The sequence below is a fragment of the Ascaphus truei genome, chromosome 3, assembly GCF_040206685.1.
Source record: "Ascaphus truei isolate aAscTru1 chromosome 3, aAscTru1.hap1, whole genome shotgun sequence".
In the NCBI taxonomy this organism is placed as follows: domain Eukaryota; kingdom Metazoa; phylum Chordata; class Amphibia; order Anura; family Ascaphidae; genus Ascaphus; species Ascaphus truei.
This window is the reverse complement of record NC_134485.1, coordinates 343914032-343986120: the sequence shown is the minus strand read 5'-3', so window position 1 is coordinate 343986120 and position 72089 is coordinate 343914032. Positions and strand designations below refer to the sequence as shown.

Sequence of the window (72089 nt, the reverse complement as noted above, 5' to 3'; positions counted from 1 at the left end):
GGGGGAATACCCATTACATATCTAATATAGTGTAGTGTAGAACACATAACCCATAGTAGTGCAAAAACTGCAGATTTATTAATGGGGGGGGGGGGTTGAGGAATCCTTTGATTTTAACTTTTTCTTCTTTTTTCTTTTTCAGACATTTGCATATTATTTAGCAACGTTTTATTATTATGCAAATAAAACCAAGCATCAGAAAAAAAACATTGATGGTTTAGGGGTCTTTTCTTTATGAGTGTGTGTTGCCATTCATTTCTTCATTATTCCACCACTAATACAGGTGCAATGCATCAGCCCCAGCTGTTGCCGAGTACTTATTGCCTAGTTAGATGCAGGTTACATTTCATTCTACTTAAAATGCAACCATCTCAATCGGTTTCCAATTTGTTAGTCGATTGCATCAACCATCTTCCAAAATCATAGTTGCAAATGCTGCAAGAAAATGTCCCAACCATCTCATTGTCCATGGATTGGAGAGGGAAGTGGAACTTTGATTTAACTTTACGGCTCAGGTGACGCAGTAAACACCATCAGCACTGCAGGGGTTAAAGGTGCAATTGCTAGTACTCCTTTTTTTGAAATACACATTGGGGCACATGTACTGTATCAAGGTAAAAGTAGTGCATTTCTGGGGCAAAAAAACATGCGCCATACTGTATGTCAAAGAGAAAAATCCAAATTAAACCAATTGGATTTTGTACACATCTGATGCACTTTGTTTTCCCCTAAAATTGCTGCACATTTGCTTAGCAAGTGGATGAGGGATATTATCCTGGTGATCAGGGCTCAGCTGTCCTGGGAGTGTGTATGTGTACTCAGAGTAATAATCTGTAACCAAGGTACTTAGAGCATGTAGAGGTGCTATAGGAGACTCAATGTAGTGATGTAAACATAGGAGTGTACTAGTTATGCTGGACGGCTAACACAGATCTCCATATATACCATAAAGGTCCTGCATAAGCCCCCAGCAAAACAAAAAGTACATACCATATCAGCCAATGATAATGAGGAACTCCCTTTAAGCACAGCTCTGTCCTTGGTGAGTGGGTGCGTCATGCCAAACGTGATTGAAGAGAAAGTAGTCCCGAAGGGTCCAATGGCGGAGCACTGCCGTGCAAACAATGGGGGCTGCAAACCAGTAGCGGAAGTAAAAAAGTTTATTGCGTGGTCAAAAAGAAGTACATAGTAACTTTGACGCGTTTCGGGACCTGCGTCAAAAAGTAAATTCGCGTCTGCATGCATACCTGTTACATAGCGAATCCCCCGCCCCCGGCGATGACGTCACGGGGCCCAAATCTCACGCGAGTTGATCAGAGGGACCAGCTCATTGGCGGATAAAGCAACCAATGGGAGGCCTCACTGAGATCTTGCCCCCCTGTGAGCCGTGGCATCGGGAGCCGCCTGTTACATAGGAGCATGTAAAAGAAATATAAAACACAATGTGAAATGATTAAAAACAAATACAGCATAAAGCTATTGTAGATTAAAAACACGAATGTAAAACCAACAAGAAATGGTGAAACTGTCTGGTATACATCAGATTGTGGCATAGAATGGACCTTAAAGAAACAATGCAGTCCATCCAATGGGACAATGGCACCCAGGGGCATCAATCTAGACTGGGAACTCAAACATTTCCTGGTATAATGAGTTAAGATTTCTCACATTTATCTATCCATCGCATTATATGTATTGTTATAACATTGTTTGTATATTGGACATGCAATAGAATTATGCTTTATTATTTCATACGGGACATTTATTGATGTCTTTAGCTCCTATGATGAAATATATGTTAAGAGAGCTTTGGTTATACAAGTTTGCGATCACGTATTTACTTACCTTATACAAGAACAACAACCACCCAGGTCTTTTTCTATATGTATGTCCATATACTATATTAACATTTTTGCACTCTGTATATATGTAGACAGAATATATTTTGTTCTACCCATTTATCTATTTTCTATATGAGCTGATTGGTTTCAGACTGGATGTTAGATTATCCTGTATACCTTAAAGTGTGTACACATACCTTTGTAGTCCTTTATGTGACCTTATATAGAATCAATTGCTCACAATATTCTCATATGTTCCCTATCTTTGTGATATCGTGCATCTTTGATAACAACACTAGTATTTGCATAGATAGTTTTTTTTTACCCTTTCAACACTTTGTTTCCAGAATATGCCAGTCCATCAATAGATACTATGTTGCTCTGTCCATTTATCTTTTTGATGGACTGCATTGTTTCTTTAAGGTCCATTCTATGCCACAATCTGATGTATACCAGACAGTTTCACCATTTCTTGTTGGTTTTACATTCGTGTTTTTAATCTACAATAGCTATATGCTGTATTTGTTTTTAATCATTTCACATTGTGTTTTATATTTCTTTTACATGCTCCTATGTAACAGGCGGCTCCCGATGCCACGGCTCACAGGGGGGCGAGATCTCAGTGAGGCCTCCCATTGGTTGCTTTATCCGCCAATGAGCTGGTCCCTCTGATCAACTCGCGCGAGATTTGGGCCCCGTGACGTCATCGCCGGGGGCGGGGGATTCGCTATGTAACAGGTATGCATGCAGACGCGAATTTACTTTTTGACAAAGGGACGCAGGTACCGAAATGCGTCAGAGTTACTATGTACTTCTTTTTGACCACGCAATAAACTTTTTTACATCCGCTACTGGTTTGCAGCCCCCATTGTTTGCACGGCAGTGCTCCGCCATTGGACCCTTCGGGACTACTTTCTCTTTCCATTTGATTAGCAATGTTGATTATTGGGATTCATGTCACATTTGATTAAACCTTTTTCTACTTCATACGGTGACTTTTTTTGTGTGTTAACAACAGAGATATCTACTGTTTGTACACATTGGTAGCAAATAAAAATATCACTTGTGAGCACATTCGCATGCCTGACATCTGCAACCCTGCTTTTCACCATTGTTTCTTAGCATACAATGCTTCCACTGCAGCAAGGGATTCTGGGAAATGACATGCAAATGAGCACTCAGTGTGTCACCTTTTGCTTCATGTCCATTTTAATATGGACCCCTATGAGCTTATGCCTGCCGTATTACACAGCTTTTCAGCGCAGCCGGGTTACAGAAGTGCATAGCCAGTAAATCTACTCTATACATTGATAGGAATGAAAACATGGTGCCTGGTACAGTATTTCTAACATACCAATTCCATGAAAAACAAAAAGGTTAATGAAAAGGCACAGAGAAAACACTAAACATGTTCATGATCAATTTTGTTTACTCTACACCAGGGAAGCGCAATCTTTTTTCCCCTGCGCCCCCCTGGCGGCTGTCCTCCTCTCCTCTCGCTCCCCAGTTCGCGCACCCCTGATAATCCAGAGATAATCTCGCGCTCCCCAGTTTGTGCGCCCCTGCTCTACACCAACGATACTGAAATTATATTTATTATATCCATACCCAGGGTTTATAGGTAACAATCAAGGCCGCGGACAGGTTTCCCAAGCCCCAGGACTTCAGTTTCCACTGCCCACCCTCCCTCTATCTCTCACCCCCCCTCACTCCAGCACACAGACAAAAGCACCTGTTGCTTGAACCGGTGCACGATGAGGAGCAGATGCAGCTGCTCGTGCCTTCATTTGCAAGTCAGGCCATGTCGGGATTGTTGGAGCAGGGCCCAGTTCTAAACTGGTGTGGAACATCATAACAGACTTTGGGACCTATGCAGAGAGCAGCGCTTTTTAAAATTGGAGAGGGGAATAAAAAGTAGGTTTAATGGAGAGTTTTATTCTCCATATGCAGAAATGGGTGAAATCCGCTATTTTTAGCATTACTGCATGTGGAGAATTGTAAATGAGGAGATGCGCGCAGCTGAAAGGGGAAAAAAAAAATTGCGCATTTTTTTCCCCTATAGCCGGCGACCTCCTGCTTCTTGCCAACTTTAGTTGGCGGAGAAAATTGAAGAAAATCGCGCCAAAAACAGCCGCTAGATGGCGAGCGCGCCTTTCTGAATTCAGACTGGCGAGATGTAGTTTCTCGCCAGCCGCGCGGCGAGATTTTCAAATAGAAAAAAAAAATGGAGCGTTTTTCCTACCTCTCCATTTTCAGCTGTTTTTTGCGCGATTTTCTCCGGAAAATGGTGAAATTTTAAATAGCGCTGCTCTCTGCATTAGGCCCTTTAACTCTGTGGCTGTGGATCTATTTAAATTGCACCACCTACTCCGAGCACCTTTATGGATGCTTCTGCTTATGTGGCTAAATAAACAGGTAGGGGAGGAAATGGACAAGAAGAGGAAGGCGTTTAGATTCTTTAAGTCAGAAGGGACAGAGACATCGTATCAGAATTATAAGGAATGTACTGTAACAAAAATTGCAAAAGGGCAATCAAATTAGCAAAAATGGATAATGAAAAAAGGATTGCAATAGAAAGTAAGGTCAACCCTAAAAAGTTCTTTAAGTACCTTAAAAACAAAAAAATGATAAAAGAAAATATAGGACCCGTTCAGTGTGAGATGGGTAGGCAGATTATTGGAGATAAGGAAAAAGCTGAGGTATTAAACAAATTCTTTGCCTCTGTGTTTACCAGGGAAGAATCAAGTTCAATAGTAGTGCCGCAGGAGGAAGCCACAACCTCCATATTAATGAACAATTGGTTAACTGAGGAAGAAGTTCATAAGCGACTTGAAAAAATTTAAGTAAATAAGGCACCTGGCCCCGATGGCATACATCCAAGAGTTCTCAAGGAGTTAAGCTCAGTAATAGCCAAACCATTATATTTAATATTCAAGGACTCCATTTCCACAGGCTCAGTACCACAAGATTGGCGTAAAGCAGATGTGGTGCCTATATTTAAAAAGGGAGCTAGATCACAAGCGGGAAATTACAGACCTGTAAGCCTGACTTGAATAGTAGGGAAACTACTTGAAGGTTTAATACGGGATAATATTCAGGAATACCTAATGGAAAACAAAATTATTAGTAATAGTCAGCATGGATTTATGAAGGATAGATCTTGCCAAACTAACCTTATTTGTTTCTTTGAGGAGGTAAGTAGGAATTTAGACCAGGGTAATGCAGTTGATGTGGTCTACTAAGACTTTGCAAAGGCTTTTGAAACGGTTTCACACATGAGGTTGGTGTACAAAATAAAGAAAGTTGGACTCAGTAATATTATATGCACCTGGATTGAAAACTGGTTAAAGGACAGACAACAGAGGGTTGTCATAAATTTAACTTTTTCAGGTTGGGCTAAAGTCGTGAGTGGAGTACTGTACCTCAGGGATCGGTACTGGGACCCCTGCTTTTTAACTTGTTTATTAATGACCTTGAGGTTGGGATCGAGAGCAAAGTCTCCACCTTTGCTGATGATACTAAATTGTGTAAGGTAATAGAATCAGAGCAGGATGTCATTTCTCTTCAGAATGACTTGGAGAGACTGGAAACATGGGCAGGTAAATGGCAAATGAGGTTTAATACAGATAAATGTAAGGTTATGCATTTGGGATGCAAGAATAAAAAGGCGACTTACAAATTAAATGGAGATATATTGGGGGAATCCTTGATGGAGAAGGATTTAGGAGTGCTTGTAGACAGCAGGCTTAGCAATAGTGCCCAATGTCATGCAGTAGCTGCAAAGGCAAACAAGATCTTATCTTGCATCAAACAGGCAATGGATGGAAGGGAAGTAAACATAATTATGCCCCTTTACAAAGCATTAGTAAGACCACACCTTGAATATGGAGTAACATTTTGGGCGCCAATCCTAAGAAAAGACATTATGGAACTAGAGAGAGTGCAGAGAAGAGCCACCAAATTAATAAAGGGGATGGACATTCTAACTTATGAGGAGAGGCTAGCTAAATTAGATTTATTTACATTAGAAAATAGGCGTCTAAGAGGGGATATGATAACTCTATACAAATATATTCAGGGACAATACAAGGAGCTTTCAAAAGAACTATTCATCCCACGGGCAGTACAAAGGACTCGGGGCCATCCCTTAAGGTTGGAGGAAAGGAAATTTCACCAGCAACAAAGGAAAGGGTTCTTTACAGTAAGGGCAGTTAAAATGTGGAATTCATTACCCATGGAGACTTTGATGGCAGATACAATAGATTTGTTCAAAAAAAGGTTGGACATCTTTTTAGTTGGGAAAGGTATACAGGGATACACCAAATAAGTATACATGGGAAGGATGTTGATCCAGGGATTAATCCGATTGCCAATTCTTGGAGTCAGGAAGGAATTAATTTTTCCCCTTAATGGGGTTTTTTGTTTGCCTTCCTCTGGATCAATAAGTATAGATATAGGATAAAGTATCTGTAGTCTAAATTTAGCATAGGTTGAACTTGATGGACGGAAGTCTTTTTTCAACCTCATCTACTATGTAACTATGTAACTATGTACTGTAAGCTTCACCAGGTGGAGATTTGAGGGTTCAGGACGTCGAACCGCAGGCAGGAGGAGTGGGTAGGGTAGTAGGGAGCCCTTCTAGCAGTCAGCAGGTTGTGACTGCTGTAATCTGATCTGGTACAGGAAGTGCCCCAGTAAAATTTGGAGAAGATGAGGGTGACATTGGTGGTGATGGACGGGTGACCAGACATCCTGGTTTTGCCGGGACAGTCCCGTTTTTCTGTCCTGTCCCGGTTGCCGGTCTGTCCCGGAAATGTCCCGGGTTTTGTCCCTGGTCCCGGTATTTAGATGCGGAGGTGGTGAGGAGGATGCGGCGGCCGGTAAGTATTTTCAATGTACAGTAGAATGTGAATGAATGAATGCTGCCGGGGGGATTGGATGGAGGATGCCGGAGCCAGGCCTTAGAATGCCGACCGGGCAGCAGGGGATTGGCTGCAGGTCAGAGGATGCCGGGGGCAGGGCTTCCGCTTTTTGCAAAGCACATGGTGGGTGGCGGGGTGTGTGTATCTTCCCGCTCCTGGCTCCTCTGTCGGCTGCGCGGTGTCGTCGTCCCCCCTCTGCCCAGGGTCCCAGCCAGTGGTGATAGGTGGTAGCAGGGGTGCGCCCACCGGTGGGGGGTGTACCTTTGCACCTTTTGCCTCTCCAGGTGCTCCCTTCCCCCCCCCGTCCCCTTGGTGCGGGAGATGGGGGCGGGCAGTGGTGGCTGCACAGTGTGTGTCCCTTCTGCCCCGGCTCTCCATGGCTGCCCACTCGGGGTGGTAGCGAGGGGGGGGGGAGGGGTTGTACTCATGCACCGTGCACCTGGGAGGGGTGGGTCCTACCTTTGCCTCCTGTCCTGGCACTCCCTTCCCCTCGGTCCACTTGGTGCGGGTGCGGGCAGTGGTGGTGCGCGGTCACTGCCGCTTGCTGGCGGCCAGTGGGTGGCGGGGAACCGCCAGCTCGGATCATCCGCCTTTCCTCTCTTCCCTCCCTCTGCCCCCCCCTCGAGTCACTCACATCCGTCGCTGTATCAGTGGAGGGGGGTGGTGTGTGTGTGTGTTATCCATAAAGCTGGCCTGTTGGCGGCCCTTGAGGACTGAGTTTGGAAACCCCTGATTTAAACCATAGGTCTTTTACTCTCCACTGCCTCACGGTTGCAGGAATCACCCTTGCCGGGGGGACCAAGTAGTCTCTGAGGTGCAATTTATATCTGTGGGTCCAGCAGAAGGGAGAACCCCAGTAGCGCTTCTAGGATTTACCCACAATATCCAAAGGAGTGTGATCCCTGGAGTCTCCCCCTCCGGATCCTCGTAATGCCTCTCCCATCCTTCCCTTCTTAGTCTCTATTACCCCATAACTTTGGTTTTATTGTACCTGTTCTGGTGTTTTATATTTTTCAGGAACGCTTTCTGTTTTTGTTTCATATAATAAATATTATTTTTCACAGTTGTCTCTCATGTATTTTTCTTTTTTTGTCTGTCACGATCTCCGCTCTACCCCCCTTCCAATTCCCTCTCTGCCTGTGTGTGTCTCTCTCAATTCCCCCTCTCCTCTTGGGCAAGGTCCTGACCTGTGAATTACCTCAGTTTAGGGAAGATTTATGAGTTGGAAATGGGTTTCCTGCAAATCGTTACTCTCCCCCCCCCCCAATCTTCCTATCCACTTTATATCAGATTAAAAACAAGATTACTTTTATGGGGGAAGAGTCTGATAATACAGAATAGAGGATTGTGGGATCTCTATCCTAAGGGTGTTTTTTTTACCAGTGGTTCCACTTCCTAGGAGCCCTTTAGTTCCCCGGTTTGCCCACTGAGGCTGCCCTCTAAGAACCTTCATTGACCTCATCTCTTTGCCTTTCCTCCTTTTCCAACTCTACCTGGACAAAATCGATTAGACGAGCCACAGTCTCTTCCCCATGGGGCAAAAAGTATTTCATTATGTCTTTGAATCTAGGGTATAAAAGTGTAGCCTGAAGGTATTCCTCTCTCCGATTCCTACTGACAACATGGGATTGTTCACCAATCATTCAAGCAATTTAGCAACCATTGCCAACATATTATCTTTATCATCATTATTGCCATTTGTATGTTGCATATCGATTCATGTTTTTTGGAGGAGGAATATTAGATGGATGATCTGACTCCTTCCAGCTTCATCACTGCTCACTAAAATGGTGTCTTCCTCAAAGGGCCTCAGCAGCCTGCACAGCTCTCACGTCATATGCCACTGTCTAGGCTGCTGAAAGGCATCATCCAGCTGCCTGCTGCCATGGTCTATAACAAAATTACTGACACCCTTCTGCTGCTCATGGAGGCGCTCAAACATATATAAGGTAGAATTCTAGCAAGTCGGCACCTCCATTTTTAGCTGGTGACGTGATAGGTTGTTTTGCTTCTGCATCTTAGAGAGGGCATTGCGGGCTGTGTACAATCGGCTAAAATGAGCACATATTTTTCTAGCTACGAACAAAATTCTTGACTGGAGTTTCTTCTTTAATTTTGAAACTGCTTTGTCTCCCGTTAAGTTAACATGTCCCAATGGGTGTTTAATGTCCTAGCTGATCTTCTCAATGTTGGACCTCCAAACGATTTGTGATCTTGTTGCATGCCCTTCTCCTCACTCAACAGTCTATATCACAACAGACTTCAATTTACTTTACCGAGAAAACTACCCCAGTGTTGAGGTCCCTCAGGGATGATCTTGGGGTGTGGTCCGACTACAGTATCTCATGGATCGGTAGAATTCACTGGATAAAAATTAATCTCCTTCTACGCCTATTATACCTATTCCAAACATTCCCAATTCAGTTCTAGCAAAAGAGATCTCTGATCTCAAATCTCTCGTTGCTAAGTGTATTTGGAGAAAGAAAAGACCAAGAATTAAAATGCAAATTCTCATGATTCCTAGCAAAGATGGAGGCCTAGCTCTTCCGTGCCTACTCTCTTATTATAGGGCCTCTCAATTGAGCCAGTTGGTCCTATGGCACTCCAATCCAGCTCTTAGATGTTGGTGGAGCTCGAGCCATCTCTGTCCCAGACGTTGGGGTTTAACAATCTGCTTTGGCTCCCAACGAGCAATCAATTCCAAAATAACACGTGCTTACCTACAATGGGCCACTCCCTAAAATTATGGGCTTCTTTCAAACTCAGATTCTCCTTGACGAGCCAGTATTCTTTAATGGCCACCATATTTAATAATTCTAAATTTGAACTGGGCCTGTCAAGAAAAAGCCTTAAAGCTGGATAGGCGCTGGGATTTCAAGACTCAAAGACTTGGGGCCTGATTTGAAGCCTAGGCAATTTTAATTTTTTCAAAAAGAAAAAAAGTTTACTGAACGAACCTTTTCACTATTGGCAACTTAAAGCATTTTATATAAAATCAGGCCCCAATAGCCCCCTCACTCAGTTTGAGTCTTTGTGTCTGAGGGATACTCGCACCCCAGGCCTCATATCGCACCTTTACGGCTGTCTTGTCACTCCCCCCTCTACTCCTTTTCAAAAATGTAAATGTTTCCCATTGGGAACGGGTTCTGGGGGAGGAGCTGGAGGAGGAGGACTGGAATGACATTTTTACAGCTGTAGCCAAGTGTTCAATATCTACCACCATCAAGGAGAATGCTTACAAAGTCATGATGTGCTGGTACCTGACCCAGATCAGATTGGCTACATTTATACCAGGTTACCCTCCAGTATGCCCCAAGGGGTGTGGAGGTCTGGCCTAATTTATCCATATGTGGTGGTCATGCCCGGTGGTAGCTTCCTTGTGGAGAAAGGTCAGGACCTGGATTCAGAGAATTCTTTATTTAGATAAACCTATGGATCCATGGCTTTTCTTATTAAATAGACCCTTACAAAATGCATCTAGAAGGGAGAACAAGCTCATTGCTCACATTTATAACGAGATGTGAGCTGGCAGCAGTCTGGAAACAGTGTGGAGTCCCCTTCATTTCAAAGATAAAAATAAGGTGTGGTTCATTTGCCAGATGGAACAGCTGTTGGGCTATATGAACGACTCCTGTGTAGAGTTCCTGAGAGAGTGGTAGCCTTGGATTCTCTCAACAGGCATAAATATCAGTACAATTATGCTCTAACTAATCTGGCAGATGCTTCCCATGGGTTCCCCGTTCGCATTGGCAGTGGGTGACCCAGAAAGGCTTTGGTATGAGGTATGAAGGACATGAGAGCTTTAGCTTCTGTTACCCAGAATTATTCAGTGTTGAATCCTGTTATATTTAAAAATGTATGTAATAATTAATACCATGTTAATCCACCGTCCCCTCTGGTATCGCCGATGGTCCTGAGGTGGCGTCACAGCCCTTCCGGCATCTCTCTCGGGCTCCACTGTGTCCTGGGAAAGTCCCTCCTGCAGCTCTCAGCTGTTCCGAAGCGGTGTCTCAGCCCTACTGCCATCTCCCTGGGCTCCGCGACGTCACTTCCGATTTCGGCTGTTTCAGCTGGATAACGCATCTATGGGTGTGAATTCTCTCAGGAGGCTAACATTACGCATTTCACTTTCAGTAAGCTTCATCAGGGGTGTGAGCTGAGAGCTGCAGGAGGGACTTTCCCAGGACACTGTGGAGCCCGACAGAAATGCAGGCATGGCTGTGATGCCACCTCAGGACCATCGACGATACCAGAGGGGATGGTGGTGGTAAGAGAGTTCACGTCGCGAGCACCATAAACTGTTATGTGTTAACTACTTTTTATTATTGCACACATTGTGTGTGCGATTCTTATTTCGTTTTTTATATAAAGTACATATCTATTTGATCTGCGCAATGGTTCCTTTCTTCTTTTCACTGAGGTACCAGTAACTCGATACCATTAAATATAAAGAACAGATTGCCACAATTGTGGATGTGCCCATACAAACCTACCACTCTGTGAGTAGGCAACACATAGGAGCCAAGTTTTCCTAATGAATTCACTATTTGATTACATCTACACTTAGATGTTTTCTTTTTTTCTATTGTATTTTGGCACAATTTATAGGCACATCCAAAATTGTGGCAATCAAAACTTCGGCAGTCAAAGAATGATGAGAAAAATTGCAGAAGAACCATTTCAATGGCTGACACTTTCCTTTTGTCAGGTTTTATATCTTCATGGGAAACGTCATCAATAAAAGGTTAATTCTTTAACTCCCAAAATTCATTTCTCCTTATTTAATTTCAAGTTTGCAGTTCTAATTCCTTCCAAGATCTTTCAACGCCTATAATCATTACATTTATTTGAACCCTAATATCTATATGATGCCGGCTTGATGGCGGTGCCTGTACACCGAGCTCCGCGCTCTTTCCCCCCAGCAGTTTAAACTGATTGCCAAGGGAGAGCGCATGGCTTCTGTAAGAGTTTCTTACCTTCCATCGAGCTTCTCCTCTCCTGTGTCACCTCATCTCTGAAACGTTGCAGCATCATGTTACCATGACGATGTGGCAGCATCACGTTGCCATGACAATGTGATGTTGCGGCATTGCAGTATATAACGTCACAGAGATGAGGAGTAGGAGGAGATGCCGGAGCAGGTAAGAAGTCCCGTGCTTGCCCCTGGCACCGAGCCCCACTAAATTTCCCGGCGGCTCCGAGTCATCCATATTTCTTTATTTCTTTATAAAATATTTTACCAGGAAGTAATACATTGAGAGTTACCTCTCGTTTTCAAGAATGTCCTGTGCACAGAGTTAAGATAACAAATAATACATGGTTACAAATACAGTTACATAAGTGAACAGGGTATACATTATACAAAAGACATTGCATGCACAGTTAGAGAATATATATTATTGACGTATGTAGAAGTTACAGACCAGGTTAAAATGTGAGACAGCTTTGGTTTTGAAAGAACTTAGACTGGTGGAGGCTGTGAGAGTATCCGGTATATTGTTCCAGTTTTGGGGTGCATGGTAAGAGAAGGAGGAGCGGCCGGATACTTTGCTGAACCTTGGGACCATGTACAGTCTTTTTGGTCAGATCTCAGATGATAAGTGCTGCATGTGGTAGGGGTGAGGAGCTTGTTCAGATAGACGGTAGTTTGCCAGAAAGTATTTGAAGGCAAGACAGGAAAGATGAACTTTGCGCCTAGACGCAAGTGATGACCAATCTAGTTCTTTGAGCATTTTGCAGTGGTGTGTGTTGTAGTTGCATTGTAGAACAAAGCGGCATATTGAATTGTAGAGGGTATCACGTTTTCCAAGGTGGGTTTGGGGTGCCGAGCCGTATACTAGATCTCCATAGTTGATAATTGGCATTGGCATCTGCTGTGCGATATGCTTTCTGATCAGCAGACTTAGGGAGGATTTGTTCCTGTAAAGCCTAGTTTGGCATAGGTTTTGGATGTCAGGGTATCAATGTGCATCCTGAATGTTAAATGGGAGTCAAATCATATGCCCACGTATTTAAAACTAGTAAAACTAATAGAGTACTCGACACTCGCAAACTGTTAATAAATCGTATGTATAGTTTTGTGATACCTCAGGTCCTGAAGATACTCCAAAAGGCAAGCACAACAATTGGTATGTTCCAAACTAGATATTTAATGTGTATATTTTTTAAATTTTCTTCTGTTAGTTTCAGCTGCCCAAATCTAAAAGAAGCATCTAATTGACTGAAAAACTGTGCATTTGAAAACTGAAAAGCTCCCTATTAGGTCGCACTGAAGAGAACACCCTTAAGTGTATTAAAAATATTTTTATTAGTAAATTAATTAAAATATATTGCAGCGAGGTATACAATAAACCAAATGATTTAAAACAAATTAAAAATGAAGGTGTCTGTGTGCTATATCTAGACGACAGTGTGAATGAGGGGATAGCTATAAATCACTATCTTTCCCACGGTTATGCTATTAGACTAGCCGTGGTAATAGCCATTCCTATACAATTATAAGAAGTCAGATAACTACTCCTATATAGCTGAGAGTGATGATGATTGAAGAGGGCTACTAGCTCTGTATGTCAATAACAGTGTTTGTATGTGGGGTAATGATAAGACTAATGCGAGATCTGCCTCAACCATATATTAGTCCATACCTCTATATACACATACACAGTATCACCAGACCACCAGGTGCAGAAATAACTGAGCCTGTAGGTCTGTTATGGTGAACCACTTGACATATAATAGCCAATTGCTCCTATAGATGGTGTTTCAAAAACATAGCCCACTTAGACCATAATCTTAAAGTCTAACACTCAAATTACAAGAATATAGAGGAGGTAGTCAGAGCGTTGTGGTTCCCATGACGAAGGCTCCGAAACGCTCTGACAGGAATGAAGCACCAGACCTCTCCGACTAGCCTGTGCACCTGGTAGTAGCGCTGAGCCTATATGGATGAGGCAGATCTCACATTAGTCTTATCATTACCCCACATACAAACACTGTTATAGACATACAGAGCTAGTAGCCCTCTTCAAATCATCAACACTCTCAGCTATATAGGAGTAGTTATCTGACGATTTATAATTGTATAGAAGTTTGGAAGGCGCCACATCTGCATATATCTGTAGGGATATATTTTGGAACTTGAGGTCTGTGGATTCTATCATCACCATGGTGAAGGCTTCCTTTGTTTTGAAGTAGTGGAATATCAACACCACGTCCCTTGGTCTGTCTCCTGGTTCGGTCTTGATCTTAATGCTCTGTGGCATTTCTGTTAAATTGCCCCCCAAGCCCACCCTCTTTTGAAATTCTAGTTGGCAAAATCTGCCTTCCCTTTTCTAAGCCCATCTTGCTCGCTGGCATCTACCGCCCCCCTTAAGCCCGTCTACAATCCCTGACTGATATCACCCGGTTTCTTGGCTCCATTTCCTCTCTGAGGGCCTTATGCAGAGAGCATCGTTATTTCGAAATTCGCCATTTTTTGTACAATTTCACGCAGAAACCGGCAGAAAATGGCGAGTTCCGAAAAACGCGCCATTTTGTTTTTTCAATTGATAAAATTCGCCTCGCGGCTGGCGAGAACCTCCATCTCGCCATTTTTAAAACTCTCTGAATGCAGAGAGGTGCGAACGGCAAGTAGCGGCTGTTCGCACCAAAAAATGGCGCGATTCTCGCATTTTTGCCGCGCCAGGAAAAGATGGCAAGATGGCGCTCGCCGCCTATAGTAAAGGGGAAAAAAAGGCGCGAATTTGTTTTTACACGTTTCTGAAGCGCGCATCTCGCCAATTTAAACTCGCCACACGCATCCATGTTAAACATAGCAGAATTCGCACTTTTCTGCATATGGAGAATAAAACTCTCCAAAAAAGCTACTTTTTATGAAATTCGCCAATTTTAAAATTCTATGCTCTCTGCATGAGGCCCTGAATGAGAAGAGTGAGCTGCTAGTTCTTGGGGATTTCAACGTCAATTGGCTTGACCCTAAAAACAACAAAATCCAGATACATCTCAAGTCACTTAACCTATCACAACTCCTTTCCCAACCCACACGGACAAACCTAAAATCGCATAACCATTCCTTGCTAGACTGGATTCTCTCCTCAAACCCCAGCAGAATCCAATCCTCTGGCATCCTTCCTAATTTTTTCAGTGACCATGCAATAGTGTACTGTGTAAGGAAAATTAAACCACTCCATTCAAGCCCTAAAGTTCTCCTCACTAGAACATTTAAAAACTTTAATCCACAACAGTTTCTGTTAGACCTTACCAACTGCCCATGGCACAGAATCGATTTAATTCCCGACCCTGATTCTGCGCTCGACTATTTCCAATCCGAGTTCTTAAAACTCTGCGATACCCATGCTCCACTAAGCAAAATAAGGGTACGGTGGGCCCACCTTCCATGGGTTACAACTGACCTTATTGCACTCTACCAGCTCAGGGATACCTTGTGGAAAAGCTACAAAGTAACTGGCACTACCAAGGATCTCAATCACTACAGATGCCTGCGGAACATGTACACAAGGCAAACAAGGCACGCAAAAGCACAATATTACTCTGACAATCTCCACCAAAATACATCAAACCCAGCTAACTTCTGGAAGGTTATCAACAATATATTCCAGCCTCCTAACCATCAACAACCAAGTAATATCACTAAGCAGGATATTACTCTGACAAAACCCACTGACATTGCAAATGCATTCAATGATTACTTTGTGGGGTGTGCCACTAACTTATTAGTGAAACGCAGCCCAAACCACAAACCTGAATCTCATCCTGGGAGTACCCACATAGCCCCACCCCCTCCCAACACTGCCCACAATTTTCAATTTGGCCCAGTATCTGAAGAGGAGATTACACAAGCACTCCTCAAACTAAAACTAAGCAGCCAATGTGGACCTGATTTACTACAATCTAGGTTCCTACGACTTGGTGCCCCAGCCATTGCCAAACCAATTGCTTCTATAGTCAACTCTATCCTGTCTGCAGGCCATATCCCTAAGACCTGGAAAACTGCCAGAGTTGTCCCAATCTTCAAAAGTGGGGATAAAAACACTGTCTCAAACTGCAGGCCAATCTCACGTCTCCCAATCCTATCCAAAGTCATGGAAAAATGTGTTCACTCCCAATTAAGCGATTACTATACCAAGACAAATTTCCCTAGCCAATTCCAATCTGGCTTTCGTCCCAAACACTCCACTGTAACTACCCTGCTAAAAGTTTGCAATGAAATCCAGTGTGGAATGGAACTGGGACAAGTCACTGGTGCAGTATTCCTAGATTTTGCAAAGGCTTTTGATACAGTTGATCATGCTATCCTGCTTAAACTCCAGAGCTCTGGAATAGGGAAGCATGCTTTAAACTGGTTTCAGTCCTACCTATCAGGAAGACCCCAACATGTGTCCATCTCAGGCTCTAACTCCAACCCTCTGGATATCACCTGTGGTGTCCCGCAAGGCTCTGTTCTGGGGCCCCTACTCTTCTCAGTGTTCATTAATGATCTTCTCACAGCTTGTAAGGAAGCCTCAATACACATGTATGCAGATGACACAATCCTATATGCACACAGCCATCGCCTCTCTGACCTTCAACACATACTTCAGTCTGACTTTTTGAGACTCGAAAATTGGATTTCCCAAAACAAACTGTTTTTAAACACTGACAAGACTGTAACAATGGTATTTGGGACCAGGACTACATTTTTAAAGCTTCCAGTGACTGAGCTCCTAATTAGAACCAATGCTAACACCACCCTAACCCCTGTCACTAGTTTTAAATACCTGGGCTTATAGTTTGACTCCCACTTAACATTCGGAATGCACATTGATACCCTGACAACCATGACCTATGCCAAACTAGGGGTACTTTACAGGAACAAATCCTCCCTAAGTCTCCTGGTCAGAAAGCGTATCGCACAGCAGATGCTAATGCCAATTATTGACTATGGAGACATAGTATGTGGCTCGGCACCTCAAACCCACCTTAGCAAACTTGACACCCTCTACAATTCAATTTGTCGTTTTGTTCTCCAATGCAACTACGACACACATCACTGCGAAATACTCAAAAAACTAGATTGGTCATCAATAGAGTCTAGGCGCAAAGTTCACCTTTCCTGTCTTGCCTTTAAATTCTTTACGTGCAAGCTAACCAGCTATCTGAACAAGCTCCTCACCCCTACCACATGCAGCACTTATCATCTGAGATCAGACTCCAAAAGACTGTTCATGGTCCCAAGGCTCAATAAAGTATCCGGCCGTTCCTCCTTCTCTTACCGTGCACCCCAAAACTGGAACAACCTACCAGAGACTCTCACATCCACCACCAGTTTAAGGTCTTTCAAATCTAAGGCTGTCACACATTTTAATCTGGTCTGTAACTGTTTCATACGCCCACAATATATATTTTTTCTTTAACTGTGCATGCAATGTATTGTATATAATGTATACCCTGTTCATTTATGTACCTGTATTTGTAACCATGTATTATTTGTCTTAACTCTGTGCCCAGGACATACTTGAAAACGAGAGGAAACTCTCAATGTATTACTTCCTGGTAAAATATTTTATAAATAAATAAATAATGTCTGAAGCCCTTATTGCTTTGATCTGTTATTTATTTGATTACCACGTGTATTACTACTGTGAAGCGCTATGTACATTAATGGCGCTATATAAATAAAAACATACTATATATATATATATAAAAAAAAAAATATATATATATATATATATATATTTTTTTTTTTTTTTAAGGTTATGGTGGGCAAGAAAAGTGACAAAATCCCTCCACAGTAAAGCATATAGCAACTGTAAATATTACTGTATGTTCATTTGCATGTCTTAGACAGGTCTGCAACCCTGTCTTTCACCATTTTCACCCAGCACACAGCACTTCCACTGCAGCAAGGGATTCTGGGAAATGACATGCAAATGAGCACACAGTGCATCTCCCAAACCCTTGCTTAAAAGCTGTGTCTAAAGCAGCATGCATTGGCTAAGGGTTGTTCATGTAATGTGAGCTTGAGATAAAAGGTGACACTATGTGCTCATTTGCATGTCATTTCCCAGAATCCCTTGCTGCAGTGGAAGTGCTGTGTGCTGGGTGATAATGGTGAAAGACAGGGTACCGAACGCCAGCCCTCTGTCTTCTTATCTTCCTTCATCTGTAGACTTGGGACCACACCCGTTGAACTCCTGCTGCCCGCTTTGTACTCTGCTGATATGGGACCTCTCCTGAAACATGGTAAGTGAAAAGAGGGGGTTAGTGCTATAGACTCTTGCTTTTTTTTTTTAGTTTTTTTTTTAATACATCGATTCTAAGACGCACTCCGATTTCAGACATGTGAAAATCGGAAAAAAGGTGCGTCTTAGAATCGAGGAAATAGGGTATATATAAAAATCAGACTTACCTGCAGGGGGGGGGGGGGGGATGCAGCGTGCCGGTGCATGCGGGTGGTGGCAGCAGTGCCTGCATGTGGTGGCAGCGGTGCTGGGGCAGTGTCTGGCGGCTGCAGGGGGTGGCGGGACGGGACGGCCCTGTCCTGCTTGGGGGGCTGTTGCCACCGGCCCCGCTGCAGGCATGCCACTTTGCTGCTCCGGCGCGCATCGGTGTGCTGCGGGGGTGGGGTCGATGCTGGCCCGATGAGGGGGAGGGGGTTGGGGGGATAGCGGGTCGGCCCTTTGGCAATGGGGGGGGATGCGGCGGTTTTGGCCAGATGCTGCGGGGAGGGGGGGTAGCGGGACTGTGATGGGGAAGGAAGGGGTTAAACTTCGTTGCTATGTATTACTGTGGTTGCCCTGTCCCAGCCATTTGTATCCCCCATTTGCAGGCCATTCCCTGCTTGCAAGGTTAAAAGGTAAAAATGCATTGCTTGCCATACCCTCTAACCGACACATGATGGCAGTCTAGCAGCTGGCATTTCAATGAGAAATACTAATTCTAGAACGAAAGCACCCAGAAACCTGATTTGTGAGGTGCAAATACAGTGAACCACTGCATGCACCTACATATCAAAATTACAGTTATAACACAAACGTAACATGTTCTTCTAATAAAGTGTGTAAAATCTGCAGATCTTAAATGTAAGGCAGGAGGTATTTTTTGTAAGTCCAAGCAGGAATTCAGTGGACATACAGCTGAGATGGGTGAATGAGCTGGGGTATTTTTTATGATGGAGCCTCAAAGGGATCTAGCCGATTAGCATCTCCCCATCTAAAAGGGTGTCAGTTATGAAAAGAGAAAACACTAGGGTTAGGGAGTGATCACAAAACCACACCAATTGAAACAAAATAATGGGTGAATATATGGTAATCAAAAAAGTGGGCGCAAACTGTGAACTGAAAAGTGAATCAGAAAAAGGGAGGGAAGGAAAACACAAAATGGATGTGTCTCCTAAAAGAATTCACTATACTGCACTCCTACTTGATTTAAAATTTAACTTTTAATATATTTACATAAAACATATGTTACCAAATCGTCGTGTATTGTGCATTAAAAAGAAATTAAATTAACAAGACCAAGCGTCCGTGTCAGTAAATGTGCGTTGGAATGGTCTCAAACAGCAAATTGTGGTTGAGATAGCAGGGCACAAGACGCTAATAGTCAGGGTATAAACCCCTCTGGGGCACCTATGAGACCAGGTACATGTATATATATAAATATAACTAACAGACTCAGTGAATGATTGTATCATGAAAATACTGCAGTCCTGCTTGGACTTATAAACCACAGAGCACTTAGGGATGTTAGTTAGAAGTGTATTACCATCCACTAAGTATAGAAGTGCAACTGATAGTGTGATAATGGAGGGTAAATGATTCACAGCATAGTGAAGCAATTGTTCACAGCGTTTTGGTCATTGAATCATTGTACAGCACACTCCAAATGAACATGTCATGTAGAAAGCAGGAAGGCTTGCACACTGAGTGTTAGTAAAAGTAACCAATTTAGATCTAGATAGATAGAGCCAGGAGACTACAGAACACTACATAAAAGCAGCTCCAAGTAGGAGACTGACAACATTTCCTACTTGGAGCTACTTTTATGTAGTGTTCTGTAGTCTCCTGGCTCTATCTATGTAGATCTAAATTGGTTACTTTTACTAACACTCAGTGTGCAAGCCTTCCTGCTTTCTACATGACATGTTCATTTGGAGTGTGCTGTACAATGATTCAATGAAAAAAACGCTGTGATCAATTGCTTCACTATGCTGTGAATCATTTACCCTCCATTATCACACTATCAGTTGCACTTCTATACTTAGTGGATGGTAATACACTTCTAACTAACATCCCTAAGTGCTCTGTGGTTTATAAGTCCAAGCAGGACTGCAGTATTTTCATGATACAATCATTCACTGAGTCTGTTAGTTATATTTATATATATATATATACATGTACCTGGTCTCACAGGTGCCCCAGAGGGGTTTATACCCTGACTATTAGCGTCTTGTGCCCCGCTATCTCAACCACAATTTGCTGTTTGAGACCATTCCAACGCACATTTACTGACACGGACGCTTGGTCTTGTTAATTTATTTTTAATGCACAATGCACGACGATTTGGTAACATATGTTTTATGTAAATATATTAAAAGTTAAATTTTAAATCAAGTAGGAGTGCAGTATAGTGAATTCTTTTAGGAGACACATCCATTTTGTGTTTTCCTTCCCTCCCTTTTTCTGAGTTATGAAAAGACCCAGAGACCCATAATATATACACGGCCGGCATTTTGAGCTATCACAGATGACAGGCTATTGACACCTCTGGTTCAAAAATCAGACTCGGTGGTGCCAAGATATGGGTGTAGCCCAAGTATGCTAAGTGGCATGGGCGTCAACCTGACCCATGCGCCCTGCCCACCGGTCTTATGACCGGTCTTATGAACTGTGGGTAAACTGGCTATTGGTGGGTTAATGGTTCCCACATGTTAAAGATTGCTTTGGGCAGTCTATAACTGTGGCTCCCCAGGTATCCCCAGTGTGATTCCTGAATTTTGATCGATGATGTAAAGAGGCAAGGCTTTGTTCCAGCACAGCAGCAACGGGTCCAGGAGTGAAGGGGTTAATAACAACGTAACCAAGGATTTGCCCCAAACTTCGGATTTCGATAGCCCTGGTGACTCTGGAACGAATTCTAACCAAGTTACACGAAATACTTTGAGGTGGCTTTGATATCAGATCAGCAACTTGTGATCTGGCCACAAAACCTTTAAACCAAGGCTGCATTTCTTGCACTTGCAAGCAAAGGACAATTTATTTTGTTCCCTTATCCCAGTAAGTGTTGTTTTAAGTGTATTCTGCAGATGTCGTGTGTTTGTCTATTAAAGAAATAAATCACAATTTATTTTGCAACTTGTTCTGTTCAATCAAGTACCCAGAAATATAAATGTGTTGATAAAGTTGGTGTCCATCGTGACAGGGACGGCCCGGTGACTGGGGTGGGAGGTGACGGTGCTGCGAGGGGCCCGGCGGCTGGTCACAGCAGTTGCCGCTGGCCCCGCTGTACCTGTCTCCGATGCTGTACCTGTCTCCGATGCTGCTCCCGCGCGCGCTGGGCCTCCCGCGCGCCGGCAGCTTAACCCAACCTACTTCCGGCGCTGCCAACAGGGAGACCCGGTGCGTTTTTTTTTTAATTAACTGGCACCCGGTTGCACATGGGGCCCGGGCCCCTCTGACCCACGGGGTCTGGGATGACAGTTCCCTTTCTCCCCCCCTTTTGGCGACCCTGGTGGCATCTGTACAGGGTGAGGGACTCCTTTGTAGCATCAGGAAGGGCAGATGTTAGCTATTTGCCCATGAACCCCTCTATGTCCGTTACAGATTCTGGGATCCCCTGGATTCGGAGATTATTACGGCGGTCTCTATTCTCTGCGTCCTCCTCTCTATCTTTGATGTCTAGAAGTTGGGATTTCACTTCTTTGAGCTCGGCGTTCATCAGAGATTGCCGGGTGGCTGTGGCGTCGACCTTGGATTCCAAGGAGCTGGTATGTTCCCCAAGGGAAGATATGTCTTCTTTGAGATCCTTCACTGCTGTTTGCAATAGTGTTTCAATTTTATTATGGAAGATAAGTAGATCATCCATTGTAGAAAGATTTTCGATCTCCACTCCTGTTCCAGAGTCTAAATGTTCTAGGGGTGGGGGTGTCACTTCCAACTCCTCCTGTTGTTTCGGCCGAACATAATTTTTAAAGTATTCGCGGAACTCACTCTGCTTCTTTTCCTTTTTGATGGTTCTAACTGCTTTCGAAGCCATGGTAGATGTAACTTGCATGAGATGAGATTTATTTTTTGAGGGTTGGGCCGGGCGATTTGCTTTCGTTGGTTTAGAATAGAATCTCGGGCATTGCGGCCCTCAGGTCTCAGGGCCGCCTCTGAGCCAGCGGTGGTTGGGCTATTCCGTGTGAACTGTGGTACTTGATCCTCTACGAAGGATCGTAGTTTGTTTTCAGATTGTCCTTTCTTCCCGCCTTTATTCTTTTACCCACAGATACGTGGAGGAATAGAGGTTGCCCTTTGATGTCCGGACTGTTGGATCCTTGCTGCGATCTCTAGCAGCCTTATAGAGGTCCGCGGTGGCTATCCCAGGTTGTGGAGATATTCTGTGTGGTCCCAGGGCCTGAAATTCAGCAAGTCACTAAGTGATTGTCCTCTGGGTGGTGTGGGGGAGGGGGGGGCTCAGCCGTCTACCAGAGGCCCCAGTCAGGCCTGGGCTGGGGAGACAGACCCAGGCTTCCTCAAGCAGCTTTAAGGGACACGAGAGCAAGAGGGCCACCTCCCCACGCTTCAGGGGCCTCCCCCACTGCCGCACTGACCAGCAGCTGACAGTCAGGAGCCCTCTTCAACCCCTGATCAGGGATTTCTTACAGGCAGCCCTCCTCCGCTTTGTGCCGCATAGCGCCTCTCCCCTCTTTCGGTTCTTCCGACGTTAGGCTGGCGGGTGTAGATGTGGTCAGTGGTAACGCTACTCACAGCTCTGAACAGAGAGTTCCAAAAATAGGTAATAATATAATGTTAGGTTGGACTACTGAGGTAAGCAACGAGGGGAATAAAAATTATCCCCCTTGAGAAAGGGCTCTGAGGAGCCTGAAACGCGTAGAGTTGTTATGTATTAGTTTTTTGTTTATTTCCTTATTTTCATTTTATGTAGACTTAATAAAACTTTTTTTAGCCCTCTACTTGATGAGCTGATGGTGCAATTTTTGGGCTTTGGCGATTCTACCTTCCAATCTCTATCACATATGCTGGCGGGTGTAGATGTTGATAGCCGCGATTCCGGAAAAGAGTCCCCTGACTTCCGCTCGCCTACAGCTCTCACCTGTGACGGCAACGGGGTCCGTCTGAGCCCCGCTGTACATCGGAGGACGCTCTGCCCTATTGGCTTCTTCCCGCTAGCACCAGATCACTTAGCAGCGCCCGGGGTGCTCGGTTCAACCCGACCGCATATGTCTGGCAGCATATGGGAGTCTCCGGATCAGTGGTTGTGAGATATCCCTTCTAGAGTGTCGTGCCACGATCCGTCTGCCTGAGGGTTCCAGGTTCAGACCACAGGGTGCTTTGGGCTTCGGTGAGCAAGTGTCCTACTTTAGGAGCTGAAAGAATGCTTTAATAGGCGTTTTAGTGCCTTAAATTGTGTAGCTTCTGTGGAGCTGAGCTGATTTGGGACCGCTTAGCTTCGAGTCCGGGCCATGCCCCCATGCTGAGATCCTTTGAAATAACTTTCCTCTGCATCGCTGCTTTAGAAAATAAATCAAGCACATGGGTATGTATATTCAATGTAGATTCAATGTACGTGAGGCAATGTACTGTATCTTACTGTACAGTAATTTAATTCTGAACAAGGTTACATAATGATACGCATGCGCAGAAATGTGATGATATGCGTTTCAACAAGGTTTCATTTTTACATACACGCATACGAAGAAATGTGATATGACACGTGTTTAAACAAAGTTCCAAATTTGACAAATGCACGTGTGGAATATACATTTTACATTCGGAAGAAGTGCCGACGTATTTTTGTATTATTAATTTTAACTTTATTATCCTGTACAAATAAAACATTTAATTCGTTAAAATTACTTTTTGTTGGGTGTGTTCATATTTTTAATCTTATACAGTTTGAGCATTTGTATATGGCTAAGGAGCCTCAGTAATAAATTCTTTCCCTTGTACATGACCTCAACGTTAATATTCAAATTACAATTACACACACTTTAACTACTGTATGGGAAAAAAAGACAGGTTGAATTGCAATTAGATTTTTAAGACAACAACTCACGATCGCTCACTTGATTTTTGACGGTATTGCAGACAACGCTAAAATGCAATTCTCTGCACTATCAACACACTAGTAAACTTGCGTCTTAACATGGCAGCATTTCAAGACATCACGCACCAAGACCGGTGTGCCAAGAAATACAACCCACGAAATGATCGGTTAATGGCCGCTGCATGTGTACCATCTGCCACGAACAGCACACAAGTGAGCATGTGACTTAGATATGCAACCAGGGTTATATTCTGTTTCTTTTGGGGGGGAGAGTGGTGGGCGATGGTTCTGTTTTGGTGTGTGTGGGAGGGCGCCATGTTGTGTGTGTGCAGCTCAGGGGGGGATTCCATTGTGTGTGCGCAGCGTGCGGAGGGGGGTGCCATGTGTGTGTGCTCTAGGGGGGAGGTGCCATCTGTGTGCGCTGTGTGTGTGTGTGTGTGTGCTGAAGGGGGGTGCTATGGTGTGTGTAAACTGTGCGCGGGAGGGGGGTGCCATGTTTGTGTGTGCTGCTTGGGGGTGTGCCATATTGTGTTTGCACGGGGCAGGGGGTGGATGATCTCTAACAAGGGTTTAAAAGCAACAATCCCAGGTGCGGTTTTAAAAAAAAAAAAAAAATATTTTAAAACCACCCCCCACTCCCAAGCTGAACCACACTATTTTCAACTCCAAGGACCCCCTAGGTTCGCGAGATTCTTACCAGTGAAGATACTGTTCAGTCATCTGTTGCGGCTTCCTATTTGACGGCCGTTTAGAACCCACCATGTAACATTTACTAGTTAGTACTGTATCTCCAGAAAGAGGGGGTCCCCAGAGCTGAAATGAATGCGCTTTAACTCGGAGGAGCCGCTGGTTCCAATCACGTATAATAAAAAACAGGGACGATGGGACAGGTAGGAAGATTGCAACTCGCTTTATAAAAAAACAAAAACAAAAAAACAAACAATAACCACCAAGTCACAGTACACAGTGCATCACAGTACAATGTGATTTTCTATTCTACTTTCTTCCATAGCAAGTTTACTATAGGATACACAGACTGATTGAAAATCTTTTGTTTATTGGATAAAACAATTTATTAAAAAATTGAAAGGTAAAAACAATTCTAGTTCTAAAAAAATGGTTTAAAAAAAAAAAGTATAATAACTTCCAATCACAACTCTTTCCCCATAACAAATAAAAAGGGACATACGTTGCACAATACAGTAGTTCAAAGGCAATTTAAAAACAGCAATGCTAAAAAATGTCAGGTATCCGCAAGATCCAGTATCAAAGACAACGCAGATCAGAGGTCTGAAAAAAAACAAAAACAAAAAAAGGATAAATATTATGCAAAATATACCAAAAAATAAAAATAAAAAAGTACAATGAAGAAATGGTATTGCCATTTCATTGTTAGCAGAAAAAAGAAAAATCACCTTAAAATAGTAATACATACACGCCTGCAATCTGCTTTTTGAAACAAGATTAGGGCTTTCTAAACACCACTATTTTCCATAGTTGAAATATGAAGTAGCTGCTAACTCCTCACACAAACAAGAACGAGGATGCCTGGATCTAGTTGGCTCAGCCTTGATTATCTGCTCCCATATTATCTGCTCCGGAAGAGAAGCCGGCAGAAATACTACACCCCTCTTACCGGGTGAGGCGCTATCCAGAGCGCAGGCTGATTACAGAACCGGGTGAGACAGTATGAGGGGAAGCATGAGAGCTGGTATAGGGAGGCGCCTGTGCTGCCGCTTCCTCGATGCTACTGCCCTTGACTGCAGCAGAATCCCACACAAAGGCTAACCGGGCATTCCTATTGGCCTGGCAAGCGTCGCGAGAGATCCTGCTGCAGCTAAATGTGGGAGCAGCATGGAAGAGGCAGCGCAGTCCCCTCCCACATGCCAGCACTCTCCTCATGTCCCGATACAGTCGATCCTGGTCTGTGAGCCAAAAAGAAGGGTCCGGCAGGCAACAGGTGGCTCGCAGGCCTTATGTTTGACAGTCCTGTTCAAAAGGTATTGCTGAAAAGTCTCCAAATTGTAATATAGCTCAATATGCATGCTCAATATTTTCTTTACCTCATTGTATGGGCTAGGAGATCTCCAAGTGGAGATATACCAGGACCCTTCCAGTTCAGGATATTCTACAGATATACCAGTATTTTCGGAAGCTTTAAATGGCTGCAGACGGGAAACGTCCAACGAGCCAAATCAGTAACTGCAATGTCATCATTTAGGACTGGCTGAGAGGCAGGAAGTTTGCCAGCAACCATCTTAGAAGACTGCCAATGTTTAAAAAACAATGGGAAGTTGTTCAGTTGAAGCCATTGCTGCTTTAATTTATTTCCCGTCCAAAGCTGCCGACAGAACAGACTACTAAAGGAATTCAGCACCAAATTTGTGCTAGCAGCAACTATCATCATCAAACTTTGTAAATGCCAAATAAAACATATGCTTGATGTAGATGTGTAGTTTAATTCTGCTCTGTATGTTGGCTACACACTACATAGGGCCAATCAATATGGAGATGTATCAGAACCAGCTCATACTATCAAGAGTAGGTACAGTGGGGCATTATTGGAACAATTGTTTATTGGATCATTAAATTGGTTGGGGCATATGGAGGCTACTCTTATTCCCAATTCTAATCCTCTTTACCGTTTCCCAAGGGATTGAATGTAGTTCTCTTCATGTTGGTTTTATGGCCTTGGTTCTGCTTGTATACGACATCACTTCCAAGTCTGCAGGCATAGGAATAAAAGATGAAATATTGCAAATCAGAACCAATCTATACACAGACCGGCGATTAAAAAATAAAAATGCATCAACTTTTCCCTCAACAGTATTTTAATGAAAAAAATATTCTAAGACGCTTATATTAGTGCGTTGAATATGCAATTCTACAAAAAGATTACGTTGTAAGTAAGGTCAATGTTAGGACATTTAAAGATTTAGATACTTATTTTTTTTTTTTTTTACAATATTTTTGATTTCAATTAAAAAAAAAGTCTGTAAGCCTAAAATTGCATTGTGTGAATTTGCTTTCTATATCACTAGCCCAGCAGGAAGCACAGACCAGATTTACACAGACATCAGCCTTAAAAGAGAAGCAGTCTTATCCTGAGCTTCTGTGACATTGATGGACTTGAGGTTTTTTGGAAAGTGGGAGGCCCTCAGCAGTCTTGCCATTTTTGGCTTTGGGTTAATTTTCATAGGAATAAAATAAAAAAATAAATAAAAAAGTTTTAAAACGCCATTGTTTCCACCTCTAGTATTTCCCCCTGCTCAGACACTGTGGTGCATTTATAATAGAATACAAATGTATTCATTCATTGGACACAAATATATAAAATGCTAGGCTGCGCTTATATTGCCAGCGACAGCTATACAACGTCAAAACAAATGCATTGCTGCCGTCGCGTGCGCTTTTAGTAAGCGTGACGCGACGGCTTGGTCGCGATCGCTGGAAGTCATCTCAATTTGATTTTTCCAGCAACCGCAGCCTGACGTCAGCGTCGCGGGGCACTATAAGCGCGGCCGTAGCTTTATGAGTGATAGTAACTTCAGAAGCAAACAAACATATACAGTACTTGCCAAAACAAGTACAAAGGACCCCTTCTGTAACAGCACTCGCCTAAATGAATGTATAATTGTTATGTTTTAATACATACACTCATTTAGGAGAGTGCTGTTATAGAAGGGGTCCTTTGTACTTGCTTCGGCAAGTATATATGGTTGTTTGCTCTCCTACTTATTCCTGGCACCACTTGATAGAGATATAGATATATTCTGTAGCAAGAGCTTCCTCCATTCCCTCTCCCCTTCCCCCCTACATTTTAACTTCAGAAGCCAATTACATTAGTGTTTTTCTGGTTTCATTTTTTATGCTAGGGGATTCCTTTAAAAGCTGCAGTTCAAGCTACCATTTTATTTTTTTCCCATTCAATATGTGCATCAATACAATGTGCACACTGACAAGTGATTAGCCATGTTGCCGATCGATCGGCAATGATTCGGCACGGGGGTTCATTAAATCTCTGTCAGTGCAGCAGAAGAAGACCGAAGATGCAACGTTCTGTGAGCAAGATCATGTGACCAGGCAGTCTCTAGATACAATTGGTGCACTGCCAGAGAGGGCAAAAGGGGTGTGCCAGAGCCTGTCTCAGAAAAGGAAGCGACATTGTAAATGGTTGCTACAATATATAGAAACAAAAATGCTTGTTACATTAGAATACATTAAAAATATCTTTAAAATAGTTTTAAAAAAAAGTCTACAAGTATTTCTCATAGTACAGAACTGATTAAAAAAACAAAAAAAAAACATGTAGGATATTGCTTGAACTGCAGCACACCAATGTACTTCATTTCAATTTTCCACTGCTTTTAAAACCTCAAGATTTGTGGCTTTTATATTTAATATAGCCAGATGCCAATCCCAAGCATTTTTTAATTCCCTTACTGTATTAGCTTCTACCACTGCTGTTGAGAGGCTATGCCATATATCCACCACTGAGACCCTGTAACCGCTGTGGTAACATCTCTGCAGTGATGCAATAAAGTCCCTGTTCTATGATATACCTGCCTGGACTGAGTCAGTGAGGAGGTGTATGAGAGAGTGCTTCAGATGGAGACTGCCTCTGGTACTACCAGAGTTCCTGAAGCTGGAGGCGCGGACACCGAACCAGATAACACAAGCCTGTCCTGTCCCTCCACTACATGGCAGATGCACTCAGCTCTCCTGAACCAACAGGTATGCCTCAGCACCACACAGAGACAGTAACTAGCAGTCTATTTCCAGGGGGAGGGGTGGGTACATATAGATATACATAAACACACATGCACTTATGTGCACATCCCAGCAGTCTGACACAGAAGTCTTCTCTGACTAAGGCCGAATTCAGGGTTGCTGCTTACGGACGCGAGCGTCCGTGCACGCTTCCCCTACGTGCTCCTGCAGCCCAGCGATCTGTGTTCAGGCTGCAGCAGTCGGGTCGCAGTGTTTGGGGGCGTGGTGGGGCAAACGTGTCACGGAGCTGGTTCGCTGAACCAGCTCACATTACGCGACTGCAGCCCCAAATATCATTTCTGGTTGTAGCGGAAAAATGTAGCAGCGTTAACGCTGCACTTTGCTGCTGCCGGAGTTTCCAGTTTGAACACTCCCACCGAACAACCTGAAATTGTGCCGGACGTGCAAGCGAGCGCACGTCGCCTAGCACCCACCCTGAACACTGCCTTACGGTGTCTGCCGCTGCTACAGCACAACTCCTCCCTACCGCTCTTCTCCTTTTTTCCTCAGGTACCCAGTGTTTTTTTTTTAGGACCTGGTCCATCACTAGTGTGTCTATCTATAGATATCTGCAGTGTGTGTATGGAGGTCCTTCAATGTATTTGCAATTTTATTTTAATTTAAAAAAGAAATAAATCTAACTATATAAAGTTTTCTATTATTTATGAAAATAGCCTATATTTAGCCTATAATATTAATAATCCCCTCAGAACAGGGCACTACTGGCTAATAATAACACACACACTACACACACACTACACACACACACACACGTGGGGGCATGCCCATGACGTCACATGAGCGGTTCACCCTCATTGGCTGAATTGCGGACGTGACCAGGGCAAGTGCGTCAAATGAAAAAGTATTTGTCTCGCTAAGCAGCTGAGCGCTTATGGTCGTACACGCTGGTCAAACACATTGTCGTAATGTGTTTGATCATGCTGAGTGTGAGTGTGCAGGCAGCGCTCGCTCTCGGCCTGGATGAGCCCTTATGGTGTCAAAGGCCGCGGCCATGCTAGGAGCGTGCGCGCAATTGCGCTCGCGGCACGATCACACACACACCTCACCCAGAGATCCGGGTGCCATGTCCCCGCAGCTCTGCCGGTGGGAGGAGAGGGATGGGGGCTGCTCCAGTCCGGTAACCATGAGGGTTGAGTGCACCGCATCCCCTGCAGCACCGCATCCCCCGCAGCACCGCAAAGACACGGCCAACCACCATCAGTAACTGCCCACCGCCGGGAGGAAGCGCAGCCATTGACAGCTACACAAGTACTTTCGGCGACGACGGATGCTCAGTCCAATCAGAAGGGAGCATAGCCTGGCAGGGCTGGTTCGTGATTAGTCAGAGTTGAGAAGGGGGCGGGGATTACAAAAAGAGGAAGAGGCTATCGGTGGCCAAGCGGAGGGCAAGTCTGGGATTTGGAAGGAGGGTGGGTTGTCCGGGGGTCTCTTGGCAAGCGTCGTTGGTAACGGGTCAGCATGTGTTATTGGCCAAAATGCTGTGCTGCCGAGCAGTAGATGATGAATCTTAGGGGCACGAGACTCTGTGCTGATCATAGAGTGATCAATGTGAGTCCTTCGGTCCACACAAGGAGGGGAACTGGCTCCAGCTTGACTGATGTCACTCTTCATGCCTTTAACAGAGCTTGGCACCGTACTGGCAACGTGAAGGCCCTGAGAATCTGTGCTGGTGCAGGATCATGGCCACGAGTTTTGGGTGCAGGGTGAGGGGTAGAAGGCCGGGGGGAGTCAGGAGAGGGGGGGAGCAGCAGGACACGGCGATGTGAGGATCCCTAGTGATCTAATATACCGGCACAGTACAAGAAATCACATAGAAGTGGTTTATTGGGTCCAAAATGCACACATATGCCCTAAAATAAAAGGTAAATGGAGGGTGCATACTGTCCCAGAAAAGATATTTAAAAAAAAAACAAAAAAGGAGAAGACAGGCACTCCTATACTCTGAAAAAGTGGATACATTTGACTCTTTTGAGTATAGGAGTGCCTGCCATACATACACTTCCACGGCAGCTAAGGATTCTGGAAATAGAGTTATATCTCTATCTCACACACAAACACACTATTTTAATAACACATCGAATTGTACATATTCACAAAATTAAATATACATATTGTTCACAGTATGATATATACACATTTGATTTTAAATTAGTAGTTAATATTTAACATTTAATACACACATGCAATGGAATAAACACTGGCATAAGGTTTTAATTCAGCTATCTGAGCTACTCTGCATATTTGATTGTATTCTTCTGCACTGCCAGTTCTGTGGGGAAGTGTGGACGGACGTTCACAGAGGTATGCAATTAGGAGGCTTATAATGTGAAATTATAATAGGCTTTATTGTGCCTGTTCCTTTTCATCAGGAAAATTATCCAAACACAGGGGGGGAATAAAGCTTCCATTCACTTGGGAGTAATTCTAGTGAAAACACTATGCAACCAATTCACATCTCCCTAGTCAAGCATTTCTCCCCAGCCCCAAACATAGCATGAAAATAAGCAGATATAAGCAGTCTCTTAATAATGAAAGTCTTATCTGTTTATCAGCTATAGAGTAAGCTTCTCTGCTCTCCTGGAACCGCACTGAGCATGCACAGAAAATCAGCATCCAGGTTTAGAAGTCTTATCTGGGCCTTGTGTCTTGAAAGCAGCTCTGCTAACTTTTGGCAGAGCGCAAAACAAGTGTCTCCAAGTTCAGCTCAGGTGTCAGCTAAAGAGTTCTCACTTCCTGTTTCAAAAGACAGGCTTTCTAAGCCATCTAATTCAGGCAGGTGGTGTTTAGTAATTAACTACAAGAGGTTAACCACCACACTGCTGGATTAAAGACACATTACTGAACAGGGATAAGTCCCCTGTTACATACCTCCCCTGTTTATGGGAAGCTCGGGCTTACCATGGCCAAAGCCCATCCTTCCACTCTCATTCGAGATCTTTCTGTGACTTGAATGAGAGTGGATGGAGGAAGAGAACCTTCTGTCCCGCTGGGATTGGAGCCCTTTCTCCAGTTTATTTTTGTCTCCTCTCGAAGGTGCTTGAGATCAGCACTCCTCAGTCGCTCGAGGAGGACTTTTTCCACATAAAGTCTTCTTATTGCTTGCGTGGTCTTGAGATTTCTGTTGCGTCGGGCACTCCCCTTTTTGTAGACAAAGTGTATGGCAACAGTTGTAGAGCAGTTAGGACTAGCCCTTGGAGTTTTCTGCTCTTGAAGCGGTCTTTTTGCAGCTTCTCCACACCACGGAGTCACCAGTTCAGCTTCTTCAGCTAAGGATTCTGCACTCCTACCTCTGTTTGTTGCCTGTTGGGCAGCTGTAGGTTTGGCTAGTGCTTTCTTTGGTGGCTCAAACTTCGTATTTTTGTTTTGAAGTTGCGTGGAGTCCCCAACTCTCACTGTACCCTTGTCCTCACGGGCATTAGTTACTGTGGGATACTGGTGCTTGGGCAGTGCCAATACCTTTTTCCGTATTGGAGGAATCTGTATCAGAGTCTCCTTCCTATTCTGGAGCTCTGTAATTTTTGTCGTCAAGGTTGCCGCTGCGTCTGGTTTCTCCTTGGTGTACTGACTCAAGGGAATGGAACAGTCTCTCTGTCTCTCCAGCTCTTGCTCCAGTTTCTGAGCCTTCTCACGCTCCCTCTCATACAGAGTCACCTGGTATCGAAGCTCCGCCTCCAATGGAGCTCTGAAGGCATGCAGCGTGGCCTTTAGCTCCTCATACTGCTCTGTGGGGATGTACTGGGTATTCAAACGTTCCTGCAGCGCTTGTACCTCGTTAGCAGCCTGCAGCTTTTCTTCCTGCAGCGTTTGCTGCTTCTCCTCAGCATACTGGAGGTGTGTACGCAGACCTTGCAGTTGGTTCTGCAGTCAGTGCTCTGCTTCAAACATTTCCTCTTTCAAAAGTTTATTTATTTCTTTAAGAGCCTGCAGCTCTTCATTCTTTCCCTTGACGTATTCTGTCAACTCAGAATTTTCTTTTTTTAATCTTAAATTTTCTCTTTTTTCAGTCTCTGTACTATTCAGGGCTTCCTTGCAGTCCACCTTCCATTTTTGCACATCTGCTTGGAGGCGGGCTGTCTCCTGGCGTGAGACTTCCATCTCCAGGTTTAAGTTCTGAAGCTCCTTCTGAGAGACTTTGAGATCTAAGTTAAGATGTAGGATAGTTTTCCTTGAAATGTCCAGCTCCTCAGTGAGACTGTGTAGTTCCTTTCTGGAAACTTCCAGGTCTGTGCGGCAGCTGTTGGTCTCATGATGTGAGGCATCAAGTGCTCTGCGGAGTGTCTGAACCTCTTTCTGAGATACGTCCACTTCTATCCGGACACTGTTGATCTCCTGTTGTGAGGCATTCAGCTCTATGCGAAGAGTGTGAACCTATTGCTGGAAGACTGTCATCTGCTTCAGTGCCTCCTCATACATCCGCTTTAGCGTAGCCACCATTTTATCAGATTGGCTCTGCTTTTCATCCATGGTGGAAATAGTAGCCTTTGCAGTATCTAGCTCAGTCTTGAGATCGTCCAATTCTGTCCTGGCTAAAGAGTAAATTGTGAGTACATCTTTTTGTAGCCTCACGTTATTTTTCAGTAGCTCCGCGTAACCATCTTTCTTTTGATTCAATTGTTCACGGAGTAAATCACAGTCACGCCTGGCAATTTTATGGGCGTCTTCAGGGCTGGTCAAGGGATCGTCACTCACTGGTTCCGGCTCCGCTTCCCTGGGATGACTGGTTGAGGGTTCCTCACTGTTGGCACCGGACAGACACTTCTTTGGGGTACACGACTTCTGCATTGGGCCCCCTGGATATTCGGTTATACGCGGGACGAATTCTCCATTTTCTCTAGCCTGCAGGGCATCTCGGTCCCCCTTTTTCTCCACAGGATCTGCGGACGTGTCTGTTTCTTCCACGGTAAGTGAAGAACCGCTTTTCTTTTTCTTTTTCTTCCTTTTTGATTTGGATGACACTGTCCCTTCAGGGATACTGGGGTCTCCATCTTCATTTGAAGTTTTAGCAGCATCACTGGATCCACCCGGCTTTTCTTGCAACTGTAATAGCTGACGGAAATATTCGGTGATCCACTGCTCCCGCTCTGTCTCCTGCTGGTCATATTCGTCATCAAAGGGAGCGGTCTTTTCTGTTCGTGCCGAGTTCAGGCACCCCCACCATTCTGGGGGTGTTTTGTGGGTGTGACTCGGTTCGGGTTCCCCGTAAGAGATGTCTTCCTCTTTATTGGACTGGAAGGGCCACTCTTCAGTGGGGTAGGGTTCATTACTGGAACGCTGCATCTTGTCCTCCATTTTTAGGCTATCAGGTGTCATTTTCTTCCTGACCTCAGGAGGCGCTATTGCAGCTGTTGCCAATGTATTTGCTAGAACCCCCAATTGTGATAGTCCTACAGATGGGCATATTTTGCTTGTAGAGGTCGTGGCTCTCACAGGCATCTCTGCAGATTTTTCTTTCTTGGGTAATTTTTTTTTTTTTTTCAATATCAGCAGTACTGTGCATGCATTTTCTCTTATCAGGTATACAAGATTGTGCAGTTGCTAGGTAAAAAAAAGTCTATTTGCTATACACCATTTATTTGCTAGGTGAATCCCTCCGCTTCAGCAACAGAGTTTGGTTTTCTGCCTGAGTTCAGTAATTTTCAGTCTCATCTTTGGGTATTATGGCATTCACATTTCACACTTTGGGTGTCTGTTTTGCTCCCAAGATAATAGGCATACTTTTTTACTTGCAGAAAAAAAACAAACATTATTTGCAGTGGACTCAACACTCAGCAATTGGCTTTGAAAAAACTTTTTCTTTATAGGGCAATTTTACACTCAGCATTTGTTTGCTAAAAATACCCCTGCTTCAGCACAGTCTTTGTATCAATTTTCACACTTTTCTGCATACACTCCATTCACAGCTGGTAGCCCTATGCGGTGTGGCAACCTTTATTTGCAAAATCAGTACCACTCGTGGGTCACCATCTGTTTTCACTGCTTCAGCGAAACTTTTGAAAACAAGAAAAACCTATCCCTTTTTAAGGGCTAACTCACTTCTTGAACCCTGACTATGGCTAGAAGGCAAAATCCCTATTTCAATGACCGTATTACACTTTGTGATAGGTAATTAAAGGTTTACCTGCTTCAGCAGTCTCTTGGGATTGGGGAAAAGAGTCCATCTGTGGTTTTGTAGGTTTCAGTGCAGTGTAAGTTTCAGTGGTGTGTGTCCCTTTAAATCTGATCTCTGCTTCATGAGGGTTTTTTTTTTTTTTTCCAAGTTGTTTAGACTGTTTGTAGGCAAAAAAGCATAACAAAAAATTTCACATAAAAACTCCGGTCCTTTTTAACTACAAGGACACCTCTTGTCCCACTTCTGACGATCATATGTGGACGGACGTTCACAGAGGTACGCAATTAGGAGGCTTATAATGTGAAATTATAATAGGCTTTATTGTGCCTGTTCCTTTTCATCAGGAAAATTATCCAAACACAGGGGGGGAATAAAGCTTCCATTCACTTGGGAGTAATTCTAGTGAAAACACTATGCAACCAATTCACATCTCCCTAGTCAAGCATTTCTCCCCAGCCCCAAACATAGCATGAAAATAAGCAGATATACAGTAAGCAGTCTCTTAATAATGAAAGTCTTATCTGTTTATCAGCTATAGAGTAAGCTTCTCTGCTCTCCTGGAACCGCACTGAGCATGCACAGAAAATCAGCATCCAGGTTTAGAAGTCTTATCTGGGCCTTGTGTCTTGAAAGCAGCTCTGCTAACTTTTGGCAGAGCGCAAAATAAGTGTCTCCAAGTTCAGCTCAGGTGTCAGCTAAAGAGTTCTCACTTCCTGTTTCAAAAGACAGGCTTTCTAAGCCATCTAATTCAGGCAGGTGGTGTTTAGTAATTAACTACAAGAGGTTAACCACCACACTGCTGGATTAAAGACACATTACTGAACAGGGATAAGTCCCCTGTTACAGGAAGATCATGTGACCAGGCAGTAACTAGATACAATTGTGCTCGTGCACTCTTAGGCCCGGGCCATGGTGCCTTTGCCCGCGCCGAGGCGTGAGGAGGCTGTGGGAAAGCAGGTGTTTTCCCTGGCCATGGTCGATGGGCCGTTCCTAGCCGCATCAGAGCCGGTTCATCCTCATTGGGCGAACCGCTCATGTGACCCATCTGTCGTGCTGAGAAATCAGTTTAACTGATTTCTCACCCAACGCGCCCCCTCCTGCTGCTTCCGCGCGACGCGCCCGCATGCCACATGGACGCGAACACTGCCTTAAGTCAGTCTGTTCACTCAGCATGCTGACGCCTCCGCACGGTCTGCAGTACCATGGCCCAAGCCTTAGAGAGCGGGCAGGGCTCAAAAAGGGGTGTGCCAGAGACGGTTACAGAAAAGGAAGAGGTTGTGCCTTTCTAAATGGTTGCTATAGGAACAAAAGTGCTCGTTACATTAGAATACATTAAAAATTGTCTTTCAAAATGGTTAAAAAAAAATGCTACAAGTATTTTCTCATATGGTCGGTGGCAAAGCTACTAGAAGCTCTAGAACAGAGAGTCACATGAAAAAAATAAAAAATAAAGTTAGTGATGTAATGGACAACTGAGAAAAACAATGAGGGGAAATTAAAACGTGGGTGTCAATAGGTGTTGCTTGAAGAGATAACCGAGGACAGCATCAGACAATGAAGGAGCTCCAATAGACACCGCTACCTGGGATGTACATGTCTAAACATTTCAGTATATGCCAGGATGGGTCTCTCAATAATTTTAAATGTATTGCTATTGAACAGGTTCCTGTGCATTACAGAGGCGGTGATAGAGTTAATACACTCTACCGCAGAGAGGCCCACTGGATTTTCACACTGGATACACTGATCCCAAAAGGGTTAAACACAGAGTGGGATCTGAAATATTTTCTTTAACACAATTGACTCATTAAGATCTTACACCCGGTTAATATGTGTTTTTTAGTTTTTTTATAATCCCTGATCCTTTATATTAAGAGAACCATGTCATGAAGAGTTCAGTGTGTTTACACTATCTATTTATAGGAAAAAATGTTTAATGCATGGATCACTGTTTATTGATGTCATGTGTTGCTTAACATTCATATAGAATATATATGCCTCTTGTTACTCTCATATTCCCCTTTTTTTTGTACACAGTCCCTTTATGTTTTTATCTTTTTGCACCGCTATGAAGTATCTACTGAACTTATGATACATGTATGTTATCTTTCCAATGGATAGGGTCTTTTTTTGTCCCTTCCATATATGTTTTCTGTTGAGGTTTTTGATTTTAGAATCTCAATAGTTAATTAATTATCACAACTCATATGAAATGTTTACATGTATCTTTTGGTATTTCATTAAGATCTTTTAACTTGAATGATGCTTTGTATCAGGTGTATGTGATGTTAAGATTATAACCAATGTATTTACTACTGATGATTATCCATTACAGCTGCGTTCCAAGTGCACAGGAGGGGCTATATTAAGGAGCTTTACTCACAGTCCCAACTATCCCCCTTGAGAAAGGGCTCTTAGAGCCTGAAACGCGTAGGAGGTTGTGTGTTTTTGTACTTTGTCCTTTTTTCATTTTTATGTAGTTGAATAAATGTTTTTAATTCTACCTATCTGGTGAGCTGAAGGTTCTTTTCGGACATTGCAGTCTTTTGCCAATCCATTTCCACATAAGTATTTTCTCATAGTATAGAACAGATTTATTAAAAAAAAAAAAAAACCACATGCAGGATATTGCTAGAACTGCTGCTTTAATAGGAAAAAGAACTCTACAGTGTGTTACTATCACTGTTCAACTGAAGAGACCAATACGATTGTCACACGGAGTTGTCATCACTGTTCAGTGTATAAGGAACAGACTTGGATCATCCTGTAAAAGCAGTGACAAATTGTACTCTTTTGACTGTAGACTTATTTCTATCTATTACCATAAAGATACTAACCACACTTTAGGCAACCACAGTTTTTACTTTAATAACAATGAAACAAAAAAATGGAATATTTAAATAATATATACAAACATGTCTGGATGTTTTGTAGGATTCTGGACTTCCTTACCTTGGCCAGTCCTGTGTCAGATTAGTACCGCATAAATGTGTTGGATTAACAAGTGTTAGATTAACAGATGCTGGCAGCCGAACTGTGAAAAGAATAAATCCGCAATTATTAGAACCCCATTTATAACGAGCCAACATATTCTGTAGCGCAGTCCCATAGGGTTGGAGGACACAAACAATAAAATAACAAACATTAACATACATTGTTACAGTAGGTAAAGCAGGGCCCTGTACCAAGGAGCTTACAATCTATAAGTAAGGGTCAGTGGATACATAAGGTACAGGGGGGTGAGAAGGTGTGTTTCGGATAGCTGTGCATTATATGAAGGACTTGGCTTTTGGGGAAGAAGTAAGTGGGATTGTGCGGAGGTCGGTCTGGGAAATGTGTGAAGATAGAAATGCTTCAATCTACATCTGAAAGATTTTACCGAAAACCAACAACAGATAAGCTGTTTCAGCAGCAAACATCGGACATCCTTTGGCTGACGCCTTTTCTGCGACTCGCGTGTTTGAGAGCATCAGAGGTGAATTTGAAATGGTGGAGCAGAAACCCTCACCTTACACTATATACTTATGTTAAGCTTCTATACCTCCATCTACTCTGGGGTTATTTGCTTACCAAGCTGGGTTTAAGGAGTAGGATCATATATATTTGGCATCCGACTGCTTGAGGCACGTATAACCACAACTTTTCAAAACTGACTTTTGTACAGGAATTGGTACATGTCATTAGGGAATGGTCGTGGACATAATTACCATATCCCTCTATACAACATTATTTTATTATGTTCTTTTTGAATTAAAATTATTTTAAATCGAATCATTTCAACATTGGCAACACGAGTGCAGTCATTGGGGTTTCTTTTTGTTTGTTTTAGTAATGTAAAGGTTATAGATAGAAGTGTTGACATCAGTGGGCAATGGATATCCGAATGTGTTTTGTATGCCTATTCCACTTACATGGCTTCCTGAGGCAAGGAGTTGGTTTCAATGCTACAGGTTTCTGGCTCTTCATGACCATCCTCTCTTGGTTGATGGCATTAGCAGGTCTGAGGAGTTTTACAGAGGAGAGTGAGCAAGAGAGCAATGCGAGTCACAGAGCGAAAAGAAATCGCATCAGCTTAGCACTAAGACGAACGAAAATCAAATCCGCGCAAATGTATATACTGTACCTTGTGGTTATTCAAACTTTATTAATGGACAGGGAAAAGTTGAAGGACTGGTAGAGTGAATAAAAATGTATGTTAATGTAGTGTCCCCCTTTACAAATTATTACTATTACAAAGATACGCTTTTTCCTTTTACCCTCGACTGCTAAAACCCTGACTCAGGCCCTCATTCTCTCCTGTCTCGATTGCTGTAACCTCCTGCATCTCACCTGTCTCCCCTACAATCTATCCTTGACGTTAATGCCAGAATCACTCTACTCTTTCCTAAATCTGTCTCAGCGTCTCCCCTGCTGAAATCCCTCTCCTGGCTTCCCATCAAATCCCACATCTCGCACTCAATTCTCCTCCTCACTTTTAAAGCGTTACACTCTTCTGCTCCACCTTACATCTCAGCCCTAATTTCTCGCTATGCAACACCCTGACTTGCGTTCCGCTCAAGGATGTCTACTCTCTACCACCCCCCCCCCCCCACACACACACACACACCCCTCCAGTGGTTTTCAACCTTTTTTTGTTAGGGAACCCGAGCATTCGATTTTGAAATTCTGGGGAACCCGAACCCTCGCCGACACACACACCAACCCCCCTCCCTCCTGCGAGAGCGAGCACCCCGTCCATGCAATGTAACCTAGCACTCTATCAATGGCAGCAACACATAACATATAATACTTATACTATACACTTATTCACTTATATAATAATACTGCTAACTAGTATTGTCTTTATAACAGTGTGGCTCCGACACGCTCCTACTGTATGGAGTAATGTCCTTATCCCGTCACCGCGTGCCCAACACACCGTGTCCTTGTACTAATAGACAAGACTGCTTTGTGTACTTAGGCCTTTGGCCACTTCACTAGTGTCCCCAAAGAGTTACGCCTAAGCCGGGATCAGCGCCTGTTGACCGGTGTTGGTGCACTTGCTGTAAATACCTTCAGGTCACGGCGGTGACCGGTAACAACTTCGAATAGGGTCAGACACATCCGACACATGGCCTCCAGCCGTCTGGTCCCAGATGACTGCAACCGCCGCAACTCTGTGCTTTGTCCCTAACTGGTACTCAGTAAGGTGAAAGTTCACTACCACTATAGGGCGTCCCTACAGCACAGCTACCTACTGTGACTCAGGGGATACTCCTAAGGGCCTGTGGGTATAGCTGTCCTATGCAGGCAGGTCACAGACCCCCTGCATTCACACTTCCTCCTCCAGCACCTTCCGGATCTCCTCTGCCTAGCGTGGTCTCTCCCCCACGCTTCCCTTTCCTCCTCCCATAATTCCAGCCCCCTGATTGGCTCCCCAGTATCAGGTGACTGCCCTAGCGCTCATGGGAGTTGTAGTCCACCAACGGAGCCTTTCCCTAATTGGCCCGTTGTTCGCACGCTTCCATTGCGTATGCGCGACCTCTCCACTCTATCAGTGCCCTCTGCAAGGTTGCGCAATTACATGGCGGCGCCCTGTACTACGGTGCCGCCACGGAACCTGCCACACTCCCTCCGAGTGCACACAAGATGTACCTACCACACCCTTACATTCTCCCCCTTGCAGAATCCAACGTCCCCGCTTCGGCTACACGTACGTAACTATACACAGAACGTTATATAATAAAAATAACGCAACACAATACATCTTACTTATCGGCTCTATATCAAATTGCACATTTCATTGAACATGACAATGACAGACTGTACTTTGCTGCGAGTCCACTGCTGAGCCTCATAATGGGGTGCCCCGAATTGATCATAAGCCATCCTCATTGGAGGTTGACCAGTTCTTTACCTTCAGCGAAGTTGCTCTTCAGATACCTCCTCTGGAGAGTAGCAAGTCTCATTTGGCATTTCCAACTCTGCCCTTGAGGGACTCAATAGGTCTACAAAGTCTTTTTGTGGCACAAAGCACGGGCTCTGCGGGTCTAGCGACTGGCCCACTGGGGTCAGCGTATCTGTCGTTGGACCAAGGGGCTCCTTACCCGTAGCTCCTTCGGGAGATGCCCCCGCGGTCGGAAAGCCCCTTTGAGAGGTAACCGCCTAGGATTCTCAGAGGTGGCATTTATTACAGTCTCTGGGCCATCCTCTGTACTTTCAGCTTCTCCATCAATTGAAACAGTGGGCACTTCTAATTCGTTGTCCCCTACTTGAGGTATGGGAAGCAGATGGTTCCTATGCCACACCTTTATCCGGCCTTCGGAGTCCTTGAAACGATAAACCGGGAGGCCAGGCATCTGTGATTCCACTTCATACAACCCATCTCTCCACCGATCTGCCAGTTTGTGTTTTCCAGGAATGCCCAGATTACGAAGGAGAACAGCATCCCCCGGGCGGATCTCTTTATATTGCACCTTGTGATCGTAGCACCTTTTGTTACTCGCATTCAATTGCGCCGCCGCCTTCTCAGCCAATTTATAGGCCTGCTGCAGGTTGTCTTGTAACCTTTGTACATATCGAAAATGCGTCTTGTTGGATACCCCATCGGTAGATACCCGTAGTCGCACATCCACGGGTAGCCTAGCTTCTCTCCCAAACATCAAGAAGTACGGAGTATACCCTGTAGACTCGTGTCGAGTACAGTTATAGGCATGCACCAACGTCTCCACATGCTTGCTCCACTCAGTCTTCTGAGAGCCTTTTTGTCCCCAGCATGTCAAGTAGCGTCCGATTGAACCGTTCGGGCATAGCATCCCCTTCTGGGTAGTACGGGGTAGTTCGTGACTTAGCTATATTTAACAACTTCAGCAGTTCTCTAATGACAGTGCTCTCGAAATCCCTGCCCTGATCAGAGTGGAGTCGGTTCGGTAATCCATAATGAATTAAATACTTCTCCCACAATACTCTAGCCACTGTCACCGCCCATTGATCCTTGGTGGGGAACGCTTGAGCGTATCTTGTATAGTGATCTGTAATCACCAGCACGTTACCGATGCCCCGTGTGTCTGGCTCGATACACAAGAAGTCCATGCACACCAAATCCATGGGGCCTGAGCTTTTCAGATGTGCCATGGGGGCCACCCGAGTGGGGAGAGTCTTCCTCTGTATACAGCGAGTACACTGTCGGCAATGTATTTCCACTGATTCTCTCATTTTTGTCAAAGGGACACAGGTCCTGAAACGCGTTAGAGTTCACTTGTTTTCCTATGACCACCTAATAAACATTTTTAGCCTCCATACTGGTTGCAGCCCCCTTCTCTTTGTACAGCTGTGCTCCGCCACCGGACCCCACGGGATCAAGATTTCCTCATGAACACTGGGCGTGATGCACGCAACTTCCTAGGACTGGGCTGCTGCTTACAAAAGTGAGTTCTCACAGTATTATTCATACCTGTTTTACTAGGGACACACACTAGACTTATATGGCATATATATGAATCTGTGTTCGTTCTTCAGTATCACATGTACCAGTACAATACTACAATTATCCTGTGAGTCCACAGCAGCATTCATGCTTGCCCATGTACCTTGAGTACAATCACACATGCCTGATTCCTATACATATGCATAGGATTGCTGAGCCCCTCACATAGGGATTATATCCCAAACTTACTACTGGAGTGTGTGTCAGTATTGCTTTGGTGAGAGAATCCAGGCTGCAGTAAAATCAGGAGAAGTGTTCCAGAACTGCACCAGTCTGCAAGGTAAGGCAACCAGTAAACCGCTGAGCGGATTCCTTACAGATAGTTCTGTTCGCTTGGGGTCAAGCTCCGACTCGCATACGCCACTGGGCGGATCCCGGTGTCATGTTTCTGGTGCAACTCTGCTCCCAAGCCACTGAAGCTGGCATCCACGTGTAGAACATATTCCCAGTCGGGGTCGGCATAGGCCAGCACTGGGGCCTGCGTTAGGTTGGTTTTCAATTTCAAGAACACTTGCTCACAAGCAGAGGTCCAATTTCTCTCCAAATGGTGTTTGTGCCATGGTAGCTTTGTGGCTGGTGTCCTCAGGATAGATTTTTAAGAGATTATTCAGGAGTTTAGCTTTACTTGAGTAGCCCTCCACGAATCGCCGGTAGTAGCCGCAGAACCCCAGGAAGGATCGAAGTTCTTGGACTTTGTTGGGCCGGGGCCAATTCACCACTGCTTCTATCTTCCCTGGATCAGTGGATATTCCTTCTGCTGATACAATGTGGCCCACATATGTCACGGACGTGCGGCAGAATTTGCATTTATCCAGGGACAGTTTAAGTCCGTCCTTTTGAAGTCGATCCAACACCTTCATCAGCCGCTCCTCATGCTCCTCCAGCGTCTTCCCGAACACTATAATATCGTCCAGGTACACCAAGCATTCTTGAGGGTTCATGTCTCCCAGCGTCTTTTCCATTAACCTCTGAAAGGTGGCAGGAGCCCCGCATATCCCTTGCGGCATACGGGTGAACTGGTAGAACCCTAGTGGGCAGATGAAGGCGGTTCTCTCCTGATCTTCCAGATCCATGGGCACCTGATAATACCCCGACCTCAAGTCCAGCACGCTGAACCATTTACTTCCCGTCAAGGCATTCAGGAGGTCCTCGATGCGTGGGAGAGTGTACTGATCAGGTACCGTGCGGTTGTTCAATGTTCTATAGTCTACACAGAGACGTACGGTCCCATTCTTTTTGCGAACCACCACGATGGGCGGGGCGTAGGGACTACGTGATCCATGAACAATACCAGCTTCCTCCATTTCGGCTAGTAGTCTCCTCACCTCCTCCACGTCTCGGGGTGCTATGCGGCGGGAACGTTCGCGGAACGGCGCGGTGTCTCTCAATCGAATGGTGTGGCGGGCGCTGCGACTGCACCCCACATCCATATCACTTATGGAAAACACCCCCCGTCTCTCTTCCAGTTTGGTATGCAGTCTTCCTCTCCATTCCTCCATCAACTGCGAGTCTCCGAAATCAAACGCCAACCTTGGAGTCACTGTATGGCCACTGTATGCCACCGAGCGTTCCCCCGCTGCCTTCTTCTCCGGGGTTATTGGATAGATTCGCCCCAACGGCTGCCGGCGATCAATGCACATGAGGTACGGAGAGAGATTTTGTACGTATACCTGAGTTCGAGCCGGAATCTTCCCTGACCACTTCTTTACCGAGGCCAATACTTTATAGCCGAGCCGCTGGTCATCACGTATCGTGCTTTCCAAGGAGAACAGTTGATCCTCCAGATGTCTGGCAGGATAATGACAGGCGGCGACCATCATTCTTCCTTCCCCGGGAGGGATCTCGGTTAACCCCTGCTCTTGACTATACAGCATCCCATGCTCTTCTTCGGTCGCAATCTTACCGCAAGCCTCTTGTAATGCTGGGCAAGTGGCTAAGGCCAGCAACGGTAATTCACCCGCTTCCTGCAAGTACATGCGGATCACAGCATGTACAATGTCTGTATTGGTCCCCATGATTATCGGGGCACTGGGATACACTATGGTCACCTGGGACCCAGTATCCATCAGCGCAGAGGCGTAGATGCCTTCAATCACTACCTTGGCGATGGCCCGATTAGATTATTCGTCGAGGACTGGCCCATTGCTTCACCGGCCTGCGGGGTACACAGCATGGACTTGGCCGGTCGAGACGCCGTTCTCCGTGGGAAGGGGCAGTATGCTCGAATGTGCCCCATTTTTCCACAGGCATAACACTGGAGGTGACTGCGGGAGGCACTGTATTGGAAGGTCGGAGATTTTCGGCTCGACGCAGGGCGCTCCCGGGCTGCGGCAGGTGGTTCGAAGTCCTCCTTTTCTGGGTTCCTATCCCCTGCCGCCTCAACTTTATTTTCTGACTTCTTGGCTCCTTTGGCCGCCATCCCCGTCTTCTTTCCCGGGGTTAGGTCACGCCCCAACAGCACAGTCTCATGTGCCTGGATTCGATCCATCAGGTCATCAAATGCCAGTGCTTGCCCTGGCACGAGACAGCCGCCGACGCGCACGGACACCGGATGCAGTGAAAGGAGCCCTCTCAGTAGCTGGGTGGTGCGCAGTCCGTCGGCATCCACCTTCTGCACCACCCCCTTTCTCACCAGAGTCCACAGGTCTAGATGCAGACGTCAAGAAAGTCGGACACCATCTCCCCCTCTTTCTGAGCCAGAGCATGGAACTTAGCCATCAGTGCGAAGGCATCCACAGGAGTCCCATAAGCTTTGGTAAGGGAGTACATGATGCCAGCCGTATCAGCCTCTGGGTGGTCGTCTCGATAACAGTGCACTATGTGGGACGCTGGGGGTCGCAGGCATTCAATTATACGCTGCCTCCGGACAGCATCCATGCAGGACCATTCAGGGAGTACCTGTTCCGTGTGGTCCAGCCATTCTTCAAACCCGACTTCTCCCAGAGGGGTGGGTTTGTCGCCAGAAAATGCCTTCAGCTTCCGGTATTGATGGGACTGCGTGGAATGGTGTATGGCCTCTGCGAGCACAGGAATGGACGCGTTATCCAACAGACTATTCCCAGCCGGGGAGTAGGCATCCAGTCTAGACATGCTGGCTCTACTTAACGCTGGCCTAAGGGCGGAGGGGGTGAACGAAGTGCCTAGAAGCATTGCAGCGGGCCATCGGGGGTTCAAACTGCTCTAAGGGGTACGAAAGGGGCTGGTCGTGACGGTACTTAACAGACCAGGGTAGCCCCTCTGGGGTGTGGACGCAGCCAGAGGTTTGGCGGAATCCACCTGTACTAACGGGCAATGGATGCCGGGAGCATCGGGCAGAAGTAGTACTGAGGGCAGTGCTTCGGGACATATATCCCGGTCGGTGACGAATAATATCTTACGCCAATTATGTTCCCTGTCATAGTAGTGATCTTGCACTCGGGCAGTGTCCATGAGCGGGAGTTTCCTGACTTGATCTGTCACTGTACCCAGGGAGAGGGTAGCGGGAACGTGTCCCAGGCCGAAGGCACGTGTCAGGGGAATTTCATGCCACTGGGCCCACTTGAGCACCTCAGGCTGCGAGGGCACAAACATGGCGGGAAAAAAAAAAATGGTCACACGTTGAGAAAAAACTATAGGGCACCCCAGGTCTGAGCTCTCAGCAGCACCTTCAAATGTAACCCTTTTTCTGACGCTCTAAAGAGACTACTGGTCACTGCACACACCTGTGGCTCCAGGAGATCTGAGCCTCCGCTAGCTGGGAGCCTGGGATAACACTTACTAGCGCAGCGCCTCCACTTACCCAGGATCCCCGTTATGTAAGATTCCCCTGGTTAAGAAACATAACACATATGCTTGAAACCAGTTTCACTGTAATGCAATGTAACCTAGCACTCTATCAATGGCAGCAAAACCTAACATATAATACTTATACTATACACTTATTCACTTATATAATAATACTGCTAACTAGTATTGTCTTTATAACAGTGTGGCTCCGACACGCTCCTATGCAGTAATGTCCTTATCCCGTCACCGCGTGCCCCACACACCGTGTCCTTGTACTAATAGACAAGACTGCTTTGTGTACTTAGGCCTTTGGCCACTTCACTAGTGTCCCCAAAGAGTTACGCCTAAGCCGGGATCAGCGCCTGTTGACCGGTGTTGGTGCACTTGCTGTAAATACCTTCCGGTCACGGCGGTGACCGGTAACAACTTCGAATAGGGTCAGACACATCCGACACATGGCCTCCAGCCGTCTGGTCACAGATGACTGCAACCGCCGCAACTCTGTGCTTTGTCCGTAACTTGTACTCAGTAAGGTGAAAGTTCACTACCACTATAGGGCGTCCCTGAAGCACAGCTACCTACTGTGACTCAGGGGATACTCCTAAGGGCCTGTGGGGATAGCTGTCCTATGCAGGCAGGTCACAGACCCCCTGCATTCACACTACCTCCTCCAGCACCTTCCGGATCTCCTCTGCCTAGCGTGGTCTCTCCCCCACACTTACCTTTCCTCCTCCCGTAATTCCAGCCCTCTGATTGGCTCCTCGGCAACAGGTGACTATCCTAGCGCTCATGGGAGTTGTAGTCCACCAACGGAGCCTTTCCCTAATTGGCCAGTCGTTCGCGCGCTTCCATTGCGCATGCGCGACCTCTCCACTCTATCAGTGCCCTCTGCAAGGTTGCGCAATTACATGGCGGCACCCTGTACTACCGTGCCGCCACGGAACCTGCCACACTCCCTCCGAGCGCACACAAGAGTTACCTACCACACCCTTATATATGTAACAAAAATGTTTTCAAAATTGTAATGACAACTATTTCAATTGAGTGTAAATAACCCCAGTTTGGAGGTAGGACAAAGAAAAGGTTGTCATTAGCCATAAATTTCAATACAAAACGCAAAAGGTGAATTCTAACCATCCTGAAAAAATGTTCCAGGGTGCGGTCCTTCAATTTACAAAGCAGATTTTGGGATTGCCACCTGCGCACATTCAATACCAATAACAAGTGCTCAGAAATCCTTCTGGTCTTTGAAGTCCTAACTAAGGGGCATGGCAAGTTATGTCTGGGGGTCCCTCATTGCAAAAAGCGAGCCTAATTATTTAGCCCCCTAAGCCAAAAGGTGCCATAAGTGGCACGGTCACTTGAACATCAATTGTTAATTTAAAGTAGAATAAATCTAGAGCAACAATGAAAAGGGGAACTCTACCACCTGTCTATAATCCAATACATACCTAGGTTGCCAACGTGAATTATTGGGTTTGTAGTTCTCACATCCATTTAAAACAAAGGGGGAAGCCACAGGCTGGGAATCAGCCTCTGCAAAGAGAGATTAGAAAGTGAACGGAGAGAGGAAAAAGGGTTATTTCCAGAACATCTCTCCTATAAACCGCCAAACAGCACAAAGGTACATTGAGAATATCCTCAAACACATCAGGGGATAACTGCTATGGAGATAATGCAAGCATATGGTGAGAAGACGATAACACGCATTTACTTCCAGTCATGTGAAAGTTACTGCATAGTTAACAGTTTATCGCCACATCAATTAGGGGGGGGGGGGGTGGGGGGCACTGTAATGGTTCACCTAAGGATATTGGAAACAATGATAGATTTAGACATTTATATGGTGGTTCACCATTGTATATTTGTATGCAGTAAGCATTTCAGAATTTCACATTTTTTTGGGATCTCTTTCAAGGCTGGATGCCATAGTACACTTTTACAGAGTTTTAGTGTTTATCTCTGGTCAACATGGACTTCAGCAAAAGAACCTTCAAGCAATTAACAGTGCTGAGGAGAGGAGTTGATAACATACATACAAGTATGATATTTAATGACAGATGTGTCCGGAGTCATTAACCATTGCAATGCAATTACAAATTTCCCATAACATCCCATAATGTTGGTGAGGTCAACATCTTTACTTAATGTGTAGAACTACTGTACTGGTAATTAACAATCACTATTCCTATTGCCCATGTCACTTTTACACTTACAATTGGTTCTGCTTAGCATAAACATGCCAACTAAAAATTACATTTATTGTAAACGTCATTCACACATTTAGTGTGTATTGAATATGTATACAATAATAATAAGATTATAAACTCGCCAGGGCAGGGATTTCCTTTCTTATTGTCTCACTTCGTTGCACTTACTGCATTATAATTTGGAACGTGCCGAATACACTGTAGGTGCTACACTGGCGACACATTTTATTGCTCGCTGGCTAGTTCCGCAAGCCGGGAGATGTCCCGGCTTGCTAGCCAAATCCCCTCAGCGTGCCGCGCGTCACCGATGCGCGGTCACACTTCACCGGGTGCCTGCGCCCCATGCGCACGTGCCCAGAGCTCCCAGTGTCCCGCGATGTGGGGGACGGCGGTGGGGGGTTCCGGGGGACCCGGCGGACCCGGAGAGGGGAGGGAGAAGCCCCGATCGGAGGACCGCTCCTCCGAGGCTTCGGCGCGCGCACGGGACACCCCGGCGCGCGCCCGGTTACTGTCGCGGCCGAGACCAGGCAAAGGTAAGAATAAACTCGGCCGCGACAGTATATAAAGACATACATACTAAAGGAAACGGTAAATAAACGAAGTCACTTAATTAAGCATCCGAGAGTGGGACGCAATATGAAGTACATTTTATTTTCACTCAGAAGCAGATGATACGCACACCGTATGATAAATCCTCATAAAAACAAGTTTTGCGTGTTGAGCACCCTGTCCTTCCTTCTTACCATCTTCCCAGTTCTCCTCGCAGGGAGGACTCTGCCACGTCGACATAGTTTCTGATGCCAAAGTCTCTCCATTATATAGCGATTCTGCCGCAAGAAGAGGGTTTTTTTTATTATTTTAGAAAAAGAAAATATATGCAGGACACACAAATCTTGGACTGAACAACAGACACTAGCGATACATTTTGTTGCTGATGTAACAGTGTATGTCCAGCTGTACCCATTTCTTCCCACATAGTGTATCTGTTATGTAAGCCCTGTTAAGATCTAGGCATTAGTAGGTTAATCTGTGGACTCTTACGGCCACCCCTTCCTGCTTGCCCAGAAAATGAAGGAAGGTGGGTGGTGTCTCATACAGCCCTTGTAGGTGGGTACAGTCCATAAGCCCGCCCCTTCCAGAAGTTTCTAAGGGGGAGTAGGCTAAAGTTAGAAGAGGAGTCTGCCTCTGCACCTCAGGGTGTGAGGAGGTGGGTGGAGAGTTCCTCTGAGCTCCTCCTGGAGTAAGGAGGGGAGTGTGTCCCTCTCTGATCCCTGGCTAGGGTGAAGGAGGGTGAGGTGATGGTGGGAGCTGTGCGTCTTCCCTATGGCGGGGTAAGCTTGCTCACTTGGCCTAGCTAGCCTAAGGCTAAGGCCCCGTTCCCAGAGTCAGCGCACCTGCGCTGCTGACAGGCGGTGCGCTGAGATACACAGACCGCGATCTGCGGTCTGTAGGGAGCGGGAGCGGGAGGTGGGCGGGAGGTGGGAGGTTTGATCGGGAGGTGGGCGGGAGGTGGGAGGTTTGATCGGGAGGTGGGAGGTTTGACAGGGAGGGGGGCGTGGCTTGAGCGGAGGGACCCGCTACTCTCCCCCCCCCCCTCCCTCCACGGACTCGGGCTGGAGCTGGAAGGTAAGTTTAAACACACACACGCAGGCACTCATTCATACACGCGCACACACACACACAGGCAGGCACTCACGCACTCATTCATACACGCGCACACACACACACAGGCAGGCACTCACGCACTCATTCATACACGCGCACACACACACACAGGCAGGCACTCACACACTCATACACACACACACACAGACAGAGGCAGGCACTCGGGCACACACACACACAGACAGGCACTCACGCACTCAGACACATACACACACAGACAGGCACGCACTCAGACACACACACAGAGAAAGGCACTCACCTGCTTTCACTCCACACTCCTCCCCGCTCCCCGAAGCCTCTCCTCCTCCCGAAGCCTCCCCTCCCCATTGGCTCACAGCCACACACGTCACGCGTCAAAGCTAGAAAACACCATTCTCTGGTGTCTCCAGCGGCTGACGCGCTACAGCGTGTAGTGCTCTGTGCAGCCAGTGGGGACCGGGACCGGCTCGCGAGGATTCCCCTGCTGGTGGGGAACTCGCGACCCGCCGCCCGCGCCAACGAGCGCAGCGGGACCGAGGCCTAAGACCACCTGGAGCAGAGTAGTAGAGAAATAAAGCACCGTCCAGAAGTCCTAGGACGTATGCAGAAGATTATGCTGCTAAAGATGCTGTGAAGAAAGATCCTGCAAAGATACCTCAGCCTAAGGTGTCAGTTCCTTGACTGCAGAGAAGTATGTGTGTAGCGATGGGGGCTGACGCCTGCATTGTGTAGGAGCCATCACTGCTGGAGGCGCTGACACCATTGTGAAGAACCAGAATCCTGTGAGAGCCAGTCCTGTCATGTCTCATAACAACAAGCAGACCACTCAGATCTCCTTTGAACCAACAGGTGAAGCACCACAACAGCGATGTAATGCGCCCACTTCCACACACTGGTCCCTAAGTGAGGTTGGTGGGGGGGGGGGGGGGGGTGAACACATGTTACACTATAAATACAAAACTAATACCATCTCCTATTTAAAAGATGTTTAGTATATTAATCATTGTCTGGCCAAAGTGGTTTGATATGCAAAAATAAATTGTATTGAAGTGCAAAAAAAATAAATACATTTTGATCAAACAAAACATGTCCTGGAACAGGGATTGTGTTTTTTCTCGGTCTTCAGGCTGCCAGCACTCAGTCTAGCTGTTGCAACAATGTTGTGGTACCTTGTGGGTTTCTTGGCTTCAGCCAGTTGCCTTGGCAATCTCCCCTGCCTTTTACCAGGATGGAGTGCTCCCCCTCCCCTTGACAAGTGGTATTGGCCCAGTTAATTTCCCATCAGCCCAGACCAGCATGCTGTCTTTTAGTACCAGCAGCCATCTTGAGCAGTCATCTCTCCTATCCTGGTAAAGTTACTGATTTTTACCTATCCCTATATCTTGCATTTAAGCCCACTTCCCTCATAGCTCCCCTTCCCCTCCATTGCTCTCATGTTCCAGTACCTTTCCCCCTTTTTATTTGTATGTTGTTGCCCCAAATAAACACTTCAGCAAGTAAGAAGGTTCCATTGCTTGATATCTGTGATTGAGTTAACCTGCCTGTCCCTACACATCTATCAGGGTGTGATTGGGCCAGAACAAAACCACTGTCACAAGTAACCTCAGACCAGACTTAAAATCAGCCCCAGAAGTATTAAAGATCAATGTTTTTTGTCGCCAATTTGTTAATCTAATTTGAAAATGACCACATTAGCAGCACAAGGGTCCCTAAAATCAATACCAATTGGGCCCACATTGCATAAAACTAAAACAAATGAAAGTAAGTGCCAACAACTTACCAGAAAAGCTTACAGTAGCACTTCTGCTGTCACAGGTGGACATATGTAGCTGAAACTCACTCTTGGGTATTCTGTGACGGGCATTGTACGGGCATGTCACCAGCTCCTTGGCCAGGACAGGATTATTCTGGATGGAGAGGATAAGATGGACATGAGAAACAAACTCCTCTATGAACAAAGACAAACAAAATGACATCTATTTGTTATATGTAACCCAATAGATATCTTCAGTGTTCCAGAGGTCATTAGTGCCCAGGTTATCCTGTATAATGCCTTATCTGTATTAACCAGGCAACTAAGGAGTTGATGCTCTTCTTTGCAGCAGACACTATGATCCCTGTTAGAGGTGTAATGTAATGTTACTACGTTGCATGCACATTTTATATTATATTTTTTATGTATAAGAAGTACTACAGCTCTCATGATCCTCTGTGTTTGAGCATGTGCATTGGAGATATAATCCTAGTTGAGGTCTTCTGACCTGCCCATACTTCACAGTAATGGAAACAGCCTTTACTGTAGGTAGAAGTGACTTTGTACACAGCAGCCTCCCTTTGAGAAAAGGTGCAGCCAATGAAAAGTTACAGATTTTGTTAGTCCATTCCTGGAGCACCAGAAAAATCAGTGGGTGACTAAGGTCAGTGTGCAGGAGTACCCAGTCCTAACACTTCCTTTAGCATAGGAAAATATAAAGCTAGCCTTGGGACAAATTCCTACTATGTCAAACCCTTCTAGTTAGATGTAAGCGTTACAGATCAAGTTAACTCCTTCTGCCACAAGCTAGAAATAAGATAAGCCCACATTCTAGAGCAGTGGTTTGAAACCTTTTGTTTCAGTAACCCTACAAATATTCAATTTTAGTATCTCTAGTATAGTATTTTTTCTCATACTCATACCAGCAGAACCCTCGAGGGATTTGAAAATCACCGCTATAGAGCGGACCAGAGTATCCATCCATCCCACGGACCTGCATTCAAGGAACACAGATTTTCGGAGGTACCACACTGGCAGCCACAGGACAAAAAGCCAGGGCAACTCCCTGCACTTTATTTGGGGTAGAGGCTGTCACAGGAGACCAGGACTATCACACCATGGATTAACTCGCCAAAACAAGAGTTTATAAAATGAATTTATTGGAAGGAGAAATATCCACAACTATACAGATAAACAGACAACACGTACCCAACCGGGGAAAACTGGGGATGCCCTGCAGAACTAGTTGCAGGTACCTCCTTGCAGAGATTTCCCCTGGTTCTCGCTTCGCTGTGGTGTCCAATGGAACAGGACTCGGGCCTATCACCAGCACTGGAGTAGACACTGCAGCTGGAATCCCCCGTTACAGAAACTTGAGCTGCAGCTAAAAGTCCAAGCTAACAACTACTGAAACTCCTTCAGCTTACTTCAGTCTAACTAGGGGTCTCCCCCCCACACTTATCCAGGAGAGTTTTTTGGGGGGAGGGGGGAAGGAGATGGGGGCATGGCAGTAACCGAGGCCCTGCACTCTTCAACATGAGGCCTCTGTAACCAACTTGCCTGAATTTAGCCGGGTTCGGGCCACACATCGCCATGGCAACGCAGCATCATTGGGTCATGTGACATCACGACATCATGGCAATGCGGCTTCAAATTACAGTGGGGGTCACGTGACATCACATGATGCCGCATTAAAGGTAAGAGGGGGCGTGACACAGGGGAAGAGAAGGCAGGGGGGCACAGCGCAGGAAGTTTGCGTACCCCTGCACTAACCCACCACATTGAAACATCCAGGGCCAGATGCCGTCAATTTGCCCAGCCCCTGATTGGTGGGTTGAAATGCACCATAACATTAGTTACTGTACATAAAAAAAAAATGCAAGAAGGTCAGACAGCTTTTGCAACATTCCTCCTGAAATCAAAATTAACACCTGGTCCCTGAAGAGCTAGAACCAGGCGAAAACATAGTACATAGATATAAATACCCAAAAACATAATTCTTCAACTGTATTATTGACAGGTAGGGGTAATACAGCTATTGACCTTTAACAGTCACATTTACCCCTATCGTAACAGAGGCTATTTAAAAATCAGTAGCTGATTATAAAAGGCACTTATTCAGTCTCTAATTTTGAATTATGCAATAGCAACTACATAAATGAAAAGCAATTATTATGTCAGCAAAAACAATTGTTGTACTGAATCACAGAAGCCTAGACCGTGATTCCTAATCAGTGGGGGAAAAATTGGCCCTCCTTCATAATATGCGTGCATACTGGTATGTGTGTACATATTTGTATTATCACTCTGTAGCATTGTCTACAAGTCCTATCAGAAGACTCTTTGTTCAACTGGGACTCTTTGTTCAACTGGGAGTCATCCAATTGATAATTAACATATTAGAAGGAAATGGGGTATATATAGAAGCATGGACTTATGCAGCATCTATCCCTGACGAAGAAACCCACTAATTGGAGTTTCGAAACGCGTAGGAGGTTTTTTTGGCATCGCAGGGACACCGTAGCTGTGAACATCCAAGTGGTGACGTCAGAGGAGGAGTTGATCGACCAGACTCTGGTAGCAAGTGGACTCCGAGTAAAGAAGGGGATCCTCCTTCGTTGACTGGCGCAATTCACTCCACGGCAGGCGGCTTACCTGTTGACAAGACCCTTAAACAAAATGCGCATGTCCTAGTCACTTTTGGTGAGTAGGTTTCCAATTTTACCAAAGGCGGAGCAAGTTTCAAGACCTACTTTCTAGTGCAGAGGCACAGAAAGTTATTTATTGTAATCATTGTGTTTTATAATATGTCTTTTATATTGTATTAAATTGCTCTCTTCATTTATTATCTTTGTTGTCCCTGGGTAATGCACTATTGCAGTGTTGTCTGCATGTTTTGTCTTTTCTCTTGAGGTAATCAATCAGAAGAAGAACTTTGTCTACAATCCCATTCCTATCCTTGCCTCAGCGCCACAGGAGGTGTTTTTCTTCTACAGTCCCAGGTCTGGTTAGGAGATACCAGATTAACTTCTTTGGGCAGCTCCAGGACTATCTTTTGGACTTTATATCACAGGTTTTTAATAATCATTGTTTGCACGAGAGCTATTTATCACCTATTTTTCCACCATATACAGTAAACTGTTTCTATATACTTTGGTGTATGTGGTTACTCTATGTGGGTCCTGTGTCAGGGATCATTCTACACACTAGAATCCTGCACAGGTGGAGGCGCTGTAAATGTGAGCATCGTTCCAGGATACACCACAGGCTCTCACTGGTGGAGATTCAGGCCTCCTGTGAGCCTAACCGGTAAAGCACCACACCTGGTAATACATGTAGATTTCCCCACATGGTCCCTATCTGCGATTGGGGGGGTGGGGGGTAAGTATGTTACATAAATATAATTGGATATGGGACCGAATACTTAAAAACGCCAGTCCCATGTAACTGGCCAAAGAACAACCTTTTGTAAATGCAACAAAATAATTGGATTTTTTTAAATTAATCTAACCATGCTAAAAGCAAATATTTGTCTATTTGTGTGTCTTTTGCAAATTAATTTTAAATCGAATTTTGTTTTTTCTAGGAACATCAGAACAGAGAAGTTCATCAAACAAGTGTTTTCTTAACCCTCAGCCCATCCTGTCCTTGTCAAAGGGCAAATAAAGATAAAGGGGGGAGGGGGGAGAATGAGGAGGGGGAAAGGGGTTCTGCCTGTGCAAAGGTCTTGTTGAACACACAGACATTACACATAAGGCTGAGTCCATAGAGACTGCAGCCATGCGGAGGCGCGCTGAGGCTGAGGGAAAGCGGGTGCTTTCCCTGGCCTTAGAGCGCGTGCCGTCCGTGGGCGTGTCTGGGGGGCGGGCCAGTGACGTCACGGAGCTCATTCGCCCTCATTGGGCGAACCGCTCACGTGACCGGCCCTTCGCTCCCGTGAGCGCCGAAACTAAAAATTTGTTAAGACACACACTTCCGCAAGCGTGCGCGAGCCCCTGCTAAAGCCGCTCTCATTGCGGCTGCAGGGGCTCACTGGTAAGTGAGAGCGCGCCTCAGCACGGGGCGCTGACCATGCCGAGGCCTAAGAGTAGCCAGAGGAAACTAAATACCTCCCAATTCTTCGCTCATGTTTTCGTAGCAATCCCCCTAATTAACCAGCCTCCCCATTAAAAAAAAAAAACCAAGGGAAGAATTGGTGTCAGGGTTGCCACCACCCAGAGACTATGGGTTAACAACGTATGGCGTTGAGGTGTCCCATTGTCATGGCAACGCTGCACCATGTGACACCATGCGGCCATATTGACGGGTTGCAGCGGGAGATGCCAAGGAGATGCTGCTGCCGAAGGCAAGCACAAAATTTGTCTCCGGGTTAGAGACCATTGAGGGTACAAACGTTACACACACCCCTCACCTCTCTGCATTTCACCAGATGATACGGGAACCTGCTGGGCCGAATCATATGGCTTTTGTCGTATGGGCACTGGAGAAGATTTTCAGAATCCATGATCGGTAACTGCAAGAAAGAAACATTAGTGGCACAGTCTGCCCCCTATGAAAACTAGGCCAACACAAAGTAGGATCTACTGCAGGAGTGGACAACTCCAGTCCTCATGAGCTGCCAACGAGTTCGGTTTTAAGGATATCCCCTGCTTCCGCACAGTTGGCTCAGTCAATTTAATATTCTTAAAACCTGACCTGTTGGTGACCTTGAGGACTGGAGTTGGTTACCGTGACCTACTGGAAATGTGCTTAATATCTGCTTAGTTTGTATACATGCTAACCTAAATCTTAGACAGAGAATATACTTGACATGCCAAAGACTTGATTAAAAACAAAAAAAACCTCATTAAACAAAAAATACTTTAATTTTAAATTCCTGTGGCCATTTGAACCACTATATAATACCCCCTCCTGATCACCTATTACTGGTGTCACGCTTTTAGCTCCACCTCCCCCCTCTTTTTTTTATTTTTTTTTAAAAGATGCAATTCTTCCAAGCAGAGACCCCCTTTCCTATTGTGCCAACGTATTATTTTTGTGCGTTAATCCCCTCCCTCAAAACCGTATAAGCTGGTGCCATACAAATAAAAAGACTATACATATTTATATTTTTATGGAGAACATTTCGATAAAAAAATAAAAAAGGTTCAATCACATGACTGCCCTGCTCTTCAGGTGATAGAAACAGATTATATAAATAAAGACATAAAATTATCCACTAGAAAACAAATATTTGTCCCATGACATAAAAGGTAGGTCATGAAGGCACTTTAAAGGTTATTAGGCAATATCCATCTTATAACCAATACTGGCTAAAGCAGCACCCGGCGTCGCACGCGTTGCAGCACTCTGGAGTGATCTTTTCTATTGCAGACTTGAAACCGAACAAAAATCAATAGTGGCGCCCTCTTTAACCGAACCAATTATTCCACCTAGCAGCGAGTGAGGCTGAACCTCCAACTCCCAGTCACAGTGACTCCCAAAAAATAACCCCTGGGTGCACAGCACTACGGTCCCCTAGTATGCAAAGTTTCAGGTGTCTAGGTTGCATGTCTTGGAGCTATGCCTCTGACAGACACACAGGCTCTTATTATTAATTATTATTATTATTATTATTAATATTAGCATGGATTGTGTCTTCAAACCCTTTACTTGTCAAAGGGGCATGCAATGCTGCCCCTGGCAATATGTTAATTCGCTCCCATTAGAAAACAAAGGTGCCAAACCCAGGACACACGTTAATTATAACAGCGTTGCGCAAACTTTTGTTTGAACTCCTTGCCTACTCTCTCTCCCCTCATACCCCCCATTACCTGGCTTGGGAGGCGTAATTTGACGTCACGACCCCGTGGCAACGTGTTTTTAGAGAGCAGGTAAGAGAGTTACAGAGGCTTCACGCGCTGCCCCGGCATTTAATTTAATACATGTTGGGAAGAGCGCTGGGCTTCTGTAAGCTCCACGCTCCCCAGTTTGCACACACCCGAGTCATACTATGCACTGTACCTGCCAGCTCCAAAAATGTAGTTCTTGCTGGGATCTATCCTTTGATTCTCTCTCACTTGGATTTTAAAAATAAATGCTGACTGGTTGCTAAGCGCCAGTATTCCAACAACGGATCTCCTGTTGACGTGAATGACCAAGTTCTCCTAGCCAGATGTGCAGTGTCCAACTGATCAACATGGCTTTCCTTATGGTATTCAAAACCTGCTACTTCCCTACCCCCTTCCCCTTCTGTTGCAGGGTGGTACGAGTGGGCATTGGGTTACTATGGCATTAGGCAGCCAGAGGAATGAGAAGGTGCAAGGCAGACAAGGAGCCAGCCACGGTCCTGTGCTGTTAAGTGGCACCAGGTTGTGATGTCAGAGTGCCAACGTGCTGGAGAAGTTAAAATATGGACAGTTAGGGACTGTCAGGGGAGTGACAATTAGGAGAGTTCAGTTGGAAGAAAAGTTTGCAGAGTAATATTTAAAAGGAAAAATGTCCTTAATGACCCCCCCCCAAAAAAAATATGCCATTGTGTTTTTATAAGGAGAGATCAAGATAGATATAAATAAATACATAAATAATGAATGCAAGTAGTAGTGGCCCTCCACTAAAGTTAAATTAACTGCCTCGGTGCAGACTGCAGCAAAAGGAAGACCTGGGGTGCCTGGTTAGTCTTACCTTAATGACCAAAAAAAAAAAAAACCCCATGGAGGTATTTTTTATTATTTTGCTTTACATAGATATAATTAATTGCATTTTTTGTGGTAGTGCTCATTTAAGGCACTAATAAAATTCAAGTATTTAGTATTATATGGGTGTAGGGGCTGACCGGTCCCCTTATATCACATGCAGCACTTATCTGAGATCAGACTCCAAAAGACTGTTCATGGTCCCAAGGCTCAACAAAGTATCCGGCCGCTCCTCCTTCTCCTACCGTGCACCCCAAAACTGGAACAACCTACCAGAGACTCTTACATCCACCACCAGTTTAAGTTCTTTCAAATCTAAGACTGTCTCACACTTTAATCTGGTCTGTAACTGTTTCATACGCCTATAATATACATCTTCTCTAACTGTGCATGCAATGTATTGTATATAATGTATACCCTGTTCATTTATGTAACTGTATTATTTGTCAGATTAACGATGTTCAGGACATACTTGAAAATGAGAGGAAACTCTCAATGTATTACTTCCTGGTAAAATATTTTATAAGTAAATAAATGCGTCCCCACCCGGAACGGACCGAAACACACACACCAACACCACCAACCCCCCCCCCCCCCTCAGGTACTTGCTTTGACCAATATAATCAATTGCCTATACCCTACAAGGAAAACCCCAGATAATACAGTACTCCGAGGAAGAGGCTGAAGCAAGAACCCCACCAATAGTGTGTGTGTGTATATATCTATCTCTATCTATCGCCAGGTCCCCCGCTGTGCAGTGGACCCCCCCTGCCTGTACTCACCGCGGCAGTCGGGATTGGAGCAGCCGGGCACGGGTGGAGTGCCTTAGAATGCCGGTGCGGGCGCATGCACCAGAATAGCGCGAGTCGCGGAGGCTCCGGAGACCCGCAAAGAGAGGGCGCCGCCATGTCTGCTCCCTCGCACATGTGCAGTGTAATTGCGCAGGGAGAGGGCCTCAGGAAAATCGCGCATGCGCAGTACAAGCGCGCGAAACCCCACTAATGAGGAGCAGGCTCTGAGCAGGGACTACAAGTCCCATGAGCCTAAGGACACCCCACCTGACACCAGGGAACCAATAGGGTGTCGGGCTCCTCTTAGGCAGGGAAATAGGAAGCTGTCACGGAGCCCACGCTAGCAGTCGTGCCAGGAGAGGCTAGGGGAAAGAGGTGAGGGTGCAGGGGTCAGTGACCCACTGCACTAAGCCAGCAGCCCCCAGTTAGCCCTGATTCACTCAGTAGTTTGTGGTGCTTCAGGGACAGGCCCCAGGTTAGGGACCCTGCCCATTGGCTATTACAGTGTCTGTTAGGCCTCGGCCTGCTGGCGTGCTGGCTTACCGCACGTGCGGTCAGCGTGTCGTCAGGGGGCGGGCGCGTCACTGGCCGGGGGCAGGCCAGTGACGTCACGGAGCTGGTTCGCCCTCATTGGGCAAACCTCTCACGTGACCGGTCTGTCGCGCCGGCAAGCGGGGGAATTTGAAATTCCCCTAAGACCTGCGCTTCCGCACGCTTGCGGAAGTGCAGGTGAGCCCCTACTAAAGCCGCTCTAATTGCGGCTGTAGGGGCTCAGTGCTGAGCGGGAGTGCGCGTCAGTGCGCTTCCGCCAGCAAGCAAGGAACATGGCCGAGGACTTAGGGACACAGCGGACGCTGCGCTTCCCACCAAGAGGCTTGGGACTCCGCCGAGAGAGCGGAACTGTACCCAGGGTGGACAACCCTGACCAATCAACCTGCTGGAGGAACCGGACGCCGCCAGGAGGTCGCCGGATCCTTTTCAAAGATCCTTTGAATGCCCAGGTGCCGTCGCACTGGGCAGGTATTGTTACACATGTGCACCATCTACAGAATACTCATACATAGTGGCAGCGCTGACCACGGGACAAGGGTTACTGTGGACACAGTGTGGGGGTACACGGTGGTGGGCAAGGGGTATACACGCAGAAGAGGGAGTGAATGACATTGGGACATTAGAGTATAAGATTATTATATGCATATCAATAAAGGTTATTCTTGTTTATTCATACCAAGTGTGTGTCATTGAAGAGTGTCTCAAAGTCCAAAACTTGAAGTGGATGGCTGTAGTTTTTCTTCACTGCTGCTGCTCTTCAATACACCTGAAATTGATAGAAGGGTACACCATTGCGCAGTACTACTGATGTTTGATGTTAACCCCTTAATACCAACTCCCCAGTGTGGACTGAATACACTTACAGGAGTGTTTCTTTCAGGGTACAGTGGAGACAATCTGTGCTTTATTCCCTTTCTGTTCTTATATACCACGAATCCCCTGGGTACTTCCTTTGTCTCTTGGGATTTCGTGATTCCCAGAATCACCCGAACTCCACGAGCCACCAGACAAGGAATTGAACAATAGCAAAAAAGGGGGTCACAAATTTATTTAAAAAACGGCTTCCACAAGCCTAACAAAACCGGCTGATAGCCTGCACTAAAAACAAGTGAATGGCAGACTCCTTGGTTGCAAACCGGAACGCAGCCGAGTGGAGGGAGAGACTCTGTTACACCTAACCGGAGAAGTTATGCTGTGAGAGAGCCCTTCTCATCCGGAGCAAACACAGGAGGCACAATACAAGCTGCGGACGGCATCCTCATGACGTTTTGATACGCATGTATTCATGTGAGTACATGTGAGTAACCATTCACTTGTTTTTAGTGCAGGCTAATCAGCCGGTTTTGTTAGGCTTGTTGAAGCCGTTTTTTAAATAAATTTGTGACCCCCTTCTTTGCTATTGTTCAATTCCTTGTCTGGGGGCTCGTGGAGTTCGGGTGATTCTGGGAATCACGAAATCCCAAGAGACAAAGGAAGTACCCAGGGGATTCGTGGTATATAAGAACAGAAAGGGAATAAAGCACAGATTGTCTCCACTGTACCCTGAAAGAAACACTCCTGTAAGTGTATTCAGTCCACACTGGGGAGTTGGTATTAAGGGGTTAACATCAAACATCAGTAGTACTGCGCAATGGTGTACCCTTCTATCAATTTCAGGTGTATTGAAGAGCAGAAGCAGTGAAGAAAAACTACAGCCATGCACTTCAAGTTTTGGACTTTGAGACACTCTTTAAAGATCGGATTGTTTCATATGGACACAGTGACTCTTTAAGCGCCAGGTATCCTCCTTTCATTTTCACAGTCTTGTATGCAAATTGAGATATTTGCTTTGTGGGAAGCCTATGGCAGCTTTGACCTCTTGTTAATCACAATTGGTATTTGTTTTTTCACGTATATGTCACACTTTAATAGGTTTAGCGCTTGAGTTAGGGTATCACACTTTTTTAAACCAAAGCAATACTGCCACACGCCCCTTCTGCCATTGGTTCTCTGACCTTTAAGTACTGCTTTCCCACAATGCTCCCTGCCGAGCATAGTCCTTCCTGGATGTCTCTGTGTTCTGCCATAAGCCTTGTCTTGTCTGTCTCCTTGGTTCCTGAGACCGGCTGCTAGTGTCACGCAGCGGTCTGTTCCTGTGCTGAAGCTGAGTACTCTCCTTGTTACTTCAGCTCCCTGTTTCCTGTGACCGGCTGCTATATTCATGCAGCGGTCTGTTCCTGGTTTCCTGCACTGAAGCGGAGGTTTCCCTGTGTATCTTCAGCTTCCTGGTTCCTGGGGCCTACTCTTTCCCTAATCTAGAGAGGCCGTGTCCTGGTTCCTGCGCTGAAACGGAGGATTCCCCAGCCCGCTCAGGACTCTTGCGCTGAAGCACTGAAACCTGTGCAGCTAGGCGGTGTGCTACTCTGGTCTGTCTACCACCTCCTGAGACCAGTACCATGGGGCATGGTCGCCACACGCGCAGAGGCCACTCCCGCGCTCCTAAGCTGAAGCGGGGCTCTCCTGACTACCTGTTGCCGAACGCCTGCTTGAACAACGTTTACCCTGATGTCTCCAGTCCTGACCCTGGCGTGTCCACCGATGATGCTGTCTTCTCCTATCCTGATCCTGCTACGTACGACTACGAACTGCGCAATCTGGGCCAGCCTGCGCGGTCTAAGGTCGGTGCTTTTACAACCCCACCTCAGCCACGCGGTCCGACCCAGGTTTGTGGCGAGCACAGTCGTGACACAGTACTCTATTCTATACAGCCTTCTTCTAGGTAATTGTTTAGCGCCCCTGACCCAGAGCCTTGCATTTGTCCATCACTTCCTGTAAATGCAATCCATCTACGTATTAATTCTTCTCTATTATACACATTTTCATAGTATACTACCCATCTGAACATAGCTATTGATCTATTTATTTGTGTTGTCAATTGGGAGATGGAGGGAGGGCTGGGTCTAATCCAACAGTTCATGATACATTTTTTTGCAGAGAGAATAATAATAATAATAACAATAGCATGTTCTTATATAGTGCTGCTAGTTTACGTAGCGCTTTACAGAGACATTTTGCAGGCACAGTCCCTGCCCCGTGGAGCTTAAAAATTTATATTTTTGGTGCCTGAGGCACAGGGAGATAATGTGACTTGCCCAAGGTCACAAGGAGACAACACCGGAAATTGAACCAGGTTCCCCTACTTCAAACTCAGTGCCAGTCAGTGTCTTTACTCACTGAGCCGCTGAGGTCTATCAAGGTTTGGTCTGGGTTTGGACGTGCAAACCAGGGGGTCATTACTCCAAACAAACAGGGCCTAAAATCTGTATTTATCTTTCTGTTTAACAACCAGCTCAGTAGTTGGGTAATTTTATTCCAAAAGTATCTGATCTTGCCACATCCCCATATACAATGCAAACAATTGGCTTCAACGCATCCACATTTTGGACAGTTACTGGAAATATCTTGTCTAATTTTTTTTTAATTGTGCTGGGCTAATATAGGCTCTATTAAGAATCTTGAATTGCATTTCATGCAAATATGCTGCTGGAGTTGCTCTCTTCAACCTATTGAATGACTGCAGAATTAGATTCCAGTCCGGGAGGTCTGGGAAGTCTCTCGTCCAGTTGGCTATGAGGCCCTCCCAATTTCTTAGATCTCCTGAACTTACGAGAGGTTTATATATGTGCCGAATTTTAAATTTAAATAGGGGATCTGGTTTTAAAAAATAATCTATACATCCACATTCAAAAACACTAGACTGTTCTTTCTAGGGGGTTATTTATACCCCATCTCTAAATGAGAGCCCTTTGTAATTGCTCTGATAATACACTATCAATGTGGAGGCTGTTTTAACTACATTAGATTACACATACAGTATTCATAACAGTGTAAAACAAATACAATGCACAATTTAATCATCAGAAAATTAAAAATACAATCTAAAAACATTTCACTATAGCTATTAGTCATCAATATTACAGTCTTACAAATATTATTTATGCTCAGATCTCAAAATACAAACGTCTGTTGCATCCCTATAGTCCACCCCACGTGTTTATATAATACAAATCAACGGTAGAAAGCACACCATTTCAGGGTTGGAGGCGTAAGTAGTTTTTTCCCCTCCAAATTGGTGTATACAATGAACAAATAAAAAACACATCACATTAAAAAAAAAAAAAAAATTAAAAAGAATTGTATCTACCAATATATAAGAATGTTTAAACAATAAAACATTAGTTTGTGGAGGTTTTCCCCATCAGCAGTGACTGACTTTGAAGCTGTATCAAGATAATGTATATGCACAGTTTGAAATACAGGCATACCCCGCATTAACGTATACATTGGGACCGGAGCATGTATGTAAAGCGAAAATGTACTTAAAGTGAAGCACTACCTTTTTCCCACTTATCGATGCATGTACTGTACTGCAATCATCATATACGTGCATAAGTGATGTAAATAACGCATTTGTAACAGGCTCTATAGTATCCCCGTTTGCGCACAGCTTCGGTACAGGTAGGGAGCCGGTATTGCTGTTCAGGATGTGCTGACAGACGCATGCGCGAGCTGCCATTTGTCTATTGGGCGATATGTCCTTACTCGCGAGCGTACTTAAAGTGAGTGTCCTTAAACCGGGGTATGCCTGTAATTTGACTTCATAGGATATAATACTCTATCTTTAGTAATTTCAACTGCCAAGGGTCAGTTTGAGACAGGATTTAAAGGGGTTTTTACCCGAGAAGAGAAAGATGAAGTCTGTTAGGATAATAGATGAGTCCAATAACCTTCCCTGTTAAACTCCACGCTGCTTGCCACTTAAAAAGGGTCACTTTAAAGATGGGGTTCTTTACATGTAGGCTGCTCCCCTATAAAAAGTTTCTACGTTCACCATGTATATCCTGTACATTATTATTATAGCTGAACCCCGTTATAACACGGTGCTCGGGGTCCACCCGATACAAATGCATTATAACCGGGACGCGGGGGGGAGAAAATGGCCGCCACAATCAGGAAACCTGGCGGCACCCCCACGCAAGAGTGTGTGTATTAAACATATCGGAGACATAGTAACGCAGCACACTACTGTGTCCCCTTCTCAGTTTGTGTTCAGTTTAATAAAAAGGACAACATAAGAAAAAAAAACCTCGATTGGGTGTACCAAGATGGCGACACACGACTTCCAGCAACTTCTTGTCATGCAGCCTCAGAGCAAGTAGATGGGCGACTTCCGGAGGCCCCATCCAATCGCGATGCTCCCTGCGCCCTGTCCCCCGGCAGGTGCCCGTGCGCGCACCTCTGACAGGCCCGAGCAGGAAGGACGAAGCCGCCATTACAGAAAGAGACACCAGGAAACCCCAGGAGAAGGCCAGAAGCAGTGTGGAGACCCCGGAGACTGGCGAAACCAGATGAGAATTGCACAGAGGGAGAGGCGGTATAAAAGCTGTACATACATATATACACCGGATTATGAGGGCTTACAGTTGTGCGTGTGGTCGGATATGACAAATCCTGGAAGTTAGCCAAAAAAAAAAAGAAGTACATTTTTTTAAACGGGAGCCACGCTAACACTGCGTTATTAGCAGATCTACGTTGTATCGGATCACGCTATAAAGGGGTTGAGCTGTATTATTATCATCCATTTTTAATTCTCTTATTTGACTTCCTTATATTGATGTTTCCTCCTGCTCTGCCCTGTCATGTCATGACTTATCACTATCTCCAACTGATCTGACCAAGGACTCCTTCAACATTCTATAGTCGAATCAGACATGTGCCTCCCTGTATGGGGCCCTAAATTATTAATAAATATCTCTGCCAAGTAAACCCACAGAGGTAATAAAGAACACCTATTGAACCCTCATTAAAAATCACAGATCCCACTACATGCCCCTAATACAATATAGCGGGAAGGTCAAAGATACAGACAACGTGGGCCAGATCCACAGAGTTTACAAGGGGTTAACCCAAGTTAACATCTCATTAATTTGCAGCTTCAGAGCTCAATAACGCAGTGTTACGTTGTGTTTTCGGACGGAAGAGGGCATTGTGGTAACTTTGTGCCAATATTTTCAAATGAGGCATCCGACAGAACAGCGCATATACCCAGAAGTCTGTAATTGTTAACACAGGGTTTTAACCTGATATTATTTAGACAATACCTAAAGGTCGCAAGAGAGGCTATTTTACTACAGTCCCAAATGACTTAACACACCTTTGTACAACACGTGGAGCGATTACCTGTGCATCAAAAAAGGAACACACCCGAGATTCTGAAAATATGCTAATTTAAGTCATTTTAATACACTTTGCATAGGCAAACTAGTATATTTCAGTATGTTCAGTATTGTGCATAGGTATATCTCCACATATTGTATAAAGGCTCTCATAATTATCTTTATGGATATTAGTTAACCTCAGGGAAAATAATGACTGCAAACAGAATACTTGTCACGCACGGCATACCTGTGAGCACGTGACAAGGGTTAATACACAGCTATCTAGCTGATCCAATCTTCACCTTGCAAGGTCCCTCAAATGAATACTCTCCCCTCAATCCGCCCCGATATACCATCTGTCATGAACACAATTGGGAGTACGTGACATATATGCAACCTGGGTTAATACACACAGCCAACTCGCTGCCATACAAGGTACTTCAAATGAGTTAAGATACACACACACACACACAAACAAACAAACATCAAATATGTAATTATTTGCAGTATCCAGTCTTAGTTTAAGAGAAACTATGCACTTGACACACACCTGTTGTAGCAAAATGTGTCAGAAAATGTAAATACAATATAGTTGGACTTAAAAAAAAATAAAGTGGCTTGGATTGCCTTTTTTTATTTTCCTTCTCCCCCCACCCCTTCTAAAATTTCCTTCATCATTATTTATTTATTATTCTTTTTTAAATACAGGATTGAAGCAGGAGGTGTTTGGAGCTGAACCCTATAAAATTCAGCTCCGGGACTCCATGCTTCCAGAGGTACTTACCTCCATTGTAGGTGCTGGTAGCCACTCCAGGGTTCACTATATGGTTGCTTTTCAAAGCTAACAAAACACAAAACCCCAGCAAGCTCTTTTTGTGAACCCGAGCACCCACTAATAAATAAATAAATAAATATAGTGCTATTGAGCGTGGCATATGTATACACCAGACGACAGATAAGCCCAATGCTACATCCAACATGACAAAAACACACAGTAAAATACTTATATATTCTCTTGAAAAAGGGTCATTTAGTTTAACCCTTTGACCAAAGCGTTGTAAGCTTGCGAGCCACGACAAGGCAGACACCTGTTCGCAAGGCCTAACACTACCAGATAAAATACTAATATACCCCTATTAGGATTAAAATTCTATTTTACTTCTATTAGGAGGGAGAAAGACCACATTGGATCTATAACCAGTAGAATGAAAAGATAGACCTAGGAAGTGGAGAGGGGCGGGATGACCCGCAGTCATGACGACACGTTACCGTGGCAACAGTGACGTCACATGGTGCCGCGATACCATGGTCCTGCGTCCTGAATCTCGGTAAGTAGAGGTTGCAGTTGCCTCACACTGTCCCCCGGCATTTAATTTAAATGCCTTGGTGAAGAGCGCGGGACCTCTGCAACCGCCTGCGCGAAGCGGGTGCTTTCCCTGTCAATGGTGGACGGGCCGTGGGGGGCATTGCAGAGCTGGTTCGCCCTCATTGGGTGAACCTCTCACGTGACCTGCCAAGAAATCAGTTTCAACCAATTTCTTGCGCTACGCGTGCCCCCTCCTCCTGTCGCCCACGAGGTCTATGGGCGCGACCAATGCCTTAAGGCAATCTTCTCGCGCCCCGACCAGACGCCTCCCCGCGGTCCCCCACACCATGGACGTCGCCTAAAGATGTTAAGAGTGCCAGGATGTTTATTTCTCCTGGTGCTGTTACCAAGTGTAAGCCCTAGACAAATTAATAATATTTGAGACAATTGTTGCTCAAGTGCAAGGCTACATACTGTAGCAGGTCAAACAGAACCATTTAATAATGTAATGTGACAGCCTTCCTAGTCAGTTAACTAAAAATGTATACATTTTAATGTGTCCTGTAGAACTAATTTAAATTATTTTGAAAGAAAACAAAAAGGAAAGGGGTAGGGATTGATCATTTTCCTGTTACTACAAGGCTTCCCAAAAAAGTTCTCATTACCACAACACAAAATCCCTTCCCCCCCACCCCACCCACAAAGGTCAGATGTTTTCACTCCACATGGGGAGGGAAAAAAAAAAAAAAAAGGGAGGAATAGTACTAAAAAGTTGCCAGTGTTAACTGAAGACTTTGCAAGTTGAGCTGCATTGCTATAATACTTGCAAATAAATGTTCGTTGCACATTTATAATATATAGCAGCACAGAAGGTAGAAGGTCTTCTTAAAGCAGTTCCATTTCCCATCCCCCCCTTTTCCTTTAATCAGGATGTGAAGCAGGGGGTCTCCAAAGCTAAACCGCTCTCACCCAGTTTCTTTAGATACTTATAAAATCGGTAAAAGTAGCACCAGTACTTCCATATTTTTATTTTTTTAAATACGCTACTTTTACCGGTAACTACTGTATATTGCAAACCAGGTCTGTCATGGCACGCAAGGGGTTAAAGAAAAGGCATCTTAATTACATTTAATGTAGGTTTTTCCCTTTTGCTCACAACACAAAATATCACTCTACTGTGCCCATGCCAGCTATGCAATCATTTTCAAAATCAACTTCATTTTACAACAGATGCTGTAACAATTGGTTTTAAAATTCAGGAAAAAATAAATAAGTTTGGTGCTGTGAGAAACTTTGCTAAATGCATTCACTTTTTTTTTTAAAAACAAATCAATTCATGGCAAACTTTTTCACAGAACTTTGATGAGCTAAAAGTTTTCCATCGTTTCACAGCTCAGCCACAAGTAGTGATTCTCCCAATATTTTCTACTCTCCTGTAAAACATATACAGTATTACAGGCTCTGGATGGGAGTTGGCAAATGCTTGGCAAATTTTTACCATGCGGGTTACACAGCAGATATTTGCCTTATTTATTTATTTATTATTATTATTTATTTTTTTTACAAAATCGTGAATCAGTCAGAGGACTGAAGCACAATTTTGTTTAAAATGTTTTAAAAATAAAATAGGGCACATTTCACAGGTTTTGCAAACTCCGACTAAATCGTCTCACATCTGTAGTAATCATTAGAGAACTTCAGAACTACACATCACAACCTCATCGTAACAGTATACAATACAGTCTGGTTTTAAATACATGTATACACAAACAGTGCCCTACAGATTTAGAAACCTGATTTTGTAAAAAATAAACCACCAAATATCACAAAGTATAAATAAAACAATTCAGGAGTGACCTCCAAGTAAAGAGACATTAAAACAAGGTGGCCCAAGCAAAATCTTTAACAAATAAATAAATTTACCTTTAAATTCTGACGACAAACCAACCTATGTATGCTTTCAGCAGCAAAGTGTTAAACCTCCCCCCTTCTAACGTTTGGTCAGCTTCTCTGCCTGTCTTGTGAATGAATGAAGGAGGGGTGAAACTCAGGGCAGCCTTGAAACCTTCAAATTGGTCACATGATGGTCTGGTCTGCTGGATCTCTGACCCTTTGTAAACTTTACTATATTTCACAGATAAGATCCATCTCGTCTGTGTGTGCTGATTTACGTACAGTTCTTGCATTTCATAGAATAAAGCAGACATAAGCTTATAGGAGTCCATGTTAAAATGGATAAGAAGTAAACTGGCTGCAGTGGAAGCATTGTTTGCGAAGTGATAATGGGGAAAGAGGGTTGCAGACCTGCCTGAGACAGTGGTATTTGGTATACTGTAGAAGAATAATATATAGGTTACAGACGATGCCTTTACTGTCTTGCTTTGTATGTTTAGGTTTATAGCGTGTTGGAGATACATACACAGGGCAATGAGTTCCAAATACATAAAAGTAAACATTAGCAGAAAAGAGACGCCACTCAGAAGCACTTCCAATCTAAGTGATTGGTTAAGTCCTCACAAGGCTCTGACATGCGAGTTATCTACAATGAATGTTTCTTTAATGTTGCACTTCCAAGGCACATGTCTGGCCTTGCGCTCTTCTAGAAGTTGCTAGAGGGTCACCTACAGTATGGTATGACCAGTTTGCAACAGTTAATCTGCCCAGATACTGGGGCAGAGTATTGGCCACGCCCTGGGTATAAAAGGTGGGGATACATCATTTTGATTCAGACCACATTTAATATCAGACTGATCCCCTTACCATCCAGGAGGACTTAGGCCGAGTCCATAGCAGGGGAGGCCGCGCTGAGCCGTGCGGACGCTCCGCGCTGAGCCCCTGCATCCTCCATGAGGATGTCTTTAGAGGGGGCTCACGCGAGCGTCCGCAGGCGTGCTGAGGCGCTGGATTTTTCAGCCGACAGCCAAGCTGTTTTTCAGAGCGCTGTCGGCTGAAAATATCCAATCAGCGCGGAGCAGCGTCAACGTCATGGCGCCGTGACGTCAGCGCCGTGACGTTGACGTCGGTGCGTCACGGGCGATTGGCCCAGCGACGTCACTGCCCCGCCTCCCTCAGTCTCCCCCCGCCTCCCGATCGCTCCCGCTGGCTCGCCTGCATGGGCATGAAATCGCGCAGATTTCAGCAGGCGAGCCTCAGCGTCAGCGCGCCTCAGCCCTGCTACCCCCTCTATGGCCCCAGCCTTAGGCTGCAGCCAGGGTGGAGCTCAGCACGCGCTCAAACTCAGCGCGATCTGATTGATGCTTGTTGGTGCAATCGTCCAAACTGCGTGTCCGTGCCGTGTGCTTGCACCGGCACTGTGCTTGGGGAGAAATCCAAAATTGATTTTTCAGCGAGATGGCGGGTCATATGATGAGGTACCAACCGTATAATCAGTAAGTGGAGGGGAAGGGTGGCCCTGCTCAGCTTCTAGAATTAACTTTCTGGAGTGGTGCTATCAAGGATAATTAGTATTGAGCAACATGGAATAGATAGGATCCCTGAGTGATGCACTCACCTCCACTAATAGTGAAAATAATAAAGTTTTATTAATAAATAGAAAACAGAAACTACCCTACAACCTAAATATTAGCGCTAAGCTGTGCTATGAACTAAGAGAGTAACCTAGCATGTAATACACATACATATCCTGAAGTTAGACGTGCCCTAATCCAGCATATATATGAATATAATCTTATGTGCTTGTATGTGAGACAAATATAAATGTATAGACTCACTAAGCAGAGGGACCAGAAATGCCCAGTCCCAGTATAACAGTATAATACACACACTTCTTTATGGTTTTAATTGGTGCTTTAGACCAGGGGTGCGCAAACTGGGGGTGCGCCCTCAGGGGGGGGGGGAGATTTTTCTGGGGGGGCACGGGCGGTTGCAGAGGTCCTGCGCTCTTTCCCAAGGCATTTAAAGTAAATTCCGGGCGATACCGTGGGGCCCCTGCAACTCTCCACTTACCGGGATTCATCCGGCGGTGTGATACGTCACCATGGCAACGTAGCCACATGCCGCGGTGCCATGTGATGTCACACGCATCAAATTACACCATGGGTCACGTGACATGGCATCACATGACCCCGCTGTGTCATATGACGCAGATGTAAGGTAGGCGCGGGGGGGGGGGGGGGGCACGAGAGCCGGTGCAAAAAAGACAAGGGTCAAAAGTTTGCGCTCCCCTGCTTTAGACAACCTACAGTAGGTGATGCTGATATTGAACAGTATGATACTGCTAATGCGGAGACTCAGTGTGTGTTCACCATATCCCACAACAAATGAATGCTGCCTTGCTGGTACTGAGGGTGTACTTCTTAGTAGAATTAGTTATGACACATTCACTCCTATATCACTGCAAATTTGGAGACTCACATCTATCTGAAGCTAATGGGTTCCTTGTATGGCCCACATCTTTGTTAGCTTTCTAAGAGTCTTCTGTACTTGTATGTAAAATTATATCAATATACAGACTTAATGTAACGCTCTGCTCACCACAAACAAGGCGGGACCCCGGTACTGAGGTGGGAATGGGTAAAAATGCCACCCACAGCCACGGGGGCACGTCTGGAGAGTGGATAGTCAGGCAGCCGGGTCGGGATAGAGAAATTAGAGTAGTCTTGATACTTGCCGAGGTCAGAGGTTGGAGCCGGTAGAATGGTCAGAGTCCGATAGCCATGGTCAGGGGTTGGAGCCAGTAGAAACGTAGAAGTCCGTAAGCCGAGGTCAGGATTGGAGAGATGCGGAAGGTCGGAGGAAAGCCAGAGGTGCAGAGTCCAAGGGTCTAGCCGGGTCTGTACAC

At 45.1% G+C, this 72089-nt stretch overlaps 1 protein-coding gene across 2 annotated transcripts; it reads right to left on the bottom strand.

Annotated features, from left to right (window-relative positions):
• Window positions 1-24595: 24595 nt before the first annotated feature.
• LOC142491118 (gametocyte-specific factor 1-like) lies at window positions 24596-69305 on the bottom strand. 2 transcript variants are annotated; one of them, XM_075593421.1, is made up of 9 exons: window positions 57772-58095; window positions 56180-56281; window positions 51796-51922; window positions 49115-49198; window positions 47613-47697; window positions 38843-38931; window positions 37884-37965; window positions 26674-26756; window positions 24596-25321 (listed from the first exon to the last, which is right to left on the bottom strand). In XM_075593421.1, the coding sequence occupies exons 2-9, from the start codon at window positions 56270-56272 to the stop codon at window positions 25314-25316; spliced, it is 651 nt and encodes a 216-aa protein (XP_075449536.1). In that variant the 5' UTR covers window positions 56273-56281; window positions 57772-58095; the 3' UTR covers window positions 24596-25313. The 2 variants fall into 2 exon arrangements, with proteins under 2 accessions (XP_075449536.1, XP_075449535.1); XM_075593420.1 differs by lacking the exon at window positions 57772-58095 and adding an exon at window positions 69212-69305 and having other exon boundaries at window positions 24597-25321.
• Window positions 69306-72089: the final 2784 nt, after the last annotated feature.

Bases quoted from the DNA above. Each gene is read 5' to 3' on its own strand.
- LOC142491118 (XM_075593420.1), bottom strand. From the start codon at position 56,272: ATGGATTCTGAAAATCTTCTCCAGTGCCCATACGACAAAAGCCATATG. The intron at 47,698-49,114 runs GTAAGAAGGAAG...CTCTCTTTGCAG, and splicing joins CGAGGAGAACTGGGAAGATG to AGGCTGATTCCCAGCCTGTG. The intron at 38,932-47,612 runs GTATGTATTGGA...AAAACTCCTCAG, and splicing joins AATTCACGTTGGCAACCTAG to ACCTGCTAATGCCATCAACC.